Source organism: Elaeis guineensis, chromosome 6 (genome assembly GCF_000442705.2).
Source record: "Elaeis guineensis isolate ETL-2024a chromosome 6, EG11, whole genome shotgun sequence".
NCBI lineage: Eukaryota > Viridiplantae > Streptophyta > Magnoliopsida > Arecales > Arecaceae > Elaeis > Elaeis guineensis.
Genome location: NC_025998.2, coordinates 127,385,222 through 127,457,310, shown reverse-complemented (window position 1 = coordinate 127,457,310; position 72,089 = coordinate 127,385,222). Strand labels below are relative to the sequence as shown.

The window sequence follows — 72,089 nt, the reverse complement described above, 5'->3', positions numbered from 1 at the left end:
CTGTGCAACTGAGCCACTATAACCAGCCGAGAACAATCAATCCCGAGAAGGGCCGGCGCATCCACAATGGTGGAAAACCTTAGACTTAATATTTTTTTAGGAAGATTTAATTTAGATCTCATTAAACTTGACTTGACATAGTCACAACAATTATGACTAACCTAATGGCATAGGTTAGCTCGAATTGTTAGCTACCTCAAATCAGAACTGAGTCGACATATATGGCTAAGTAAGTGAGACCGGTGGGAGGGATATGCCATTAACTTGACAAGAACGCATTCGAGTCGAGTAGCTTCCAATTAAAAATCAATTGATCGCATCTGCCCAACTTACCTTAGACACCAAATTATCGAACCAGAACCAATTGGGTTAGCCTACAATCCAGGCTCTAACCACTAAGCCAAATTAGGTCTTAACTTGATCGAGTCACATCTAAATATAATTCGACCTTGATCTAGACTTAATCCTATTAGGCTGGTCAATTATTAGCTTTCATGATCCCACCTAACCAACTTTTGATTCGGTTTGATCAACCGCTAGACCTAATTGAGCTACCCAAGTCCGAACCCAATTTTATGAAAATGACTTAGATCTGAAATTCTCAATTTTAGACCTAATTTAATTTTATAAGCTTAATTCATTAATTAAGTCTTGGGTTCATAAATAAAATATGTAAAATAAATCTTAGGATTTCAGGATCTAGGATTTTGTAGAAAAGTAAGTTTGATTTCTGATTAAGGATGAATGCGCAGCACCCCTACACGCCATAAGAACATCCCATTGAATGAGAGGAGAGGGTCTTAAACCCTATTTTGTTCTTATGACTGGACGGCCATGAGGAACACCTTAATCAGAAATATTAATTTAACTACAAAACTAGTTAGATCTAAGTTACATATCACATATATAATTTCATATCTAACTTATACATGCTTTGCATAGATCTCATATATTAAAATCTGATCTAATTAGCATGCTTTCAGATCTAATACATCATATGTAACATCTGAAAAATAAGATTTAAATTAAACTATTCAATATAAAATCTATTCTAGACAGTTACGAGAATAATTCTACAATTAGTCTAGGCATGCAGCAGATCAATCTTATGAATTAATTAAATTTTATTTTTTATTTTTTGATCTGAATATAATATTTATAATATCAAAAAATTAAAGAATAAATTAGATCTAATTTATATTTTAATCACATTAAAATATAAAACTTCAAGACTATTCATAGTTCAAACTATTCCTAGTCTAGTCATGCATCTCATACATGTTAGATCTGCTTAGATTTAATTTTAAATTTTTTGATTTCAGATCCAATCATATCTGATGTGACATCTAAAATTTATTAATATCAAATAAATAAAAATAAAAATTAGATCTAAATTAGATCTGAAATAGAGCCATCAACCTGGCTCTGATACCAGTTGAAGAAAAAACTGCCTTTTTTCTTATAGGATCTTCCAGATCTAATGAGATCTGGGGTGGAATATTTAAAAAAAAAATATCTTACTTTATTTTAGATCTAAGATCTATTAGATTTGATTCTTATTATCTGATATTTAATCTAAAATTAAATCTAAAACTTGAGGATTAGAGAAATACCTCGAGGGTAACTAGATTACCCTGTAGATGATCGCAGCAATGCCCGAGGTTCAAAAATAGCCACATAGTCGTCTGGCCTCTACCGATATCCACTCGAGCAGGATCTGGATCATCTTCTCCTTGTGAATCTCTGCTTCAAAAATTAAATCTGGATCTGATCTGGAAGATCTTCAACAGATCTTCTTAAGTTGGAGCAGCAGCTTCTCGACAAATCCCTGCAGCCTTCTGATCAGGAAGCCACCATGCCTTGGACAAGCACCAGATGGATGCCCAACTCCTTGGATGTGAAGAGGGGAGGGAGAGGAACAGAGGAGATGTGGAGAAGTGGAGGAGAATCTCATTTTTGCTGGGTATTGAGCAGATTCACACAACTAGGCACAGACAGGGTTTAAATAGACCCTGCTGCGCCATGCAGTGCCACATCATTCGACCAATCAAAAAATTCTAATTAATTTTAAAAAACTTTTGATTGGTAGAGTGATGTCATCTGATCATATCAGATAAGAATCTCCTCAATTTCCACCACTGTTGGCACCAACACTAGAAAAGCACAGTGAGATTGGCGCCCCACAATCCAAGTCGATTAAGGGATCAGAGTCCTCATCTCATGGGACTCTATCCTTATCCACATGGGGCGCATGCCCAATCTGATCATGGTGCCCACTTTGAGGCCCAATTTAGTAGGTGGACACTCCACAAAAACTCTCTAATAACTTCTTGCCAAGTGGCCTTCAGTTTAAGATCCATAAGTCAATGTTTGATCGATGTCCTAAAATAGAAATGGCAGGTGACAGAAATTAGCAGGTATTGTCTTAAATTCTTCTCATGAATTAAGACAAGACTTTTTTGAGCTGGACTGGCTCCAGTCAAACTGAGAGAAACCTTCTTAAGGTTCTCTGGGTAAGCCAAATCACATTTGGCTCAGTCAAGATGAAAAAGATTGCACGAGGAGAAAATTAGGCTCAATCATGTGCTAGCATGATTTTCTTGAACCTAATTGGATCTAATCCAAATCAATCAAACTGGGCTAGCTCAATTGATGACATCCAGACTCTAACTCTTGTTTGTGTGACCCAGTTAGGTTTATTTTCGTATGGTAATGAGACATGTCGTGATCTCATCATCGACATTATCGAAACTCCTTTCGATGGATCAGAACTCTTCTGATTCAGACAATTAGAATGATCGATCATCAAGATCATTCTAATTGCTCTCAAAATCTACCAGTGATATCTAGCAGCATACGGTGGCAACTTATCAGAAATGAAGATGAACCTCTCGATGCAGCTACTTGTATGATTGAGTTCTTCTATCATGAGTCCCGATTGAATTAGGGTTAAGGTGAACTCGTCAAACCCAACATCAATCATATGAATCAATCGATCGATCCAAGTCTGATGTGAAATCTTAATGGAAAACTCTTTTCCATTATTTCACTCTGCCATGATCATGGACTTAAGAACTCGATCTTTCGATCATCATAGGACTACTCCTCTCATCTACCGAGGTTGATAGATCCCATCTTGGTGCGATCTGATTCCTACAATGAATATGCTATAGCCAACATACACCTCAGGATTCTGAATGGCTCTTAGATCGAGTTATGGTGTAGTCAAACTATAACACACTCAAGATGAACTATCGATATACTTCAAGTCAAAGAACTAGACACATAGCTGCAGCATCAAGCTAGTCATTGACGAGAAGATAGACTTCCTTATGACTGCTCGAGGTGGTCACGCTCAGTACTCTCGTTCTCAATGAATATCTGTACTCTCACTTCGGTGTCTCCACACCATAGACTCAAGACTCATCTATCTTAAGAAAGCGATCATACACTAACCTTCCGGATCGATCACCATCCTCGTGATGATCCTATGGTCAGGAGCTGTTTATGAGTTAGTTATGTAAATTCATGCCTTAAATTTTTAACTCTTGAAAATATGAATTAATATTCTTACTAACTCAAAAGATGTATCATAGATATAATATACATAATGTGATAGTAGAATAATCTTTTTATTCATTTATAGTCAAAATTATAAATTTGCTCTTACATTTGTACAGAAATGTGTCAGCCAATCTGGTATCTAGGACACACATCTAACATGAACTCGAGTCAACAAGTAACCTAATATGAAACTAAATCTCCCAATATGGCCAAGTAAGTTAAGATGCATGGAGATCCCCCCGTTACTTTTTTTAGACACCAATCAAAATTGATCAGGTCAGACAAGAAAACTAATTAAATAATCATCATTTAAATACTTACCATAGACATCAAATTGATCGATTAGAATTGATTAGATTAACCTATTGAAACAGGCCCGAGCCACTGAGCCAAATTTTGGTCTTGAGCCAATCAACTCACACCAAAATGTGAATCGATGCGACCAACTACAACTAAAGTCGATTTTGAACCCCTTTGATCTAATCTCAATCATCCATCGATTAGGTTCAATCAACTGCTTAAAATTGAAAAATAAGTTTTAGCCTGATCTAATCAACTAGATCCTAATTATAGTTTAATCACTTAGATCTAATTTGTTCAATCCATACCCACATGCAACAACTTAATTTTAGATCTAAAAATAATTTTAGATTATATTTCATTGCATGCTATTAATAGCTTATGATCTTGAAACTGTTTCAGATCTAAATTAAATATGCATTATAAATACATTAATTTCAGATCTAAAACTAAATTTACACATATCAAATATGTATAAAATTAGATCTAAAATAATGATTAAAATATTTTGAAAGTATCTTTTCAAAAATTGATTCACATCAAACTAGGACAATCTTTACAATATAGGGGATAAATTCTATATCCGGACAATCTTATACTAGTTTGATATAAACTTTTAATCATTCTAATTTTAGATCTAAATTAAAAATAAATATATCATATATATTAATTTTTAAAACTAAAAGATTTGATTTAATTATTTTAAAAATAAATTTTAAAATTAATCAATCTCGTGCTAGGATAATCTTTGCAATATAGAGGATAAACTCCATACCAGGATAACCTTATATCAGCACAAAATTAATTTTAAATTATTAAAACTTTCAGATCTAACTTAAAAACTAGATCATATGTGTTTTTAAAAAATCTGACTCTGATACCATTGATAGAAAGTAGGATAGACAGCATGTATAGATTTTAAAATTTTAAAAAATATACAGCAAAAAATAAATCAGGTTAAATCCTTTAACCTCATATGTAAGATACCAGATCTAAATCTACCTAAGCTCAGAAGAAAGTACATATAATTAATCTAAAATTTAAAAAAAATAAGAGATCATATCTCATTACCTTTGCGTGAGTAAAAATTCACCACTTCAGATGATCTCGGATTCGTAGAAGATGGAACCGCACACGTGTCTGGCCTCTACAGATATCCACCGGAATCAATCTCGAACTTTTCTTCTCGTAGAAGATTTTTTTTCTCAAGAAGAACCTTGGCCTTGAAGACTTTGATCAACTCTTTTGATCTTAACTGAGATATCAACTCTTTGATCTGCAGCCTTCTTCTTCTTCTCCTCGATTCTTGATCTCTAAGTCACCAGAACTCCTTCTAGGCATGTGGAAGAGAGAACACCCAACCTTTGGGCATGAAAAAAAAGAATATGAGAGAGAGGAGGTGTGAAAATGGAGAGAGAAAATATTTTTTTGATGAAAAATCAGTACAAAAAAATCCTAGAGATCTCCCTTTAAATAGACATAAGTCCTGACACATATTAGGAACTCTGTCAGCTTAAAATGGTAGATCCTTATCTCATAAGAATCCTCTACTTTTTAAATATAATTTATACCAAATAAAATTAGATATAAAAAATAATTAATCAGCTTTTTTAAGTATGTACAATAGCCATCCATGGAATAAATATCAGGTGGTTGGGATGCCAACTCTTGGTGCCCCACAAAGGGATCTCCAGCCATAAGAGATGGGGCATGGACCCCACCCTCTCTCCTTCACGCCATGACACATAAGAAGGGGTGGGCCCCTCTAGGATATGGCGCTCAATAATTTTTAAAAAAAATTACGCCACCCATTCTTCCATCTATTCCACATGCATACTTAGAGATAATTAGGATATATGGAAGAGATAATGTTAGGATAATTATGCCAACTAATTGACTTAATTAAATCCTCTTGGACTTATAATTAAGAGTCCAATTAAATCTAAATGAATTTAGGTTAGGTTCAAGGCTATGGACTTAATCAAATCAAAGTTTCAAGAAGAATTAGATTTGACCATGTGCTAGCATGATTCTTATAAACCTAATAGAGTTTCAAATAAACCTTAATCAATTGAAACTTCATAAGCCTAATTGGCAAATTCGAGATTAATTCTCTTACTGTGTGACCCCATAGGTTCTATTCTATCTGGTAGTGAGATATATTATGATCTCTATCACAATATCATCGAAACTCTTTTCGATGGATTGAAATATTTTCAGTTCTATCCTTCGAGGGCCATCGATCATCAAGATGACGCTCAATGAGTCTCACAATCCACCAGTGACATCTAACAGTATGTAGTGGTGACCTAGTAGAATAAAAATATAAATTCTTAGGTATAGTTATCGTATGATTTAATCCTTCTATTATGAGTCCTGACTTGACAGAGATCATGGAGAACTCGTCAAACCCCATCGTCGGTCTTATATAAGATTGGCTCGACTCGAGTTCATTTGTGAATCCCATAAAAAAAAAAATTTCAGTATTCATACTTACTTTGGTCAAAGACTTTCTGAACTCAATCTCGCAAATCACATAGGACTTCTCCTTTTCTATCAAGATCGATAAATTTCATCTAGGTACATCTTACTCCAAACAATGAATTTGAACTTACTGAAGCCAACATACACAGCAAGGATCCGAATGGCTAAGAATCAAGGGAATGTGCAGTCAAACTCTGTAGTCTCGCTGTGAATAGTCAATATCACTGCAGGTCAAAAAACCACTCATACCACTGCAGCATCGAGAAGATCACTGACGAGTGAGTAGACATCCATGTGGTTCTCGTGTTGGTCATGCTCAGTGCAAGTTATTCTCTAACAACCACCTGCACCTTCATCCCAGTGTCTCTATACTGCAGATCTAAGACTCATTTATCCACAAGAGAGATAAACCGTACACCGATCTCAAATGAATTGCTCACTGTCCTCCGTGATGATCTCTTGATCGGAAGCATTTAAAAATTAACCACTAATTAATGCATGTCTCAAATTTTTAACTCTTTAAGAATAAACAAAAATTATCTTTATTAATTTTTAGGATAAATCATAGACACATAAGCATGATTGGAAAGAAAAAGCTCTTTATTTATAATGAAAGTATTATAAGTACAAATTTAGGTCCTGAAAATACATAATGTGTCAACCAACAATTGACTTTTATGAATAGAGGACCAAGGGATCCTCCAGGTAAGTTATGACTTTTAAGTCTCAAGATAAAACTAAAATTCAAACTAGAGATAGACTCTGCTACTGAGACTCTAGGTCCTACAAAGTCACAAACTCTCTAGCTCCTCACCAATCCTCCTGCTCTCTATTCTTTCATTTTTTCACCTTCTGTTCTCGAGGCTCGAACTGACTTAAGCATCGAAGGATCAAAGATCGGAGAATCTCCACCGATGTTTGATTTATTTTGTAAGTTTCTTCTAAGGAGACTCAAATTGGATCACTACAGCCACTCCAGCATGGCTTCATCCAATCTTTCTGTCCGAGATTTTGAACCTCGCAGCAACAAATTGATGCTAAAAAGAGGACGTTTGCCTAAAAATTTTATAAAAAAATAATGAATCAGAGAGCACAAGATAATTTTATGCCTCCACCATCTTCTTCTGGAGACATGCCAGAAGTAGTTTTTGTCTCCTTTTCAATGGAGATTAGGGAGTGGATGAAAGCTCTTCCCCAAAAGGGCACTGCACTACAATAAGCTTTTTGTGACATTTTCTTTAATATCTCAATTCTTATTCACAGGAGATCAAGTTCTTCTGTGAAGTCTTATCAGGTCACATCACATTACTATACCACCCTTAGGGCCTCAAACTATCAACTCATGACATTAATGGAGATGGCCCCCATATATTGTGAAGTGGCAATACTCACCAGTTTAGAAAATCAAAAGGCCAAGCTCAATATTTGAGAACATAACAAGGGGCAAAAATATCATTTCTGGCCTCCACTTTTCCCAAGGCCCTTAGATAGAACACATGATCTGGTAATAAACTCTCAAACTTCATCTATTATTTTATTCTTTTCTTATAGATCAATAGATTTTTGAGTACGTGAGCTGAAGCAAAAATCAAACAAAAGATAAAAAAATCTGTCCAAGCAAGATACTTATTTAAGGAAACTCACGTTCTGAGAATCTGTGAGCAACCTTCCACGACTTGGCTCTCCCACACCTAATGGGTGCAATGATGCCCATCGCATCACCTTATAGGTAATATAATAAAAAAAATGGGAAAGAAAGGAGGATAAAGTCCTGACACATCTGGCCTCGAATATGGTCTGAGTTACCTTACAGTTACAGGCGACATAAAAAAAAAGAGAGAACAGAAAAGAAAAAAAATGAAAGGGAGAGTGGGGGAAAGAGGGAAGTTAGCTCCCCCTCTGCCTAAGGTCGCCCGAGGGCCATCTGCACTCCCCTAGAGCCATGAATCATTGGCACAGCCAGATCGGTGGCCTCCCATCATCGGCACACCATGATTAGTGCCCCGTAAACCTCCAAGGGTCGGATTCCAACAAATCAAAACCTTCCATCCACCAGCATGCACTCCCGATGCCAACCCCCCTCTGGCCGGTGTTCTCTCAGCATCAACCCACCAAACTGCTGGCCTTCCAACATCAATACAGCCAGAACAGCAGCCTCCCAACATCTCCCGACATCCGTGGTCCTCCCGGCATTAAGGCACCATCCATTCGGTGATCTTTCGGCATCCTTGGGCTTCCCAGCATCAAGGCACTCCCAAATCAGCAACTTTTTGGCACTTCGATTCTTCTCTCTAGCATCATAAACACCATCGGCTCCATTGGATTGAAGGTTTCTCTGAGCTCCTATGTACCTTACCTCCCAACATTGAGCACTGGCAGTCTGGTTCTCTCTCGGGCTATCGTGCCAAAGCTCCCAAGCTCGCAGTTTGATTCTCTCCCAGGCTGTCATGCCAAAGCTCCCAGTCTGATTCTCTCCTGGGCTATCGTGTCAAAGCTCCCAAGTCTCTGTGTGCCTTCTGACATCGAGCACCAATAGTTCGGTGCTCTCCTGAGCTGCCACACACCTCCGACATCAAATCATGCTAGATCGGTGATTTTTCAAACTCCTGTGCTTCTCCCCCTAGCAGATCGGTAATATTTCGAGCTCGCATGCCCTTCCACTATCGGAACGAAGTTCTCCCACGCCCCTGAGTGCCTCCCAACGTCAAACTTTGTCGAATCGAGACAGTGAGGAGACCTGTGGGTATCTTCAAAAGTGATGAAGGCCATCTTCAACAAACCTCCACCAAGCGTAGTCCCTCCTCCTAAGGCCAATGCATGAATCTAGCCACCTCGAATAAATCCAAGGTGACTTGCAGGATCATCCGTATGCACGCTCTACTATCTACATCATTAATTCGAGGTCATTGACTATTGACCCCATGCCACTTGCACGTTGAGGCCGCAACTTATCAAGGAAGATCCAAAAAAAATAAAAAAAGAAGAAGAAGAAGAAGAAAGATAAAAAAGAGGGGATAGAGCCTGATCTCCATCTAAAATTAAGATGATTTAAAGCATAGATCAAGCCCGAGCTGAACAACAAGGAGTCAAGTAGAGCTCGGGAGTTCTCAAACAAAAATTCATGGTAAAAAACTCTTAAGCTTCTGTATGCTATTCTCTCTCTTTTTTTTCTTACAGGATCAAAGGAGAAAAATTCCTAGACCAAGCCAAAATCAAAATCATGACTAAATCGAGTCAAAATCAGACCAACATAAAGTAAAAATAAGTCCTAACTGAGACAGAGAATGAAGAGTCAACAAAACCAAAAGACTCTCAAGCAGAATGCACAACCTCTATGATAATAGACTTTCAAGTCCCATCTATTATTCTATTCCCTTCTTACAGGATGACAGGTTCTTAAGCATATCAGTAGAAACAAAAGAGTGACAAGCCCAAAGATAAGGACAATATTAAATAAAAGCTCATCAGAAAGCCTAAAGCCAACCTCATTAAAAAGATAAAGGCTGAGCTCATGAAAATACCGACCTAAACAAAAAGGTCAACAGAGGCTCATCAGGAGGTCTAGTTCCAAAAGAAATTGACCTCAACAGAAAGCTGACCTCATCTGGAGGTTGAGCTCATCAAAAGATCAGAGAAGGACTGACTTCATTAGAAGATCGAGATCATCAAAAATCTAATCTTCATATTGATAAAGCTCCGAAGGGCCAAAATAGAGATAAGATCTTCTTAAATCCAATCTCCAAATTGGTAGAGCCTCGAGAGGCCCAAATAGAGATAAGATCTTCTCAAAATCTAATTTTTCAATTGTTAGAATCCCGAGAAGCACAATAGAGATAAGATCTCTCAAATATCAATCTCAGGGTCGAAGTTATCTTGATATTCCATCAAATACCAACCTCAGGGTCAGAGTTATCTTGTTATTCTATCAAATACCAACCTGAAGGTTGAAGTTATCTATCAAATACCAATCAGAAAGTCGAGATTATTATTCAGTTCTATCAAATATCGATCTGAAAGTCGAGGTTATCATTCAGTTCTATCAAGTATCAATCTGAAGGTCGAGATTATCTTTTAGTTCTATAAAGTAATAATTTGAAGGTCGAGGTTATCTTTTAGTTCTATCAAATACTGATCAAAAGATCGAAGTTATCATTTAGTTCTATCAAATATCAATTTGAAGATCGAGATTATTATTCAGTTCTATCAAATATCAATCTGAAGGTCGAGGTTATCTTTCAGTTCTAAAAAATATCAATCTGAAGGTTGAGGTTATCTTTTAGTTCTATAAAATACCGATATGAAGGTCAAGATTATCTTTTAATTTTATCAAATATCGATCTGAATATCATTCAGTTCTATCAAATATCGATCTGAAAATTGAGCTTATCTTTCAGTTCTATAAAAAATCGACCTCACGATTGAGGTTATCTTGAAAATATCAATCTACGGGTCGGGGTTATCTTGAATTTTTATCAGATACTGACCTCAAGATCGAGGTTATATTTTAGCTCATATAAATACCGACCTGTCAATCGTGGTTATCTTTTCAGCTCTATAAAATATCAACTTCAGGGTCGAGGTTATACCCCTCAAGATTGAGATTATCCTATAAAATACTGATCTCTCCATACTTGAAATTCTGAAAATCTTCAAAAGTATTATCAATAAAAAAATACTCGAATGAGTTTATTCTTACACATTATCTTTCAATCTATGAAAATTCAATCTCCGGATTGGTAGAGTCTCGAAGGGCACAAATGGAGATAAGATCTTTTCAAATCTAATATTCCAACTGGTGGAGCCCTAAGAGACACAAATGGAGACAAGATCTCCCAAATATCGATCTACAGATCGATATTATCTTACAGCTCATATAGATATCGACCTCAGGATCAAAGTTATTTAGATATTCTATCAAATACAGATCTTCAGATCAAAGTTATCTTAGAATTTTATTATTGATCTCTGAATCAAAATTATCTTAAAATTCTATTATTGATCTCCAAATCAAAGTTATCTTAAAATTCTATTATTGATCTCTGGATCGAAGTTATCTTAAAATTCTATTATCATTCTCTAGATCGAGGTTATTTTTAAGTTCTATTAAATACCAATCTCCGGATCAAGAATATCTCCTGATCTATTCAAGATTACGAGCAGTTCATCTGAAAAATCAAATGGATCCAATTCACCACCTCAAATAAGTTGAGAACTTATTTCTCGGGCTACTTCTTTTGTACAAAATAAATTTTTGGGATTTAAAAGTGGGGGGCAAGTGTTGTGGGGGTTATCCCATCTCAGCTCATAAAAAAATCGATCTGAATTGGAGGCTGAGTTCATATAAAGTCGACCTAAATTGAAGGCTGAGCTAATAAAGAAGCCGATCTGAATCAGAGGCTGAGTTCATAAGGAAGCCGACCTAAATTAGATGCTGAGTTCATATAAAACCAACCTAAATTGGAGGCTAAGCTTATAAGGATGCCAACCTGAGCCAGAGACTGAGTTCATATAAAGTTGATCTGAATTAGAGGCTGGGCTCATAAGGAAGTCGACCTAAATTGGAGGCTGAGCTCATAAGGAAGCCGACCTGAATTGGAAGCTGAATGTTGGTCTCTCATTTCAACTCATATAAACACCGACCTGAGCTACCTGAATTAACTTCTGATAATTATAATCAGGTCATATAAATACCAATCTGACTCATTTCAGCTCATATAAAATCGATCTAAAGTAGAATATTATATATATCTGAGACGTTCAAGATCTCATATGATATTTGATTTCATTCCGATATTTTATTGAGGTGAACTATTACATTAACGTCCATAGTCATCTTATTAAAGCCCACCATGATCTCTACAACTAAGCTATAACTGATCATGATCTCACATATAGTGGTGCTACAACTCATCCCCAACAGACATACACAGCTAAGTATGACCTCATTTCTAGCTAATACATATAGCTATGCTCTAGTTTACTTACAGTTGGTCTCCAATGATCTAACAAACTCTACAGCTGACCTCTAACGGTCTAACAAACTCTTTCAATGGTCTCATCAGCCCCTCTATAAATAGAGGGCCAAGGGATCCTCTAGATAGGTTCTGACTCCCAAGTCCCAAGATAAAATTAGAGCTCAAACTAAAAGGAGATTCTATCGCTGGGACTCTAACTTCCATAAAATCACAAACTCTCTAGCTCCTCACCAACCCTCCTGCTCTCTATTCTTCCATTCAAACTGACTTAAGCATCGGGGAGTCAAAGACCGAAGGATTTCTACCGATTTTTAACTTATTTTGTAGGTTCCTTCTAAGGAGACTCGGATTAGATCGCTATAGCCACTCCAGCATGGCTTCAACCAATCTTTCTATTTGAGATTTTGAGCCTCACAGCAATATGATCTCCTCTATTGTTCTCAATCTTCAACTAATTTAAGCATTAAAGAATCCCCTACTGGAACAGCCCAGCGAGTGTGAACTTTCTTTGTAAGTATCCTCCAATGTCTTGAATTTTGGATGGCGTCCAACTCTAGCCACATTTGCGTCTGATCGGAGTCTCACAGCAACATCCAGAAATAAAATTGATGTGCTAAAATAATTACCTGGATATCAGATTCAATGATTCCTAGTGTTTTTATCATACAAGAAATATGATATCATCAAGAGGATTTTTATACATTAATACTCCATTTGTGGTAGGGATAACAATTATAGTCGACTTATCAAATACTAGATCTTATCTGAAAGGGGCAAATTTTACCTAATCCAATTAAAACATGGAATGGTTCCGCATTCTAAATAAAATATCCGAAGCAGCTTCGGGTCAAATTCGTGTAATTATGATATACTCCCCTCCGAATCTGACCTAATATAAATTTAATCGAAATTCTTCTTTCAAAGTTATAATTATTTTAAAATATCTGCATGATGAGTTTCTTATTTGATCCAACCTAATCAGACCTAATCAGTCTTGTCTACCTAACTAAATCTGACCCTATCAGATCTAACCAGAGGCAGATATAGGCATGAAGTTTTTAACCACAAGATGAATACAAATATTGGCCGGCCTATTTCCAATCCATTGCCATCCCTGTTTTCTGAGGTGCCTTGGCCAGTTTATCCTCATACCCAGCAGAGAGCTGGAGCAGAGGAAACGGTATACAACCATTTGCAGCATGGGTTCTCCTCATGCCATCATCATACCTTATCCAGCGCAAGGCCATGTCATTCCCTTACTAGCTCTCTCCCACTCCTTGGTTGCCCATGGCTTCAAGATCACATTCATCAATTCCGAGTTCAACCATGACCGTGTTGTTGCTTCCTTGTCCAAAGGTGGTGACGGAGTGGAAGGGATCCACATGGTTTCCTTTCCGGATGGATTGGCACCTGGAGAAGACCGTAATGATCTCCGAAAGTTGACTGAAGGCTTCGTAAGGGTCATGCCTCGATGTTTGGAGGAGCTCATAGAACGGATGAACACATCAGGAGGTGACCGGGTTACATGCGTTATCGCCGATGGGAACATGGGATGGGCTCTCGAAGTGGCGCAAAAGATGGGCATCCGGTCGGCTGCCTTTTGGCCAGCGTCTACTGCAGTGCTTGCATTATTTCTGAACATTCCCAATTTGATCCAGGATGGTATCATTGATGCTAATGGTAAGACTTGGTTTTTGCTTATTTTACTCTGACCAGTAAAACGATTCAGAGCATGGTGATTCAACTTTTCAATCTTTTCAATATTCAAACCTTTTGGAAAGTGTAGGAGAAAATGATTAAAAGCCCAGAAAGTATGAATTTATTCCTGACCAATATTTTTTTTTTTTTTTTTTTTGACGAAAATTTTATAAATTGATATATCATCCTTGTGAAACATCAGCACATACCAATCATTCATAAACAGTGTTCTCATTGCAATAGTTTTGAAGATCAAATATGTTTTCTTTTTTTCTGTCTCTCTTTTTTGATTAGTTAAGTTTTCTTGAGGTAAACAGCTTTTTATTCAGGAAATTCATCAGCAATTCATGATCAAAACCAAATCATACAAAACCTTACGTGGATGATTTTGCCAATAAAAAGAAGAGAACAAGATTTACTAATATGGTTAACATGATATGCAGTTCTTACTTGGTGAACATCAGCAGGAATCAAATTGATGGATGGAAACAGTTGCGTTTTAGTGAAGATGAAAGAAAGAAAAAGAAAATGAGAAAAAAAAAATTGATCAAACTAGTGGTAGTAATTATTAGTAGTCACCATTGGTTTCCTTCAGTATTTTAGGTGTTATTTAGATGTATCTTCTACTTGGGTAACTGGTTTCCATTCACATAGCAAGCTTGTTTAAAGCTTAAAAAAAACAAACAAGTCTCAGTATGCGAGGACAAGCTCCAGGATAATAAAATAATCATCAACCATCTTTTCTATTTGCATTTCATGCAGGAATGCCGGAAAGGAGTGAGACATTCCAGCTGAGCCCTGGCATGCCACCTTGGAACACAAGCCAATTTTCATGGAAGTGTGCTCGTGATCTTGAAGGAGAAAGAATCATCTTCAAGTTCATAACCAGTAATAATCAAGCAATGGAGCTTGCTAAAACAATCATTTGCAACTCATTTTATGACCTTGAGTCACCATCATTCACCCTCTTTCCAAACTTACTGCCTGTTGGACCATTACTCACAAGCCAACAGATTGGAAAGGCAGTTGGGCATCTCTGGCAAGTGGATACAAACTGTATGAGTTGGCTCGATGAGCAACCTGCTAACTCTGTCATCTATGTGGCATTTGGGAGCTTAGCAGTCTTCAACCAGCACCAATTCCAGGAGCTTGCACTTGGGCTTGAACTATCTGGTCATCCATTCCTGTGGGTCGTGAGACGCAATCTCGCAGATGGGATAGATGATGCCTGGTTAGATGGGTTTCGAGATCGAGTTAAAGGCCAGGGAAAGTTGGTAGGATGGTCTCCTCAACAGCAGGTACTGGCTCACCCTTCCATTGCCTGCTTCTTGTCTCATTGTGGTTGGAATTCAACGTTGGAAGGGGTGAAGAATGGAGTCCCTTTCCTCTGCTGGCCTTACTTCGCCGATCAGTTCCTCAACCAGACCTATATTTGTGATGTTTGGAAGACTGGTTTGAGCATAGATCCTGATGACAGAGGATTTGTTCCAAGGGAGCAGATCAAAGAGAAGGTGGACCAAATATTTTTGAATGAGGAAATGAAGGCCAGGGCCCTAATGTGGAAGGACATTGCTAATAGGTGCATTAAGGAAGGAGGGTCTTCCCATAAGAATTTCAAGAGTTTTGTAGATTCCATGAAAGAATGACGAGCTCTTCTAATTTTCTCAATAACAAGGCACATGGATCTTTGGTGTTTGCTTCATCCAACTCAAAATTAAGGTCTGACGAATGTGCTTATGTAGCATTTGGAGACAGCCAGTGAAATGGCCAATGCATTTAGTGATATTTAAGTATCACCCTTCTTTTTTACTTGTCATAGATTCTTCTGGGATAGGGTCTTTGAGGGAAAACTCTGATCTGGTAAAATTGCTTTGTGGATTTGAGTTTGGTGTTCTTGAGAAATAATTAATGTAACTGACAGCTAGTTTATATTGTGGATTGTTCTCAAGGCCACACCTGCTTCTCTCTATTTCACCTCTTCAATGAAATGAGAGGTGTACAGAACCGACCATTTTGCCCAAAAAAGAAAATAAAAATATGATTGTTGCCCTCATAATGGCATCATGCGAATCTTAAATACCATATAATTTTCCAAACCAACTTATTTCTGTCCTTCATGATAAATGATATCTAACATCACATACTTCTTAGTCTAGGAGCTCTCAAAGCTTCATCCTTTAGGACCTTCAATAAAATTGGAAAAGTAAAAAGCATCCCATAACCCCACCCCCTTCCGAAGTACCAACTGTGCCATGTTGAAGTAATATGTTGAGCTCCTGCAAGTGTTTGTGGTTTTGGAAATCAGCAACATCAGTGATTAATGCCCTTCACTGGTCCTGTAAACAGGCATCCTACATCAAAAATTTAATTCTTCTTTCAACATGCCTTCTAGGTGACAAAAAGCTCAGCCTTGAGTTAACAAACTCATAATTTTCATTAGGGCCTCATCTTGATCTTCACCAATGTTTTCATCTATCTGTCTAGCTGAGCAGTGTTTTTAAGAAATCAACTGCCTTCTGCCAAGTATCATCTTAGCATTACTTAGGAAATTAGTTCTATGGTTGATTTCGTATAAATAATCATGGTACTGAATCAGTAGTGATGATAAAATATTTCATTGGTTGGTTACCCATCAATCAGTTATTCTAGCATTCAACAATCTTTTCTAATCTGCTTGTGCTCATTTTACAATCATGTGAAATGAAGTAATGCGAATTTTCCATCTTTTCAATTTTCAAATAATTCCTCTGTTAGAGACTAATGACTATCATTCTAAGTAACAGCCATACCATGATCTCTGCATCACAGAAGCTGAATTACTCCTCTATCACCTCTAATTTTACAATAATACTGATTCAGATTCAAGAAACCTAATCTTAAACAATGTTGCTTTGAGAACTGGTTTTAGGACACAATGTGAATAGGAGTCACAAGTGGTGTAAGAAAGGGCAAATAAACATGTAAACATACACAGTCAAAAGAAAATGGCCACGTTTTCACTCAAACATCTCCCTTCTCTCTCTCTCTCTCTCTCTCTCCCCCCCTCCCTCCCTTAAACAACTCACTTGGTGATAGGATTCCATGCAAAGGTGGATTGAGGTAACGAGATCCTCTCTCCTCTTTTTGGTGGTAGGCTGATACTCTGGAAAATCTCAACATGGCCATCAGGAATCTCTTTCAAGGTTCATTGGAAAGTGGTCTGTCTGGAAAAAGAGGGAGGAGGCCATGGCGTCAAAGACCTTTATCTCACGAATCAATCTCTTTTGGCCAAGTGGGGTTGGAGATACCTTAAAAATGACCCTGCTCCATGGATGAAGGAAGTGCACCAAATTTATCATGGAAGAGTTAATCTCCTCTCTGTGCTGGAAATGTAAAAGAAAAGTCTTTGGTAAAACATTTGCCATCATCACAAGCATCTCACAGCATTCAGCAAAGTTTGGGCCCAGAACAAGAAGATAACCAGAACCTTGATTGATGGTTAATTTCAAAATATTCAATCTCAATCACCGGCTCACGCCTTTCTAAGGCCGACTTATTACCTCGTCTGCCTTTCTTACTTACAAGCAGTTGTCTTACTCTGTTTGTTTTCAACATGGCAGGTGTCTGTATGTGAGCAGTTCTCGTGAAGAGTGTGACGACCTAGCACCACAGCAACAAAAAAAAAAAAAAAAAAAAACTAGCCGGTAGATATTATTTGGTTTCTTATCAAAAATCTATCCAATGCATAAACTTTATGAGACTAAATATATACATGCACCTTGCATACTCCTCATATTTAAATGGTTAAGTCCCGACATTCTCACCAAGCTAATAATCCAAATTCATTCAAATCTACTCATAAACACCACGATAGATCCATAGTCAGTCTTAATGAACCTGTATTACAATGTCTCTTACTCTACATAAGCGATGAGTTGAGTCTACTTTAATATTATTTGTAATAACCTAAGATTTCAACCTAAAAAGCTAGTCAAAAGATATTATTTGGATTCCTCGATCTTGCATAAGTACCTAAAATCTATCCAACGCATATACGCCCACACAAATCCTCACAAAGAGCTACTCACTTGTAGATTCCTTTTAGTTCCTACTTTAGTATCTATTTCTATTTACTTAGATTTTGGATAGTGCATCTTCCTCATCTAGTGCAAAATTTCGAGTAGAATAAATTCTTGCCCTTGTATGTATTAAGGTTGCAAATGGATTGGGTTAACCTGCGACCCAATCTAATCCGACTCACTTAGACCCGATCTGAACCTCTTTAAAAATCCATGGGGCTAGGGTAGGTTCTAAAGTTTGACCCATTCAATTTTCGGTTTGAGTCTACATTTACTGAATTTTAATCTGATCCGATCTATTTGATTTCTAGATCAATTTGAATCTTTTGATCTGGGACTAAGCCGACCTGACCCAATTTGGTATATTAGCCATCGACAAACTTAATTCTACACTTCAATTATCCAGCACGGTGAGAACAATGTTAGTTGTGACATGGGAGAACAAGATCATCATGAAGGAGAATATAAGACACGCGGGAAGTGGCGGCAAATGTTGGCCTTGTGATGCTACTAATCAGTATAACTATAACGAGGAAGTAAGCTGCATGCCTTGACAAGCAAAAAATCATGGTATTTATCTGTGGCTAGGAGACTACATGGGGAACAAATGCCTGCCAGACACCGATTGGACCTCCACCAACTAAATGTGAGGTCTCAATTCTTATCAAGTATGGCTTCAAAGAATGGGACTCATCAAAGTTTGTCTTATAGCTATAGAGAGTAGGATTCAAAACAATTTGTCTCGTAACTATCAGGAGGAAGAGGTAGCCTCCATCTAGAAATAATGCAAAAAATCCATATCTGCAATGTTGTTGGCTCAGGCAATACTTGTTTCATATCATAAATTCGTTGTACAAGTTAAGGCCTGACCGCCAAGTGTCTTGGATCTCTATCGGTCAGGAAATGTGAGACCACTCAAGTTCATAGTTCTTTTTTGGTTGGTTCATTACCATCAAGGAATGAGTAAGAATTGGAGCTTTTAAAAGCAAATGAGGTTAATGTTAGTCATCTCGTCCTCATCTAATTGGTATCTTCATTTATTAATTTATTCTGATGCACTTATTTGTTATCGTTGGTCCATCATTTAGTAGTTACTCTTTTGTTTGAACACATTACAATACAGGACCCGACCCGGATCCGATTCGGATCCAAATTGTTTGGGTTGGAGTTGGATTATATATGGATCCGATCTGACTTAAATGACCAAACAAGTCAAAAATTTTAATATGGATCTAATCCGACCCAATCCAATCTTCTATTAGATTCGGTTTGGATCCTATATTAAGACTTGATTAAAAAACCGGATTGGATTGGGGTCAGAGTCACTCATGAGTCGGTCTAACCTTACCCACGTACATCCGTATCTTATATAGAATCAAATTATGTTTCCATATAAAGATTTTCCAATTCATTGTGATTTGTGAGTTCATCTGTACCATAATTATGAGCTGAAATTTATATTTCTTTTAACTTTCCATATTTCTAGTTATATTATTATAATTAAATTTTCAAAATTGTCTATAGATCCTAACCAAAGTGACACCAAAATTAGAGCCAGTAGTTCTCTAGTAGACTGAAGTGGATAGTTTAGCATATATATGAATCTCAATCACCCTACATCATTCTGTTTGGCTGACAAAACCACACTGGAGTTGACCATATTATAAATTCTCTCTATCGCACCATCTAACTTTTCTAAATTATCCTTTCAAGTTGTGAGGATTGATGCGAATATATGTTTAGTTCCGCATTGACTATACACTGAATAAATCTTAAGTACATATAAAAGGTCAAGAAAATTAACATCTTCTGATTAGTCTTTTTAGATAATATTCTAAAATATTGCAATAATCTAGTTGACTAATTATATGATCTGTTAACCTCATCAACCAAGTATCAGCTCTAACTACATTTTGTAGCTGCTCTCAACCGCCGAAGATTCATCCAGATCGAGAAATGTAATTGATTTTTAAAGTTCATATTGATGCCAAGTTACTGGAATGTAAATATATCTTCTTTCAGCTGCGGTGCCATTTATGTAACCCATGAAGGTCAAACTGCTGTGACATTATCTGTTCATCTTCTCCATGGTTGCTGGTTTGATCTCCCCAAATTCTTACTCTTCAGAGACTGAGTAAACTTTTTTGCTCTTTGCTTTGTACTAGTCATGGTTGCACCATCTAAGTTGGTAAATTGTTTTCCACTTGTTGGGATATACCGACCGACGACCCCGACGGACGACCCCGACTCCGACTGGCCGACCGACTGGCCGACCGACTGGCCGACTGACCGACCGACCCCGACGGACGACCCCGACTCCGACTGGCCGACCGACTGGCCGACCGACTGGCCGGCCGACCGACTGGCCGACTGACCGACCGACTCCGACGGACGACTCCGACTGGCCGACCGACTGGCCGACTAACCGACCGACTCCGACGGACGACTCCGACTGGCCGACCGACTGGCCGGCCGACCGACTGGCCGACTGACCGACCGACTCCGACGGACGACTCCGACTGGCCGACCGACTGGCCGACTGACCGACCGACTCCGACGGACGACTCCGACTGGCCGACTGACCGACCGACCGACCGACTGGCCGACCGACCAGGAAGTCTGATGGCCGACTCACTCACCGACCAACGGAGGGCCCCGACGCCACTCAGCTGGCCACCGACCTAGGGTCGGTCGACTCCTCCGATCGCCGTACAGCCGCCAGAGCTTGTCAGTCCTGACAGTCGCATGCGGCACGGCCATCTAGGGACATTGTCCCGCCGAGGGCATTGTCAACCCTGGTGATTTGACAGCCGCACGGCGACGTGACATTTTCACGGCGACTCTGACAGTCCACAGTGAGTTGACAATTCCTCACTTATCTGCGTCATTAATGACGGCGCCATACCGTGCTCCACTATTTAAACCGGGGAAGGCAACAGTGCGAGGGATCGATCCGCTCCGTCTCTCCCGAAAATACAGGCTCGCTCCTCTCTCTCTCTCTCAGAGCTCTCTGTCTACATTTCACTGTTGCCCAGTCACCTCTCTGACTTGACCGTCGGAGGGTCCCCGCCGGAGCCGCCTCCGGTCAGTGCGGACTTCGTTTTGCAGGTGCACGCTTTCCGGCGATCGGACGACGAGGCGATTGGCCGCAACACCACTAAAGTTTTATCAATATCAATAAGGTGGCAAATGTTTCAAAATAAGCAGTACCAAGCAACCACCAACTCAGAGAAGTAGAATAGGTGAACAAGAAATTGCTGACATGTGCTTACAATCCGGTGCCCAACTTCTCAGGAATTTATTTGGAATCATTGGAACCCCAGCCCCAAAAGTTCGGCAGGCAAAATAAAATTAACAAACCCAAAACATTATGAAACAAAAAGGCATTATGATAACCAATTCAGACAGTGGAAGAGACCAAATTACATTCAAGTATAATAAACAACAAGTAGCCTGTTATTTTCACACAAGATCCAGTGGGACATGTGAGCCTTAGTTGATGTCTTTTGATCAAGTACTCCAATAAGAGAAGAATCAAGAAGAATAAACGGTATATCAAGACTAGATGGTGTTTATCACAGGCAACACCCACTTTAGACTTCTTCCTCGTGGAAAATGGCTGCACCGGCCAGCCCTATTCGGGTTACACCTTTCACGCGAAAGAATGATTTATCTTCTTTCACGACATCAACCATTAGATCGTGTAATAGCCAATTTGAGATCTAGTAGAGTGCTTCGAGATTTTTGCAAGGTGTGATCTAATGGTTAACACCCTGAAAAAAAAAAAATGCAACCTGAACCCTTGTTTTTAAATCCCAATTCGGGCCGGGCTGGCAAGCCCAATAAATATTTGAATGTCTCGCCCTAAATAAATTAATGTAATAGATCTATTGGTTGATCATCCATATAAAATTTGCTACGTCAGTTTCTCATCCTTAATTTGTATAATTATAAGTGTTAGAGTAAACCGACCGACCTTCATAAATCGATCGATCTTCGGCACATACCAATCGACGTCCGACTCTGACCCACCAAACAAACAGACAATCCTGAAAGTGATTACCGACTATATGTCGACTGAGCAAGCCGATGCTACTCTTGACCGACCAATCGAACATTCCTTACTGAATCAAGATCGATAGGTAGCCGATATTCGGACTCTACAAACAATAAACTACTTCGGCCGTCGGTATTTTAGAGTTACTAACTGACAACCAACTTTCGACGCACAGTTGGCTGACTCATTTAAATATATCATAACCGTCACGAATGGTTACTCCACTGATATCGCGACATAATTCATAGAGATTAATAACCCACTATGAGATTATCGCTCTGTAATTCTACGCCGCTAAATGCGGAACCATATCCGGCAGTTACGACGATCTATTCTATAAAAAGGAAGTAAGGTAACAAGTTTCGGTAAGCTAATTTTAATACGCTGAGCTCTGTCTCTGTTTTTATTCTACTGTGGCCCATTCTTCTTCTCTGATTTAAGCATCGGAGTTTCCGTCGAAGATAACTCCGGTTAGTGCATACTTTATTTTATAGATGCTCATTTCCGACGAATAAACGTTAAGGAGATTGACAGTAATAATAAAAATTATCTAATTAGTCATATAAAATATCAAATACTCTCAACTTTCTATGAAAATATTTTTTATCGACGCTCTATCTTGTCACTGTCTTAAATCCATCTCTATTATGGAAGCAGGCTAGATTCGCCTCCCGTGATATATATATATATATATATATATATATATATATATATATATATATATATATATATATAAAAGATTGGTTTTCCCTATGAAACAATTCATGTTGATGCAATTGTTCTTCCCACAACCTTCACAGGTGTTTAATCAAACCTCCAGCTCCATATCAACTAAAGAAGGTATAATCTAAGCCTGTAGGTTGTTATTACATCGAGTTTATATGCTTGCTTCAGTATCATGATATCCTTAACATCATATTGCAAGGATGATTCCATATAAATTTTATGGATTCATTTCTGCTTTGCGGTATAAATGATTTAATTTCCTATCATAACCATGATTTGATGCTCTCTGTCTGATCGTATTATGTTTTTGGTATGTTATTCACCATATGAAGCATCATATTTCCATTAAGTTCTAGTTGTACTTGTTTAGATTTTTTTTTTGATAAATTTGATGAATTAGATTGCTGTAAGAATAATCAAAAGCAATGGATGTATTAATTAAATTATTATTATTATTATTATTATTATTATTATTATTATTATTATTATTATTATTATTATTATTATTATTGTTATTGTTATTGTTATTGTTATACTTTATTTTCTTTCCATGGCATGCTAGAGGTACACTGCTAGTGGTTTTTGAGACACGTGCAGAAAGTTTTCTTCCGTTAATAGTTATTTTAATCATGGTGTGGAGGGTAGGTGCTCAAGATCTTCATTTATTCCTAGATTTATCACACACAACCTTGCCGTTTATGGACTCGTGTCAGGCCGGCAGGTCCAATGCATGTGTCGATAGGTTGTCATAAATGGACTAAATGTCATTGGCTCATGACGCAATATCTTGAATGACATAAATACAAAGTTGTACCAACATTTTTTTTGTCATCTTCCTTTGAAATAATTTGCTAGGAATAAATGGAAGGGTGAGTGAGTACCATAGGATTAGAACCCCAGCCCCTACATGGGCAAGAAATCATCATATCAAATTTGCGGTAACCGTCTCATTCCTGTTAATTTCTTACAAACGAAAAGATGTTTAAATTGGCAAGTAAGTGTCTCTTGAAATATTCAAATGAAATTCTATCGATCTCAATATTTTATTTAAAAATATTAATCAAAAAATATTATTTAAATTTTATGAACCTATACAAATACTCAAAAATTATTCAACTCATAGTTGATATAAAATTAAATGTATGTCTATGTAAATTTATCCAAATCTAGTTATAAATACTACAAATCTAATTAGAAATACCGTAATTAATTTATGGTCAACTCAAATAGGTCTATGATATAATATTCCATAGTCTACATAGACCATAAATCAGACACTCTCTGATACTATTTGTAATAATCAAAAATTTTATCTAATAAGCTATTTAGAAGGTATTATTTAGATTCATTGGCTTTATATAGATATCCCAAATCTTCCAATGCATAGCAAATATGGGACAAAACACACGGTCATATGGATCATCACAGATTTTCTTGTTACTTTTCTTTCATTATATTATGAATGAAGAACTTTTCTTCACAAACAAATTGCAATATATATATATATATATATATATATATATATATATATATATATATATATATATATATATATATATATATATATTATTTTTAACTTGGTATGCAAATCTTGTGAGCTTAATGACATACTTGATGGGCTAGACCAATCTTTTTTCTTAAAAAAAAATCTAGCAAAAGCCACAAACGAATGATAGATGATGGCCCCTCACAACCTTAGACTGTGATTTGCATGTTTGCCACTTCATTCATCAACTTAGGTGGCATACGTTGCATTATTGTATATTACAAGCCACTCTAAGCATAGTCTTCTTCTTATATATAGCCTTATTCCTACGTATAGAGAAGCTATTTCCATATTTCAAATCTATGACCTTTAAGTCATGATGGAGCAGCCTTACTGTTATAGTGCAGCTCACCCTATCTAAATGCAGCCACTAGATTGCATACATTGAATTGCATGTAGTGGTGCTGGATGCTTGAATAATTCAACTTTGGTAGAGCTTGCATCAAGATTTGCAAATGCAGTCTGGAATCTGGTATTTGCCCAAGAAATATTAGCCCCGGACTAAGGGGGCTTCATTAGTGGTATTTTTTTAACAGAAACAAAAATTGAGGGATATTATCTTTCAGAATCAAATCCTTGAACTCTCGCCAAATTGGCAACAGAATGCACCATCGAGCAATATACCCAAGTACTTCAACAGATGAAACTTACAGGCCATACCATATAAGATCATTTTTTTGATGTTTCATATTATAAAAGATTTTTGACTTGTTCTCAGTATCACTTCCATACTCTAGATTTTAATATGTTTGGATCTCCAAAAATGCCATGGAAACTCTGACTTATATAAAACCAGGACAGCTAAAACCTTCCCATAATCCATACTTCTTGTTATGAGGCTTTCACAATTGGCCAAAGTGACTGGTGAGTGGTGAGGCTGAGGATAGACTGGATTGCTACTCGGTTGTAGCAGGGACGCTTGGATGAAATTTTGTGTATATTATTTCATGAATGCATGCGTGCCTTAGCTCACAGAGTGCACAAAAGTCATTAATGGTGGATATATCTAAGATATGGACCCGTCCGGCTGCACAAAGATTGATATAAGAAAAATATTGAGGAATACAAGGAATGGTGTACAGATATACGACAAACATACGTGATTGGGCTGGTCATTGTCATGCTCATTCCCATAAGAGCAATAATTTTGCTGCTCAAAGAGAGGTATTAGCTATGGTTCACAAAGGGTAGATATCTATGCATGGTTTTTAATACAAAAGAGTGTGGCATATGCAGGGGAATGAGTGACCTGCTCCCCACCTTTAATAGCCAATAAAGGCCACCCTTTCTTTCTTCTTTTTTATTTTTTTCCCTTGTGAGTGTCACCAATAAAGACCACCCTCATCTCCCTCTTTTGTGATTTCAGTGGCAACGCCATTCAATGAACTTGCTGCAATGGTGATAAGGATGATAATTTACTCCATCTCCTCGAATATCCGATCCAATCTAATTCTAATGGGATGAATTTTATGTGGCCCACAACCGATTCGGAATGGATATAGATAATGGTAAAACCCATCTTGGAGCCAATCTGTATATATATAACTATTTACAAATAGCTTTTTTGAAGCAAAAAAAAAGATTTATATGAGAAAAAGATTTTATAGTTTTATCCAATCTAATCTAATCAACCTACTCTATCTAACTCTATTCATTCCGTTTCGCCCCAGAAATCTATCTGCTCTACTCTGGCTCAAGACAAGTATGAGATAGGTATGGATAATAACCTACTGACTTATATCTTATTCATTACCATCCCTAAGTGGAGACTAGCCAAGGACAAATTCTCCAAACCAAGGTTGTAAGAATAAATTAAATCTAGATGTCATTTAAATTCAAGAACTATAAATAGATAGAGTGGGGCGCTCTAGAGTAGGGTGGCAATGCTTAATCTGTTTAGTCCATTTAATTTCATTTAATGCATTGTAGATTTGGTTAGGTAACTTGTGTAATAAAACGATTATGTTTAGGTTTGACTGATTTGACCTGCCTAATAAAAATACCAGATTGGGTTAACAAATTTTTGATCTATTCTATCTCCAACCTAATCTATATCTGGTCGGACTCAATCTGATTGCCACCCCTACCATAGAGTTATCCAATCAATCAAAGCGGCCCCATGTTCCTATAGTCGTTGGAACTTCTAGCAACTAGGGTTGAAACAAGATTCATAACAAGCCCGTTGACTCACAACGACTTTGGAAAACAGTGGCATTGCGTACCTCTACTGTTGCAAGTTGACTGACCGTGCTATAATATAAATTGAAAGGTTCAGTGTCAGGACTCTGAGACTTCTTAACATTAACAGATTAACCCTTCTGTCTCACTCTGCATTCTATTAATTTGTATTAATCCTTTCCCTTCATATCATAACTCACGGAGAAATCCTATTGGATATTTGAGATGTTTAGAGTTAATGAGATCAGATTCTGCTCGTTAGTTTCTCTCTTCTTCTTGCTTTTAAATACGAGCTCACCAAGTTAGTTCCCACACAACTAGAAAGGACAGAAAGGGAGAGTTTAGAGACAGATGGCCATGGGTGCGGTTAGTGTTGCAAACTTAGCTATTTTGATACTTTTGGCCTCTGGGGTGATCGCCGGAGGAGGTTGGGACACCGGCTATGCTACTTTCTATGGAGACATGAGTGGCGGGGAGACGATGCGTGGGTATTCATATCTGTCTATATTTATACATGTTCCTCTTTGAGTCTTCATCTCTAGATTTTTTTTTTTGCGTGCTCCACGTTCACAAATGAGGGGTTGTAGCAAATTAGTACTAGAGATTAAGGATTCAAGTCCCGATGGAATATCCCGTAGGACATTGGGATAGAGCACTATCCCAATATATCAAGATAAGACCATCCCATCATTGTCCCAATATTTCAATTGATACATCTCAGGACATCTCCGATCTTAATATTAGGATAATTAAAATGGGATGGCAACACCTCCCGTTCCATAAAACAATCGGGACAGCCCCATCCACGGGATTTAAAACCTTACTAATAACAAAAGTGGCAAAATGGTGTTACTAAAAAGGTTGCTGCGTTAAGTTGGGTTGGCACAAGATCAAAAAGTCTAGTTGATTTGCTTGCTGATCTGTGACTGGGAGTTGCCAATTAGGACAGTTCCCTTTGGGAATCTTCCTAGGCTTTCAGGAGGTTCAATGTCTAAGAACTGTGTCTCAATGGGCATCTTTTTTTCTGTGTTCTTTGATCTCGGTATGCGGGAGATGCATAGAATCTGTAATCCGGTATTGTTCTTCTGCAGTACTTCAGCTTTTATGATCCTTTGTAATTTTCTGATCATCTGCATGTTGATTTGAATAAAAGCCGGGTGGTATTAACCTTCCTTTTCCTTCTAAAAAAAAAAAGGTTGCTGCGTTGCTGCACGTTCAATGCACCATTGAAGGATGAGAGAAGCATTAGGGGGAGGAACTGATAGGTTTAATGAGAGAGACCAATTGTTTCAATGTTTTTTTTTTTTTTATATATATATATAGCCTATTCTTATGGAGTAATAGCTTCATTTCTTTTCAAAAAAGAGTCCTAATGCTCATAAGAGTCCCAACATTTTCATGATCTTTTCTAATGCAGAAGGAGCTTGTGGATATGGTGATCTCTTCAAGCAAGGTTATGGCCTTGAGACAGCAGCTCTGAGTACGGTTCTCTTCAATAATGGTCTCACTTGTGGTGCATGCTATGAGCTCCGATGCTACCATGATCCCAACTGGTGTTTCCCAAGGACTATCACCATCACTGCCACCAACTTCTGCCCTCCCAACCCCACAAAACCCAACGACAATGGTGGCTGGTGCAACCCACCCCGCAAACACTTCGACCTCTCCATGCCCATGTTTGGAGACCTTGTGAAGGACTACCATGCAGGGATAATCCCCATTCAATTCCAAAGGGTCCCTTGCATCAAGAATGGTGGTGTGAGGTTTGAGATCAAGGGCAATCCTTACTGGATCCTTGTATTGGTATACAACGTAGCCGGCTCCGGAGACGTCCATGCTGTCTCGGTGAAGGGCTCAAAGACTGGGTGGATGAGCATGTCAAGGAGCTGGGGCCAGAACTGGCAAACTTGGGTGCAATTGTTGGGGCAGAGCCTGTCATTCCGAGTGATGACAAGTGATGAGAGGGTGCTGCAGTCTGATAATGTAGTTCCAGCAAATTGGCAGTTTGGTCAGAATTTTGAAGGGAAGCAATTCCAGGAATGAGTGTAATTGACAATAATGGCCATCAATGTAGTGATTTAGTTTCATCTTCTGATTGAATGAATGATGGTTCGAGCATCGTTTTCGGCCAAATAATAATCACAATAATGTAATTAAAGAACTAGCTCTGTTTTCTTTTTTCTTTTTTTCTTTTTTTGATTAAAGCTTGCTCTGTTTACAAGAGAATACATATAACATTTTAGCAGTGCATCATAGGATCAACAAATCTAAATATCATCTACGAAGTTAAATAAGAAATTTTGCAACAAAGAGAGGAGATTGAAGGATTTTTTTTAAAAAATGCCGGTATATTGTTACCCCATTTTACACAGATTGATCCAAGGTGGTGGTTGATTGTGTACAATTAAGTAAAACTGCTATATGAATTTGTGACATCACAATGATGGTTGTAACTAAATAAACCAAGAATATGAGGGGCTTCATTCATTATTCATTCCCTACAGGGGAAAACTCAGAATGAATAAACTGGCAGTTTCCATTTCTCCTCCTTATATCTAAGATTTGATATTTATCAATATCATCATGCTATTTTTTGGTTTGTATTTGATCCTTCCCAGAACATAGTAATTCTTCTGCGAGCAGTAAATTAAATGAAGTAAATACAATATATTATGCATTAATGGGATATGCAAGTGAGCAGTGGCTCGAAATCTGAAAAGTAGCAGAGACTATCACTTCACACAGGTATTCTAGCTCTGGTAGTACTAGGACTGGTGCTCGACGGAGGCCAGTTGAAGTACGTACATTCGTTAAAGGTTGGACATCATGCCCACTTAGGATATTCCAACTCTACACAAACATACCATCCCTTGTATTTAGTGTTGTACAGTGCTGCTGGAGGAGGATATTTTTGATCCTATATTGATTGTGAGTTAAAAAAAAATTAATTTATATAAAATAAATTATTTTTTATAAAATATTTTTTAAAAGATAAAATCATGATGCTCAAAATGATCAAAGGTTGAATAGTCCAAAATAATCTAAATCAAAACAGACAATATCTCACATATGCAAGAGTAGAAATAAAAACAATATGGATAAAAAACTCAAGATATTTTAGTTTCATGCCATTTATTACTATTCTTTCTTGACTTCTCACGATGTTGCCAATTTTGATCTTTTACATTATTTTTTTGAATTTTTTTAAAGTTTGTATAGTTTAATTGATATTCGTACCGATATCTCCGTTTGTCTTGCTAAATAGCTCCACCTCAGTCTTCACCGGTTATGCAAATCCCTTCATAAGTTACTCTGTATTTTCCAAAATTTATAAACTATGTATAACTGGGACCAACTATTGGAAGGAATGGCTCCAAGATGTTATTCTAGCAATGATAAATGGTTGGAGCTTATGGCAACATCACTCAAGTTGGGACTCTTTTACATCCATATAACTTGCAATTATCTGCTTGGTATGGCTCCAGGATGGTTGCACTAAGTATTTGGAGCTCTTTTGACATCATCACTCAACTAGGCTCTTTTAAATCTTATTTGATATTATTTTTTATTTCTTATTTTTTATTTTTAAAATAAAACAACAAAAAATATTTGATAGTATTATTATATTATTATTATTTATTTTAAAAATATTTTTATTATTTTTAAAAAATAAAAAAATTTGAAACTTATTTCTTTTACTACTACTATCATCATCGTCACAACTACCATTATGACCACCATCTCTACCACCATCATCACTGCCGCCGTCAGTACCATCATTTTCACTATGACCATTGCTACCGATGTAGCGTCTATCGTTACCACTATAGTGGTTGCTCAAGGCTCCTCAAACCCGAGAGTTTAATTTGAAGTTGCTACCTTATAAAAATGCTAGGAACCTAACTAATTGAATAAAACACATAGATAATGTTCTAGTTTAATGAAGGGCAAGGGTAATAGGAAAGAAAGGTTTCATACATGAATGGAGAAATAAAAGAAAATGAAAAAAAGGGAGGGGGGGAAGGGAGGAAGAGGATGTTAGAACATAATTTAAAAAATTCTTGATATGATTTAAAAAACTAACAAAACTAATAAAATTTTATTATAAAAAATTTATAAATAACTTGTAGAATAACAAGAAATAAAGATGATGAAATCTGAAAGCATGTTGGACACTATCCTAAGATATATTCCCATCTCTCGTGTAGAAAAATCTAGAAAAATCATCCCAAGATATGACTAGGTTCCTCCACCTATGAGTACAACCGTAGGAGAGGTTGATGGAGATCAATCCTTTCAATATCTAGAAAAATGATCATAAAAAAAATATTTGAAGAGAAGAAGTCAGAAAGAAGAGAGGAAGAAGATTAAATGGGATGTCTAAAATCAGATCTCAAGATAAACTTTTTATAACCATCTAGTATGACCATTTGTGATCGTTTAGATTTTTATTAACCCATTAAGACCTTTAATTAGAAGTCCAATGGCCAAAACTTTTAATAAGGAGCTCAATGGTCAGATAATAAAAATGAGATTAAATGCATATAACCGTTTGAGCTTTTACTGATCCATTAATGTCTGTAATTAGGAGTCCAATGGTTAGAAATTAAAATCATAGTAATAAAAAGATTCAAAATATTTAAATAGTAAAATTAAAAGATTGGATTAAAATCCTTGAAGGAGAATTTTAGAAAAAATTTTCTTTTTGGATTCCCTCTAGCAATCCCCTATAAAACTCAAATTTTTTCAAAAATTATAAATAAAAAAAATAAATTTCATTGTGCTTATGCTATGCAATGGATAAGGTTTTTGTATAAGACTTAATCTTACTTAGTGTGAATAGTTTCTGTCTAAAAAAATTGAAGTGAACCAGGTCTTAAACTGCATTCCTTAGATCCAGATTTCAACTAGAACACATATAGTACAGAATTCTCTATCGCTAGTTTGTGCATTAGTGGACCTGCATGTGTATCTTGATTTTTCATGAAGATTATTAGAGATAGTCCATATCTCACATCTACGGCCATATATAGATACTCTCGTATAGATGAGAAGAATACCTCTCAGATTTCATTCAGAGATAAAACTCTTCCTAACTACTACATAAAAATACTAATCACCATAAAGATGGAATGGAGTCTATGATTTCTATATCAAATAAACCATATATGATCCCTGACCAACCAATCAGCTTGTTTATGACTATATTGAACTTCTTTCAAGAAATCTCCTATCACAAAGGTTAGGTTTTCACTACTAAAAGATCTTTATAGGCTAAGCTCCGTCTCTCTCGATGACTTGATAATTTTAGTCCTATTTAAACCTTTTATAAAACAAACTGATGAGTATTTGTATTGTCTATAATTAATCTTAAGTGAGCAAGCAATATCTAGTTATCTATATTGGTAACATCAATAATGCACACACTTTCATAATACATGGATGTCCACATATCTAAACATGTAAAATTTGATTATTTTGCATTGTAATAAAGGTAACCATCAAAGTTGACATGTCATCATATGAGGTATGGTAAAGTTCAAATTGCACATCAAATTGAAGAGTCCTGCTAAGACATTAGACCAAGGCAAATCCTTGGTAACTTAAATAATCTAAGTCAAACACTATATTTGGAGAACAGGACAAGGAATTACAAGTCGCCGGCATGTCATCATATGAGGTATGGTAAAGTTCAAATTGCACATCAAATTGAAGAGTCCTGCTAAGACATTAGACTAAGGCAAATCCTAGGTAACTTAAATAATCTAAGTCAAACACTATATATGGAGAATAGGACAAGGAATTACAAGTCGCTTTTAAAGTCCACTATGAAAATAAATAAATTAGGTTGCATGAAATGACATATACATAGAACTTTCTGCTATTCTCAAAAAACCATAAAACTTCATGCACTGCAGCTACTAACAACAAATTGAATACAGGAAATTCTAATATAAAAAGCTTTGTAAACTACGCGAATACACGGATCTCTCTACCACAGGTTAAGGATATGCTGATATAGCAACAATATTATTTTCTGAAAATAATCTACTCATAATTGTATATACAGATGAATGTCACAATGAATCAACTTTTATACTCAGTGAACATTTTCACTAGATTCTTGGTTTTGTTTTTACCATTCATTTCTCCATATTTTGAAGACACTCTTGTTAGATTCTCAGTTTTGTTTTGATATAAAGGGGAAAAGTGACAGGTTACTGGCATATTTAGCTCAGATGGCCGTAATCTTCAGCTTGCTTTAACAAAATCAAACTAGTAAAACAAACCATATTCTTGTATGGGCTAATTACATCAGACTGTTTTTCATATCTCATGAGAACATTACATAATGCATTTGATAGCTAGTTGTAAGTTCTAAAATGTTAATCCACATAGCCAACCCCATACAGATCAGTCAGGGCTTTGCCTGTTCAAGTTAAGGAGTCAAAGCAGTACATTCAACAAATATAGGACTGACTTAGTAAGGAATCTTTTAGCAATAAAACACATGACCAAATGACAAAAAGGCACCATAGTGCCCATGTAGAATTTATCTTTAGTAGGTAAATTCTTTTCAATTTCTACTTGAGTTTGGATTTAAATCGGGGGGCAGCCAAAATCATGATTTTGCTTCATGTTTTTTTGGCAATTTTAATTAAAATATGTCATGATAGTTACAAGAAACCATGCAGTGGACTCCAAAAGTCTCTCACTATCACCTTATGTATGCCATGGATGTGGCACTTGTTTATTCTACAGGATTTCTGGGATTTGGCTTGAAAGTTGAAACCTATTTGACTTTAGCAAATATTTACAAATAGATGATGAAATCTTTGTGCAAATTAAAAGAATACATGTCCTAATAGACATAAAGGCTAAGTGAAAATAAAAAATAAAAAATGAAACTTGATAAAATTCTCAAAGAAATATTGAACATAGTTTCAACAGTAAATAGCAGATATAGCCTATATAATGGATTAGCATTATTTACCATTTAAAATTCAGTTACAATAAGCAAATGTAAAGCTGATGGCAAAAGGATCAGCAATCAATGTGGGTAGATGATGGATGATTATAAAACAAGGATTAAAGAATTGCATGTCATATATGTGATCGCATGCTGGCATAATATGCTCTAGTATAATAGCCCTGGATGGTATACAAGGATGTCCATACGCTATATCATGTGTACCAATCCACAAAAGCAGACTCATTCCTTTGGCTTTGAGCCCTAGCATGCTATCCGGCATGACAAAGATTGACAACAAAAATCAGGACTGGAAATAGATGGTTAGCATTGCTAATCTAAAGACATTATGTATAAGATTGTCTTTTTAATCACAATTTGAGGACTATGCCTTAGATTGGTAGAACAGAATTCAAAAAATTCTTGGTATGATTTAAAAAACTAACAAAACTTTATTACAAAAAAATTATAAATGACTTGTAAAATAATAAAAAATAAAAATAATCAAATCCGAAAGCGTGTTGTACACTATCTTAAGACGTATTCCATCGTCTCTTATGCAGAAAAATCCAAAAAAACTATCTCAAGATACGATCGGGATCCTCAACCTGCGAGCATAACCATAGAGGAGATTGATGCAGATTCTTTCAGCACCCAAAAAAAAAGACTTGAAGAGAAGAAGTCAAAAGGAAGAGGGAGAGAGGATTAGATGAGATATCTAAAATCAGATCTTAAGATGGCCCTTTTATAGTCATCTAATATAATTATTTATGATCATTTAGACTTTTATTGATCCATTAGGACCTTTAATAGAGAGCCCAATGATTAGAACTTTTAATAAGAAACCCAAGGATCAGAAAATAAAGACAAAACTAAATACACACGACTGTTTGAGTTTTTATTGACTCATTAAGGTCAGTAATTAGGAGCCCAACGACCAAAAATTAAAATCATGATAATAAAAAGATTTCAAATATTTAAACGGTAAATTAAAAGGTTGGGTTAAAATGCTTGAAAAGGAATTTTAGAAAAATTTTGAGTTTTTTTTTAAATTATCTCAATATAGGATAGAGGGATATAGATATGTCCTTTTTTTTATACTTTTTTTTTTCTTTTTTGATAGGAGGAAGCGGGCTAGGTTTTAGAGAGACTCAAGAAAGGTAGAGTTGTATAGCTTTTAGAAATTTTATCCAATTCTAAAAATGTATCTTCATTGGAATTTTATATATAATCACTCGCTTTATTTTTGAAGAAGAAGAGGAGGTACTTAAAGGAGACGTAGGGGATTCTATTGCTAAGATTAAATGAGGGAAGGGTTTGTCCTACATCCAAGGGTTAGGATAGGGAGTTTGTGTAGTTTTTCCTCAGTTGCTCTTGAATTGGAGGGAAGATTGTTAAGGCAGGAAAATGGAGAGTTGAGAAAATATGAGTGTATTGTCTTAAGTCGTATTCTCTGGAGAGCTAGGATTATGTAGAGAAGTGATAGATTGTGGATGGAAGGTTCCATAATGGTAAACCTAGATTAGCATAATAGAAAATCCAAATAAATATCAAGTATCGGAGGCTCCCAAAGGCTCGAAAAACTTCATCTAGGTTGAGGTAGAAGTACACCACAACAATCAATTTTAACATGCACTCATTAGCATCTTAGAAATTAAAACTATAAATTACAGTAAAAAGGTCGACTGCTACCTAATAGTAACCACCCCTGCATGATAAGATTTAAGTGTAGAGTAGGCAAGGCCTGTCATATGAATAAAAAGCTTTCTAGTTGATGAGAAATCATCAAGAGAAATTATCAATAGAATATTTTTCTTTCTTTATCTTCTTAGTGTTCCCCAATCTAATATATAAAGCACATGAAAGTTGGCATGCTGGCAAACACCATCTAACACAAAATTGACAAATTTATGACCAGAAAATTCAGTTAATGCCTACATTAATTTTTCAAGGTTTTGATACTCTAATATACTTTGCATGTAAGATATTTCTTTCAAAATCTAATGCACCAAAGGCCCTATTATCAACATTTGCATTTAAAAATAAAAAATAAAAAAACTAGAGCAACAAATCAGGCTAGAAAATGATTCAAAACTTAAAAAAGAGTCACAAACTACAAGCAAACATGCTGACATTATCAATAAATATTTACATGGAACACACAAAAGATTCTATACCACAATTATTCTTGCCTCACTCTTCTCAAAATAATTAATTCTCACACTATTTGGAAAATCTTTTTCTTGAAAATTTATCCAATTGTATTTCTCAAGAAAGAGATATTTTCACAAACTATTCCAAGCAATCCAAGCAAAGATATCAATATCAATCAAAAAATATTTAAAAAATAGTTGAAAAAAAAAATCATGATCATGACCACTAACCAATCTCCAAATTAATTACAAAGACACAAAAGATGCAACCTTTTCTTGATATTCTATTTAAAATAGAATTTAAGTAGTTAGAAGTTTAATGTGATAACAAATAAAAACCAACAAATTAATTAAAACAAGTAAAAGAAATCCAAACTTAAAAATGAGGAAAAGTTCCAAAACATCCTCAAAAGACCTAAAGAGATCGAGATATAATATGCGATTATAAAAAATTCCTTTAATGTAACCATTGCCTCTAATGGCCCTTTATACTTGTTCTTCACTATATCTCTCCCAATAACGTAATTTTAATCTTAATTCCATTGCCAAGAAGTTGTTGTTTTACTTATTCTTGCACCGAAACAATAAAATTGCATGACAACCAACTCCTTTTCCGTCGCCACCCCCTTCCTATGACCATCCGATGGCTTGTCAATTGAGAAGCATGAGATTTCACACCTAAATCCTAAGCCTCCAATCCCATTTCTCCACTTCAATGCAATCGAACATCCTCCAATCACTCTAGAAATCTAAAAAAGAACAAACTTGATTAAACTCGAAGGTCCATTGAATATATGAGTAGGATCCCATCGATCCATCGATCCTCCATCTAGGGATGCAACAGGCCATGCTGGCCCATATACATATCTGTCCTATAATTAAAACTCTATATCTATATCCTCCCCATATTTATCTTGGGTTAGATCGGATCAAGTCAAGTAGAGATGTGGGTCAGATTGAGTCGAATATACGTATATACTATAAAATAATTATAATTTTAAAAGAAAGATATATATTAAGATTATATCAGATCATATTCAGAATGGGACATATCATATCCATATCCGACTTGAACCTATTTCAGAGATTTTTTTTTTCTAAAATCTATATCTGCTTTAGATTCTAGTCGGGTTGGGTAAAACTCACCCTATTCGGATTGGATATCCAATGGATCAAGCTAAATTGCCATTCTTACCTCCAACTTCCAAACAAAATTTCCATCTGTGTAAAATAATTCAAACACTGTATTAAAAAATTAGCGGGAGAAACAAAAATAACTTGCAGGAGAGGAAAAGTGCTACATTTAATATGCAACAGTTAAAATTGGAGACAGGAGTGAAAGTGAGAAGAGGCTTGGTGGAATAGAGATGGATAGTTAATTGAGGATATTTATAATTATTTATATAAATATGATTAAAACCTGGATTATTGCTTTTTGGAGTACTTCAGATTTAATATGCTAGTTAGGAGAATGGTATGCATTGCCGAATACTAAGTGTAGGTATCTTTAAATCAATCGTTGGGCTTCTTACCAAAAATAAAAAATAAAAACAATCATGGGCAGAAAATTTATCCATTTCCTAGCCATCACTATGTGGGTCCCTTGGTCACCAAAACTATCGGTTTGCACGGAGGCCCACTGCCACGTGGCAACTGCCCAATGCCAAGAAGACACGCGCATGTAACCAACCCTGCAGCGTTGAAGGAAAGCTCAGGGTAAAAGGTCAAGGGCATAATAAAATCAAATTTACAAGATTTATCCCGCCCCTGGAGAACGATATTTTGGTAAACGTCCCTAGCCCATCATTGCCCCAAAGAGAGATGTTCCGCATCCCAAGTATGCCCCAAATTCTCTATTCCACCCGGTGCATTATTATTAGTTGAATACATGATAAACAACCAATTCTCTTTAGCCACGTGGACACACAGCTTTTTTTTTAGGTGTAATTGTTGGGCGAACAAAAATCATATGGGGTGGGCATTATAAAACATCACATGAGGCGGGCTTCGCAATATGCCACATGTCTTATAATGCTAATCTTAAAATATAAGCCTAAAAATCAAAAACTTTTTATAGTGACGGAGTTATTAGTTCCGTGATTAAAATATTTTTTTTCTTTATTTTCAGCACATAGCAATACATAATATATGATCATATGATAAATACTAAATATCATATCCAGTAACGATCAAATAAACATCTAAAGTTAAATTGATATATAGTTTACCAAGCTTAGTATTTACTAGTACATAATATATGACTAGTTGATATACATCTAATAAAATATTTATCTAACATCCCAATACACACTTCTAAATAGAGTGATATATTATTTTCAAAATCTAGCATTTATCAGTACACAGTATATGAGTAATATATACTAGATAATTTATTGATATATACTATAAATTTTTTTGATACACACCTAACAATGACCTAATACATACTTTGAGGCCCTTTCTCTTTTTTCAAATCTTTCTTCTTTTCTAAGATCTTTGTATCTAAAAATTTATGAAAAATGTATATCATTTCACCTAGAGATATGAATTGGAATATCGAATGAATATTTTGCTAAGTATATATCAACTGACCATATACTGTATATGTGATAACCCGGCCTGTTGGGCCTAAAGCCCACTATGCTCACTGAGAAAAAAAAAAGAAAAGAAAAAGAAAAGAAAAAGAAAAGAAAAAGAAAAAGAAAAGAAAAAGAAAAAAGAAAAGAAAAAGAAAAGAAAAGAAAAAGAAAAGAAAAAGAAAAAGAAAAGAAAAATAATAATAATAATAATAATAATAATACTGATGAGAAAAAGTTTCTCTCATCTCTCTCTCTTAAATCTAAACCATTTTCTCTCTCTAAAATTGGACTTTCTCTCTCTATTTTCTCTCTCTAAAAATTTTCTCTCTTTAAATTTTTTTCTCTCTAAGAAGCGCTATGGATCTCCTATTAGGCCATCTTCTTCACTCCTAGGGACCTATGATCTTAAATCGATTTAGAGCCGAAGGGAGGGATTTATTAGACTGATCATCAAGTCGGTCATTTTCTTATATTATATAATTTTATTAAATATATAAAATAAAATTTAATGATGATTTAATATTTTTAATAGGACTGTTTGATTCATTTAAGGAAGATTAAAAGGTCTAGGATGATCGAGGTATGTAGATCTTACGCTCCTTATTTATTTTTAAATCTCTATGATTTTTCATACATAAGATCTCTTATTGATGAAGTCATATTTTTTGTAAAATAAAGATCAGCATATGTGATATGAAAAAGCATGTTTTATTATGAGCATTGATTGCATGAATGTATTTTATAAAAAGTTGCATGATTATGAAGCATGAGATTTTATTGTTTTCCATCTATGTATATATATGTTTTAAGAAAAAGATACAAAGATTTCAAAGGCTCTCAGATAGCTATGAATGAATTCTTTCAGAAAGGTTGACATCCGGAACTAGCATCCTCACAAAATATGGTCCTGCCAGCGGGTATAAAGTTGGCACATGAATTAAAAACTCTGTCGATTAAGAAACACTATCACGGGTATAATAGTGACCTTAGCATGAACATCTGTGAGCAATTTTTTTTTTGAAACATGACACGAATACATAACAAAAATGATTTATGATTCATGATTATGAAATATACATGATTTATGCATGCATGATGAGCTTATAACTTGTTTTATTACATGCTCTATGAATTGTTTATCTTCACAATAATTGTTATTTGCGAAATGATGCATTATCATAAGAAATTTTATGCTTGATCCGGTAAGGAAGCGGAAGTCTACTTACTGAGCTAGTGAAGCTCATATTCTTTTTATTTTCTTTTTCATGTACAGAGAAATAAGGCTAAGACCGGTAAAAAGGGAATCCAGGCTTGGGGATCGGCAAAGCAAGCTTGGAAATTTTATACTAGGAATTCAGTTTATGTTTATGGATTGTAGCTATTATGAATTTTGAGGCTTGGATTATTTTTGGATTTAGATGCTCTGAACCAGTTTTGGTTTAATTAAATATTTGAATGAAATTTTATTTATGATGCACATGTTATTATATTTAAGAAGATGAATTTTGGCTTCGTGTTATCGCGGGTCCATCCCTCGGTAGCATGACCGTGTTATGTCCCAGATTTGGAGCGTGACATTTTATGGTATCAGAGCAATAGGTTTAATCATGAGTAGAACTTAAAACCTAATAGTGGATAGTTAGGTTACGTATAGTTAGACTCTGACTTAAATTATTAACTATACTACAGCTCTGTTAAAAAAATAGAATAATATTAGTATTGGACTAGAAAGCGATGAGCGACAGGGAGGGCGAGACCTTGACAAATATGGCTGCTAGGACAAGAGGAGCAAGAAGAGTAAGATTGACGTCACGGAGAGCTGCCAATCAACCAATTGAGCGGGCTCCTGACGCACCGGCCACTCAGACAGACATTGCTAGTGTATGTCAAGTGGTGGCTCAGCTTATCCAGCAGCAGGCACAAACTGCTCCTTGACCTACATTATCTATGGAGTCATACTACGAGAGATTCAGAAGGCTCAACCCACCTCTATTTGAGGGTGGATCTGATCCTATGGCTGCAGAGACATGGATTCGAGGGATGGAGAAGATATTTGATGCCCTGCAATATCTTGAGAATGTGAAGGTCAGATTAGCCGTTCCTATATTAAAAGGGAATGCTAAGTTTTGGTGGACTACAATAAAAGCTGCCTATGGGAATAATGATAATCAGCTCACTTGAAAAGAGTTCAAAGAGATATTTTATGATCAGTACTTCTCCAGGACAATGAGATTGGTAAAAGAAAATGAGTTTCTAGCCTTAAAGCAAAAGGATAATATAACAGTATTAGAATATGCTAACAAATTTAATGAGCTAGGCCGCTTCTGCCCCCAGCTTATGGAGTTCGAAAGGAGTAAAGCTAACAGATTCGAACAAGGTCTAAGATATTATCCGTTCCTATATTAAAAGGGAATGCTAAGTTTTGGTGGACTGTAATAAAAGCTGCCTATGGGAATAATGATAATCAGCTCACTTGGAAAGAGTTCAAAGAGATATTTTATGATCAGTACTTCTCCAGGACAATGAGATTGGTAAAAGAAAATGAGTTTCTAGCCTTAAAGCAAAAGGATAATATAACAGTATTAGAATATGCTAACAAATTTAATGAGCTAGGCCGCTTCTGTCCCCAGCTTATGGAGTTCGAAAGGAGTAAAGCTAACAGATTCGAACAAGGTCTAAGATATAGAATTCGATCCCGTCTGTCTTTTCATATTTTAAATAACTACAAAGACGTACTGGAGCGAGCTTTGAAAGTGAAGTCTGAATTGAAAAGAGCAGATCTACAAAGAGGAGATAGGAAGAGACCTAGATGAGCAGAAAATCTAAAGGATCAGCAGAAAAATTTTAAAAATAATAACTCTAATAAGAAGAAAGAATCTATATCCTGCTCCTATTGTGGAAAAAAATCATAATGGATCTTGTCTCAAGAGGATAGGAACATGCTTTTTATGTGGCGAGAAAGGACATATGGCTCGTGATTGTCCAAATAAGAAAAAAGATGACTCTAGACCTAACAAACCAGTCGATCAAAAATAGAAAGGGAATACACGAGTGTTTGCTTTAAACCAACAGGAGGCCAACGCAAGTGATCAAGTGGTGATGGTACTATCCCAGTCAGTTCTATTCATACTTGTGTGTTATTCGATTCCGGCTCTTCATACTCTTTTATATCTCTCAAGTTTGCTACTTCTTTGAATTGTGTGCTTGGAAAACTAAATGAACCATTATATGTTAGCACACCTTTTAAAAATATTGTTGTTGCTAACATTATTTTTAAAAATTGCATAATCCAAATAGAAGAAAAAGAATTAGCAGCAGATTTGATTCAGTTAAATATGCATGATTTTGACATTATTCTTGGGATGAACTGGTTATCTTCGTACCACGCTCATATTGATTGTTTTAGAAAAAGAGTGGTATTTCAAATTCCAGATGAACCATAATTCTTCTTTCAAGGCGAAGTTCATAATACGGAACCCAAACAATCTTTGAGTATTATCTCAATTATGAACGCAAGAAAAGCTTTGAGGAAAGGATGTAAAGTATTTTTGGTCCATGTAGTGGACGTCGAGAAGGAAAAGATAAAGTTGGACGATATCCCAATTGTCAAGGAATTTTTTGATATTTTCCCAGATGAACTACCCGAACTGCCTCCAGATCATGAGGTTGAATTTAAAATTGATATCACACCAGGGATCGGATCTATATCAAAACCTCCTTATCGGATGGCTCCCGTAGAATTACGAGAATTAAAGGATCAACTGCAAGAACTTTTGAATAAAAAGTTTGTCCGACCAAGTACATTACCCTGGAGAGCTCCTGTGTTATTTGTGAAAAAGAAAGATGGGAGCATGCATTTATGCATTGACTATCGGGAGTTGAACAAGGTAACCATAAAGAATAAATATCCTCTTCCTCGAATAGATGACTTATTTGATCAACTTCAGGGTGCACAAATTTTCTCCAAAATTGACTTACGATCAGGCTATTATCAACTAAGAATTAGAGATGAAGATGTACCTAAGACTGCATTTAGAACCAAGTATGGCCATTATGAATTTTTAGTAATGCCTTTTGGACTAACCAATGCACCAGCTGCTTTATGGATATGATGAACAGGATTTTCAAGCCGTATCTGGATCAATTCATTGTTATTTTTATTGATGATATCTTAGTTTATTCTAAAAATATAGAGGAACATGAGAGACATTTAAGGATTGTGTTTCAAATCTTGAGAGAAGAGAAGCTCTTCGCCAAGCTTAGCAAGTGTGAGTTCTGATTGGATAATGTTGTCTTCCTCGGCCATGTAATATCTAAGGAAGAAATCTCAATCGATCCAAAGAAGATAAAAGCCATGGTGAATTGGCCTCGTCCGACTAATGTGATGAAAGTTAAAAGCTTTTTAGGCTTGGCTGGTTATTATAGAAGATTCGTCAAGAGATTTTCTCAAATTACAATTTCTCTAACCCGCTTAACTCAGAAATGAATAAAATTTGAATGGAGCAGTGAATGTGAGTAGAGTTTTCAAGATCTGAAGCAACGATTGATATCTGCCCCAATTCTTACTTTACCATCTAGTAATGGAGGATTTGTCATTTATAGTGATGCTTCTAATAAGGGATTAGGTTGTGTATTGATACAGAATGATAAGATCATAGCTTATGCTTCTCGATAACTAAAAATCTATGAGCAGAATTATCCGACACATGATTTGGAGTTAGCAGCTATTATTTTTGCTTTAAAATTTGGCGACATTATTTATATGAAGAATCTTGTGAAATCTTTATTGATCATAAAAGCTTAAAATACTTATTTACTCAAAAAGAGCTGAATATGAGGCAAAGGAGGTGGCTTGAACTATTAAAAGATTATGATCTAAATATTAAATATCATCCTGAAAAAGCCAATGTGGTGGCAGATGCACTTAGTTGGAAGTCTTCAGCAAATATGATGACTTTGCTATCCTTTCAGTAACAAATTCTGAGAGATCTTGAAGATTTGCAAATTGAAATGACTTGTACCGATGTTAAGAATGTGTTAGCCAATTTAATGGTACAATCAGCATTGATCGAATAGATAAAAGCGGCCCAACAGAATGATATTCATTTGTGTCAGTTTAAGAAGGACATGGAGAAAGGGTTACGAGCTGAGCTTAGGCTATATGCAGATGAAACTCTTTATTTTGAAAACAGATTATGTATACCAGGAGATCTTGAACTAAAGAAGAAAATTTTGAAAGAAGCCCATAAATCTCGTTTCTCCTTTCATCCCGGTAATACAAAGATGTATAGAGATTTAAAATAATATTTTTGGTAGAATGGAATGAAGCAGGAGATAGCTCGATTTATATCTCAATGCTTGGTATGCCAGCAAGTGAAAGTCAAATATCAAAGATCTGCCGGTTTGCTAAAATCATTAGAGATACCAGAATGAAAATGAGAACATATCATGATGGATTTCGTTACAGGACTTCCAAGGATAGCAAGAAAAAATGATGCAATGTGGGTGATTGTTGATCAGCTTACTAAATCAGCTCACTTTCTATCTTTTCGAGTTGGTACTCCACTTGATAAGTTAGTCCGGATGTATATTAATGGAATTGTATACCTGTATGGTGTTCCAATAAGTATTGTATCTGATCGGGATCCATGATTAATATCTAGATTTTGAAAAAATTTTCAAGATGCTTTGGGGATAGAATTGAGGCTTAGTACTGCTTTCTATCCCCAGACCGATGGCTAATCTGAAAGGATAATTCAAACTCTTGAGGATATGTTAAGAGCTTGTGCTTTCGATTTCGAAGGATATTGGGATAATCATGTGACACTGATTGAATTTGCATATAACAACAGTTTTCATTCTAGTATCCTGATGGCATCCTATGAAGTCCTGTATGGAAGAAAGTGTAGATCTCCTCTGTATTGGGATGAAGTAGGTGAAAAGAAATTAATAGATCCAGAGTTAGTTCAAGATGCTAGAGACAAAATTTATCTGATCAAGAAAAGACTCAAGGCAGCACAGGATAGACAGAAGAGTTGGGCAGATAGAAAATAAAGAGAATTAGAATTTCAGGTTGGTGAGCATGTTTTTCTATAAGTATCACCTATTAAGGATGTCATAAGATTTGAGAGACATGATAAGCTGAGTCCGCGATATATTGAACTTTTTAAAATTTTAAATCGAGTAGGAGATGTTGCTTACAAACTAGCTTTACCACTAGATTTATCCAAAGTGCACAATGTCTTTCATGTTTCATTACTGAAAAAGTTTTTACCTGATCCAAATAATATGATAAAGTATAAGCCATTGCAAGTTCATGAAGACTTAACCTATGAAGAATTTTTTCTCCGAATTATTGATCGAAAAGAGCAAGTTCTAAGATGGTGCATCATTCCATATGTGAAGATTCATTGGAGTAATCATGAAGAGAGAGAGGCTACTTGGGAGCTTGAAGATGATATGAAGATAAGATATCCACACTTATTTGAAAATGAAGGTATGTTAAATTTTGAGGATGAAATTTTTTTTAAGGAGGATAGAATGTGATAACCCAGCCCATTGGGCCTAAAGCCCACTAAGCCCATCGAGAAAAAAAAAAAAGGGGGGAAGAAGACTCCTGATCGGAGTCTTCTCCTTCTCCGATTCTGATTGGAATCTAAGTCCTAGGGCCATTGAAGGACCCTAGGATAAACCCTATAAGAACCCCCCTCCTCTCCTCTAAGAGAAGACATAGCAATCACCGATGATTGCCGGTGTTCCTCTCTGATTTTTTCGATTGAAGCCGCGGCCCCTCGACTCATGCTCGCCGCGATTTCTCACCGGTGGGGGTCATCGGAGACTGAGGTAAGTCCTTCTTCCTCTTTCTCTCTTCTCTTCCTTCTTTTTCATGCCTGTAGGCACGACTGCTGGTGACAGGAGTCGTCAGATTTCATCGAAAAAGGAAGCTCTGTTCGATCTCTCCCTTTCTCCTGATTTTTGGCACCGACGGTCACCGCCGACCGCCGGCTTTGGCCTTTCCAAGCTCGAGAGGGTTGCCCCTTGCCACTGATCACCGTCGGATGAGGTACGGTCATGATCGATCGGTCAAAGGCAAGGGGACCTCTAGGTCCCCTGTTTCAGCCAAAGAAGGTCACGGGAAAAAAAAAAAGAAAAAGAAAAAAGAAAAGAAAAAGAAAAGAAAAAGAAAAGAAAAAGAAAAAAGAAAAAAAAAAGAAAAGAAAAGAAAAAGAAAAGAAAAAAAAGAAAATAATAATAATAATAATACTGATGGAAGAAAGTTTCTCTTATCTCTCTCTCTTAAATCTAAAATATTTTCTCTCTCTAGAATTGAACTTTCTCTCTCTAAAAATTTTCTTTCTCTAAAATTTTTCTTTCTCTAAGAAGCCCTATGGATCTCCTATTAGGCCATCTTCTCCACTCCTAGGGACCTATGATCTTAAATTGATTTAGAGCCGAAGGGGGAGATTTATTAGACTGATCATCAAGTCGGTCATCTTCTTATATTATGTAATTTTATTAAATATATGAAATAAAATTTAATGATGATTTAATATTTTTAATAGGACTGTCTGATTCATTTAAGAAAGATTAAAAGGCCTAGGACGATCAAGGTATGTAGATCTTACACTCCTTATTTATTTTTAAATCTCTATGATTTTTCATGCATAAGATCTCTTATTGATGAAGTCATATTTTTCGTAAAATAAGGATCAGCATATGTGATATGAAAAAGCATATTTTATTATGAGCATTGATTGCATGAATATATTTTATAAAAAGTTGCATGATTATGAAGCATGAGATTTTATTGTTTTCCATCTATGTATATATATGTTTTAAGAAAAAGATACAAAGATTTCAAAGGCTCTCAGATAGCTATGAATGAATTTCTTCGAGAAGGTCGACATCTGGAGCTAGCATCCTCACGAAATATGGCCCTGCCAGCCGATATAAAATTGGCACATGAATTAAAAACTCTGTCGATTAAGAAATATGGCCCTGTCATGGGTATAATAGTGACCTTAGCACGAACATGTAACGAAAATTTTGTGCAGGGGCAAAATGGTAATTTTAAAACTTTTCAAAATTACTATTTTACAGTGAAATTATTAATTAATCTCATTAATTAATACTAATTAACCCTACACTAGGATCTAAATATGATACAACAGCATGCGTTTAAATTTGAAATTCAAATTTGAATCAGTAAACCTTTTACAGTACTGTGTTCAGAACACATCACCTTTTGCGGATAGTCGATCACCACAATCTGATCACCGTCGGGGGGCTCTGATCATCACATCGCAGCCACACAAATGTCTGACCTCTGCGGATCATCCACACGAAGCTCCCATCTGATCAGCTCCTCACGAATGCTAGTTCGTGATTTCACCCTTTTGATGGTAGATTTTGATCGAACTCCTTCGATCGATGTGTGTCAACTTCTTGGATGCTCCAGATCGTCTACACAATTGCCTGAGAGGCTGATGGATCTTTTCCTGAAATTTGGTGGACTCACGACACTCGTGGCACACCAATCTCACTTCCCGAACCCTAGGTAGAAACCCTAGGGTACACACCAAAAATCCTGCGCCCAATTTTCTCTCTTTTCTTTCTTTTTCTCTCGAAAGATTTTGGACTTTCACCTCGCACACAAGCCTTTCTCATGCCCCACTTTCTTTCTCTTAATTTTTCTGTGCACGCCCCACCTTTCTGCCATTTTTAAAACAATGTTGAACGTGTCTTATCCGCGTGAGAGGATAAAGACAAGTGGTTACACATTTGAATTCAAATCAAATTTGAATTCAAACGAAAACCAACTTATCCCTATCCTTTTGGGCGTGAGAAGAGAAGGGGCGTGGCTCTTTGTGCATGGAAAATGTTTCATGAGAAACTTTTTCTCGTGTAAGTAATGTGGCGCACAAAATGGATAAGGATGAAGGGGCAAGTGATAAGTTATCTATTCAAATTCAAACATGCTTTGAATTTGAATGGCTAACTAATTATTTTATCCATCCATATGGTGCACAAATGAGGGCGTGGGGAAGGGTTTTGCATGAGAAAAATTTCACGAGAAGTTTCTTCTCGTGAATTCAAATGGGTGCAAGGAAGTTGGGTGTCGCAGGGAATTTAAAACAAGGTGGTTTGATTCAAATTGAGCCAACCTAGTTTAAAATAGGTTAAGCACAATTAGACCAGATTAAATCCAACATAATTAGGCTTAATTAGGCTCAATAAAATCCTAATTAAATCAAAAATTAACTAAGCCTAATCCCTGATCAAATCAGGGACTATTGATGTTCAAATCTTAAAATTTGTAAATAAAACCGCAAGCGCACGGTGTGCAGAGTAGCACGACCAGCGAGTACGGGTCGATCCCACAGAGACTTGGTTTTAAAAATGATTTTCAAATCTATGCTCAAGTGAGCTTTAACAAAAATCGAAAGTCGAAAGTTGTTTGCTAAAGACAATAAGACTAAGGATCTAGGATTTTTGAATCCACTAGATCTAGATCAGGGAATTCTACCTAAAATTTTTCTTATTGATCCTAACGACTACTCCTCTTGTCTTTTCCAAGCATAGATTATGAAGGGACTAAGGCCCAACGATAACCTATCAAGATTCTTTACAGGGGAGTAGTAACTAGGATCCCTTAGGGTTTTCTCCTCCTATGCACTGAATCAAGCATGAACTATGAAGGGACTCTGACCCAACTGTAGTTCATCAAAAATTCTTGGCAAAAGAGGAAGAAAAAGAAACCCTAAGAAAAAGAAAGAACCCTATGTAAAATCCCTACTCATGATCTAGCTTCATCGCAAACCCTAGAAGGGATGCTTAGCTAGACATGATCTAAATCTACTTACAAAATTTAAATACAGAAAAATAAACTATCCTAATTTCATAAATTAAACTATCCTAATTGCATAAATTTAAACTGCATAATTTAAACTAACCTAATTGCATAAAATTAAATTGCATAAATTAAACTATCCTAATTGCAAGAAAAATAAATTGCATAATGTAAAGAGATGAAATTGCATAAAAAGAAGATTTTATATATACAAAAAAATTTATTACAAAAACCTCAAAGCTCAAGGCTTGAAAAGAGAGCTAAAAACCCCACTATCTAGGGTTACAAGCTTGATCGGAAGGAAGAATACATAAAACAAGGGCCTTTGGGGGCTTTTTATAGGCATTTGGGGGTTATAAGGTTTTCAAAATTTTCGATGTGGGACTAAGAGGTTTTAGGGGGTTTATGGTGCGCTGATGGGTCCATGGTCCATGCGCCTGTTGCTGTGGACCAGGCGGCTAACCAGATCACCAAATCAGTTGATTTTTGACCAATTTTGATCTGATTTGACTCGGGTTTGACCCAATTGAGTCTTCTTTCTTCATTCTTCAATTCCTGGGTCAATTTAACTCCGTTTTGCATAAAATTTGCGCCGTTGGAATCCTCTTTCCTTGTTCTTTCTATTGATGATCTCTTCTTTTGCAAAATATAATAACAAGTATCAATTTCTTAATAAAGTTAGATAATTTAGATATTAATTGATACTTTTTATGTCAATTTGTGACATAAATCACACCCCCCAACTTAATCATTGCTAGTCCCTTAGCAATGTACCAAAATAAGATCATATTCCAAAAAGATCCTTCCTTTGCAAATTAATTTAAGATCGAAATTCAAGAAGTTTTCTAGTATTACTAAGTAATGAGCTTCGAATTAGAATCGGTAGTCAGTCTACTTAGAAGCTTTCTTAGAGTACACTTAAAGTTTTATAGCACTTGTGTGAGTGATAACTAACTTAGTATTTCAGTATTAACTTGTACAGGCCAATTGTATCATTTTTCATAACTTAGTTCGATTAATTTTCTATACACCCCAGATTAAACAAAGAACTAAGGTAGCTTTCACACTGTTTTTTTTTTTTTTTTTTTTTTTTTTTTTTTTTTTTTTGCTGAGCATCCTGGCCTTCCCACCACCGTTTGATGCGAATCTCAACACTTGACTTAGGTGAAGAGACCCGGTTACTAGGCTTAGGGCAATCCACATTTACTCTGTGTTTTGCATTTTATTTCAGGCAGGTAGCTCTTTCCTTAAATTCAAATTTCTTCAATTGGGGTGTAGAGAAAATTATCTAATTTAAATAATACTCAAATCCTTAATTGGCCTTACAATTAACACCTACTTTACCTTGTTAGTGTGCATGTGCAATTGGAAGTGCTAATAGTCTTTAAATGACCTAAGCCACCAAGAGTCTAACCAGCTAATCTTCTCCGTGACTCACTACATTAGCAAATACTTTCTAACTTACTCTTATTTCTTTTATAGATTAATTTATTTCATATATATATATATATATATATATTATTATTTTTATTTTTTTTTACATAATATATTAAATGCAAGAAATAACTCATAGTGGAAGGAAAAGGAAATGATAACACCTGATTTTGTTCAAGCTCTCCCCTCAACTTGACCGACATTGTTCCCAATGGAGTTTATCTAATTTATTTGTCCTAAGCAAACTGAAAACAAAGAAAGCATTAGAAATTAAATAAGCTGGGTTGCCTCCCAGAAGCGCTAAGTTTTATGTCTTCAGCCAGACCAAACCTCGAAGCAACTTAATCAGAATAAGTTGGTTCATAAAGAACCATGGCATCTTCAACAGTCTTGACAGGTAATTCCAAGAATGGTTTTAATCGTTGACCATTAACTTTAAAGATAACACCATTACTTGGATTTTCAATCTCAACAGCTCCGTGTGAAAAAACTTCCTTTACTAAAAATGGTCCTGTCCATCTAGACCTAAGCTTTCCTGGAAACAGATGTAATCTAGAGTTATATAAGAGCACCTTTTGTCCGATATTGAAAGTTTTTCTTATAATTGATTGATCATGAAATGCTTTGGTTCATTCCTTGTATATCCTTGCATTTTCATAGGCTTCATTTCTAAGTTCTTCTAATTCATTCAATTGAAGCTTCCTATGGTTTCCAGCATCGTTCAAATTTGTATTTAGTTGTTTGATGGCCCACATGGCTTTGTGTTCTATCTCAATAGGCAAGTGACATGGTTTACCAAACACAATCCTATAAGGAGACATTCCTAGATTGGTCTTGAAAGCGGTTCGGTATGCCCAAAGTGCATCAATTAATTTTAAAGACCAATCCTTTCTATTGGCATTAACAGTTTTTTCCAGGATCTGTTTGATTTGTCGGTTTGACACTTCAACTTGCCCACTAGTTTGAGGATGATATGGTGTGGCCAATTTGTGGGTGACATTATACTTTTTCATCAATGTTGCAAAAGGTCGGTTACAAAAATGGGTTCTCCGATCACTAATGATTGCCCTAGAAATACCGAAACGGGAGAGAATATTTTCTTTAAGAAACTTAATGACCATTTTGCTATCGGGTGTTCTACATGCAATTGCTTCTACCCATTTTGAAACATAATCAACTGCTACTAGAATATATTCATTTCCAAAGGAATTTGGAAATGGTCCCATGAAATCGATCCCCCAAACATCAAAAACTTCAACTACCAAGATTGGGTTGAGTGGCATCATGTGTCGCTTGGTGATTCGGCCCATTTTCTGACATTGAGCACAATTTTTACAATATTCGTGAGCATCCTTAAACAAATTGGGCCAATAAAAACCACATTGGAGAACCTTAGCAGCAGTTTTCTTAGACGCGAAGTGACCCCCACATGCTTGATCATGACAAAAAGATAAAATATTCATGACTTCGTTATCTGGGATACACCTTCTAATAATTTGATCAGGACATTGTTTAAAAAGATAAGGATCATCCCAAATGAAATACTTCACTTGGACAAAGAATTTATATTTATCCTGCTTAGTCCAATGAGAAGGTATCTTGCCTATGGCTAAATAATTTACAATATCAGCAAACCAAGGTTCAGTAGACAAAGACATGAGTTGCTCATCTGGGAAAGATTCATTGATGGGTGGTTCACTAGATGGTGCAACTGGAATTCGGGACAAATGATCTGCTACAACGTTCTCAGTGCCTTTCTTGTCCCTAATTTCTAGGTCAAATTCTTGAAGGAGCAAAATCCATCTGATTAAACGTGCCTTGGCATCCTTCTTTGCTAGGAGATGTCTAATGGCTGAGTGATAGGTGTAAACAATGGTGTGGGTTCCAACCAAATAAGATCTAAATTTCTCTAAAGCAAAGACAACGGCAAGGAACTCCTTCTCAGTTGTGGTGTAGTTAAGCTGCGCATCATTTAAGGTTTTACTTGCATAATATATCACTCTAGGCAGCTTATTTATTCGTTGACCTAAGATTGCGCCCACAACATGATCGGACGCATCACATATTAATTCAAATGGTTCAGACCAGACAGGAGGATGAATGATTGGAGCTGATACAAGTGCATTTTTTAGAAATTCAAAGGATTCCAAGCACTTATGAGTAAATTCAAATTTAGTATCCTTTGCCAAAAGATTAGTCAGTGGACGTGCTACTTTGCTAAAGTTGGCAATAAACCTTCTATAGAATCCAGCATGACCCAAAAATGAACGTATTTCTTTCACAGATTTAGGTGGTGGAAGACTTGCAATTAGATCTATTTTGGCCTTGTCCACTTCAATCCCCTTTTTAGAAATGACATGGCCAAGAACTATTCCCTGTTTGACCATAAACTGACATTTTTCCCAGTTGAGAACTAGGTGCTTCTCCTTACATCGTTCTAGAACTAATTGCAGATGATTCAGACACTCGGAGAAGGTTAGACCAAAAACAGAAAAGTCATCCATAAAAATTTCTAGAAATCGTTCTATCATATCTGAAAATATGCTGATCATGCATCTCTGAAAGGTTGCCGGTGCATTACATAGTCCAAAGGGCATTCGTCTATAGGCAAAAGTACCAAATGGACAGGTGAATGTAGTCTTTTCTTGATCTTCAGCGGCTATGGAGATCTGGTTGTAACCGGAGTATCCATCAAGAAAACAGTAAAACTCTTGTCCGGCTAGTCTTTCCAACATTTGATCAATAAATGGCAAAGGAAAATGATCTTTCCTTGTCGCAGCATTCAACTTTCTATAGTCTATACAGACCCTCCATCCCGTTTGGGTCCTAGTTGGGATAAGTTCGTTTGCATCATTTTGGACCACTGTTACCCCAGATTTCTTGGGTACTACTTGAACTGGGCTTACCCAAGAGCTATCAGAAATAGGATAAATTATTTCACTATCTAGGAGTTTCAGAATCTCCTTTTTAACTACATCCTTCATAACTGGATTAAGCCTTCTTTGGGCTTCTCTTGTTGGTTTAGCCTCTTCCTCTAAGTATATTCTATGTTGAACTATAGAAGGGCTTATTCCTTTGATATCTGCTATGGTCCAACCTATTGCCTCTTGATTTGCTTTTAGAACTGACAATAACTCCTCCTCTTGCTTGGGATCTAGGTCTGATGCAATAATTACAGGCAAAGTTTCTTTGGGTCCTAGATATGCATACTTGAGATGTTCTGGGAGGGGCTTCAGTTCTAAAATGGGTGCTTCCTCTATCGATGGTTTAGGTGATGGTTTCACCATCTCAATGATTGGTTCAGTAGGAAGTGTCGATTCTTGATTAATCTGATTTTCTTTAAGTATTTTATTGACATCCTCAGACTCATGGATTAACCAGGGGTTAGACTCTAGGTCGACTTCATCATCACTAATGTCAATGGATTCATAAATACCATCTTGGACTACATTGACATCAGCATGAGAAGAGGATTCCTGTTCTAAGTTAAAAACATTAAGCTCAATGGTCATATTCCCAAAGGATAACTTCATTAGACCATTTCGACAATTGATTTCAGCATTGGCCGTAGCTAAGAATGGTCTTCCTAAAATGACAGGTATATGTCCTTTAGGATTCGCAACTGGCTCAGTCTCTAAAACAATAAAATCTATAGGAAAAATGAAATTTTCAACCTTTATCAGAACATCCTCGACCATTCCCTTAGGGATCCTGAGAGATCTATCGGCTAACTGTAATGTGATCCCAGTAGGTTGAAGTTTTTCTAATCCTAGTTGTTCATACACCGAATATGGAAGGATATTCACACTAGCTCCTAGATCTAGCAAGGCCTTTTTTATATTGGTTTCTCCAATAACACAAGAAATTGTTGGAACTCCAGGGTCCTTATATTTAATTGGCACATGGCTAGATAGGTATGAACTGACACTTGCAGCCAAAAATGCTTTCTTTGGTACATTAGTGGTCCTTTTCCTAGTGCAGAGATCTTTTAAAAATTTGGCATAAGTTGGAACCTGATGGATTATATCTAAAAGAGGAATATTAACTTGGACTTGTTTAAATACCTCTAAAATTTTATCTAAATGTTCAGATTTATTGGATTTCAGTCTGTTTGGAAAAGGAGCTCTAGGACTTTTAAGTACTGGACTAGGTGAATTTTCAGTTTCTGGTGCTTGAGGTTGAAAGGTAGTAGTTTTAGAAGGTGACTCGGCAGATGAGTCATCTATATCATCAAGTGCAACTACCTTATTGTCTATTTGTTTTCCTGATCTTAAGGTATGAATGGCATTTACACCATTAACTTGGTTTCCTTGTTGGGGTCGTGGACCATTTTGGTTCCTAGGATTTGGCTCAGGTTGGCTAGGTAACCTACCATGTTCTCGTTCACTAATGGTCGAAGCCAGCTGACTTACTTGCATTTCCAGACGGGCTATAGCTTGGGTGTTATTATTTATGAGTTGACCCGTGGTTTGCATAAAGCTGGTATGTGTCTTCATCATGGCTTCTAGGCTTTTCTCTAAAGAGGTAATTTTCTTGTCATTATCATGGAAGCCTGGCGGGTTGTTCATCACTGGGTTGGACCTTAGATTTTGCTGATTGAAATTTGGATTGCCTACATTAGGATTCTGGGACCATGAGAAATTCGGGTGATTCCTCCAACTTGGGTTATATGTGGGTGCATAAGGATTGTTCAATGGTCCTTGATAGGTGGCATTCACCTGTGCACACTCATTCGAGTAGGAACATTCTTCTAAGACATGGTCTGGTGCATTGCACCCTTTACACATGGGTGCAGATATTTGATTTACATTGGCTGGTCTCTGTAATTCTAAGGCTTCCAATCTACGTGTTAAGGTTGCAATCTTGGCCTCTGATGCTAGGGTTGGTTGAATTTGATGCATTCCTCCTCTTGAAGGTGTAGCTTTATCAGGTTCCCTAGTTGTTTCCCACTGTAAATTTTTCTCGGCTAGATCTTCTAAGAATTGCCAAGCTTCAGTAGTTTCTTTGTCCATAAATTGGCCTTGGCACATGGACTCTAGCATGGTTCTTGAGTTTGAATCTAACCCCTCATAGATGATCTGGCATAGTCTCCAAGTTTCTATTCCATGGTGTGGGCATTGGGTCAAAAGATTCTTGAAACGATCAAAGTACTTCCAAAATGATTCACCAGCTAGTTGGTAAAATTGATTTATTTCATTCCTAATCCTAGCTGTTTTATGATGGGGGAAATATTTTTTTAAAAATGTTCTCACAAAGCCCTCCCAGGTAGTGACAGAATAGTTTGGCAGACTATAAAGCCACTTCTTAGCATTGTCCTTAAGGGCAAAGTTGATTAATCTAAGTTTGACCTCATCCTCTGTTAATTGCAGTTTCATGGTTGCACATACCTCCTCAAATTCTCTAATAAATATATAAGCATCCTCTAATCCTGTGAATTTTGGAAGCATATTTATGATTTGAGGTTTGATTTCAAAATTGTTAGCTGTGGGTTGTGGCAACCTGATACAAGATGGTTGGATGGAGCCAACTGGATAACACAAATCTTTAAGGGTCATGGGTTGGATTGGTTCAGCCATTGGAACAACAGGAATTGACTCAATTCTAACTAGACGACCTGACACTCTTCTCCACACACGAAGTGTACGGTTCTCGATGTTTATACAATTTTTTTTTTTTTTAATAAAATTTTTATGTATAAGGAAAAGAAAGAAAAGAGAAAAAGTTCTAAAGAGAAGATCCTAAGGAGTCCTAAATCTAAAGAAAAGTAACCAAATTAATTTAAATTTTAAATTTTTTTTTTTTTCAAACAAGTGAATCAATAAATTAAACTCAATCTATCCTAGGGTTAACCTAAATCTAGACAGCTCCTAACTGTTCCAAGATGACCCTTCAAACCTTCCAAGTGGAGATTGATCAACTAGTTAGCCAGGTAAGTATAAGAGGTGGGAGGTTCACTCATCGTTGCCTTTCTAGACACCAAACGAGTTGGCCAGGCCAGCAACTGAACCAATTTAACAAACCACCCTCAGGGACTTGCCTAGACACCAACTAATCAAACAACTCAAACTTGGTAGAACTCTTAGGGTTCCTTGTCCTATTGAGCTCGAATTCCTTAAGGTTGACGTCTAATTGATTTTAAGATTAAAAGTCTAGGTAATGCAATATGATGGAGATAGTTTTTGGGCTAAGGAAGGGTAATGAAATCCCTACCTTATCTTGTTAATGGGTTGATGCCCTTAGATTAATTATGAAAATGCAAATACAAATAAACAAGATGACCAAGAATGTAAAAATTTTAATTTAGAATTTTTTTTTTATTTTGATATTTTACTTCACGATTATGAAATGTCTTTTGTTTTGTTTTATATATTTTTTTTTTTGTGATTAAGTAAATTCAAATGATTAGGTCTAAAAGCAAAAGTAATTAACTAAAAATAATAAAAGAGAAATTAGAAGCGTACCTGAGTTTTCCAGCAATCACCAACTAAATATAGAAACCTAAAGAAAAAAAAAGAGAGTTATAACGCACGAAGAACAAATATTTGAAAATAATTTAAAACGCCAAATCCCCGGCAACAGCGCCAAAAACTTGATGTTCAAATCTTAAAATTTGTAAATAAAACCGCAAGCGCACGGTGTGCAGAGTAGCACGACCAGCGAGTACGGGTCGATCCCACAGAGACTTGGTTTTAAAAATGATTTTCAAATCTATGCTCAAGTGAGCTTTAACAAAAATCGAAAGTCGAAAGTTGTTTGCTAAAGACAATAAGACTAAGGATCTAGGGTTTTTGAATCCACTAGATCTAGATTAGGGAATTCTACCTAAAATTTTTCTTATTGATCCTAACGACTACTCTCTTGTCTTTTCCAAGCATAGATTATGAAGGGACTAAGGCCCAACGATAACCTATCAAGATTCTTTACAGGGGAGTAGTAACTAGGATCCCTTAGGGTTTTCTCCTCCTATGCACTGAATCAAGCATGAACTATGAAGGGACTCTGACCCAACTGTAGTTCATCAAAAATTCTTGGCAAAAGAGGAAGAAAAAGAAATCCTAAGAAAAAGAAAGAACCCTATGTAAAATCCCTACTCATGATCTAGCTTCATCGCAAACCCTAGAAGGGATGCTTAGCTAGACATGATCTAAATCTACTTACAAAATTTAAATACAGAAAAATAAACTACCCTAATTTCATAAATTAAACTATCCTAATTGCATAAATTTAAACTGCATAATTTAAACTAACCTAATTGCATAAAATTAAATTGCATAAATTAAACTATCCTAATTGCAAGAAAAATAAATTGCATAATGTAAAGAGATGAAATTGCATAAAAAGAAGATTTTATATATAAAAAAAAATTTATTACAAAAACTTCAAAGCTCAAGGCTTGAAAAGAGAGCTAAAAACCCCACTATCTAGGGTTACAAGCTTGATCGGAAGGAAGAATACATAAAACAAGGGCCTTTGGGGGCTTTTTATAGGCATTTGGGGGTTATAAGGTTTTCAAAATTTTGATGTGGGACTAAGAGGTTTTAGGGGGTTTATGGTGCGCTGATGGGTCCATGGTCCATGCGCCTGTTGCTGTGGACCAGGCGGCTAACCAGATCACCAAATCAGTTGATTTTTGACCAATTTTGATCTGATTTGACTCGGGTTTGACCCAATTGAGTCTTCTTTCTTCATTCTTCAATTCCTGGGTCAATTTAACTCCGTTTTGCATAAAATTTGCGCCGTTGGAATCCTCTTTCCTTGTTCTTTCTATTGATGATCTCTTCTTCTGCAAAATATAATAACAAGTATCAATTTCTTAATAAAGTTAGATAATTTAGATATTAATTGATACTTTTTATGTCAATTTGTGACATAAATCAAATAGGTTAAGCACAATTAGACCAGATTAAATCCAACATAATTAGGCTTAATTAGGCTCAATAAAATCCTAATTAAATCAAAAATTAACTAAGCCTAATCCCTGATCAAATCAGGGACTAAACCACCTTAGCGATTAGGTCAACATTTAACCTAATCGGGTCAATCCAAACTGAATCCAATTCAATTGGACTTGATCCAAAAATAATTACTCAATCAAATTGAGTTAATTAGCGATCAAATCACTAATTAAACCTCTCATAAATATTGAGTCCAAATCTGATGGGGGCATCAGAGACCATCGATATGAAACCCTGATCAAAGAATTCAAATTTCAAATTCAAAATTTTGACCCCGGTACCCAAAATATGTGAAACTCATGATCAGAGAATCCTAATTCTCAATCATAGAGTCCCAGACAGATAAGACTCATAATCAGCCATCAGATCAGAAAGGAACCTCTAATGTGTGTGACCCCGCAGGTTCGAACCTAAGCCGGTAGCACAGGAACCAATTTCTGTACTAATCGAAGTGACCATCTAGCAATGGTACCCGACGACCGGATAGGTCGAATAATCGCAATCGCAACATTCAGAACCTACGTGAATATGGTTACCGTATAATTCATCCCTTTTGACCCCTGTGTTTAGGACGACTCAAGGTTAAACTGTCAACCCTGATGATATCATCCGAATCGTGCTCAACTCAATTAGTCCTGTGACTCCTCACTAAGACTACCCTGGCCAAAGTTTTGCTAAATTGAAACACGACTGTACACAGCTCCTAAACTGGAGTGGTCAATCCCATCTTGACACACGCACCGATAAGTCAAGTACTTGACTACACCCAGCAGCCTTCCGTCACTGAATTAGAAATTCAGGTAGTCCAGTGCCTAAGTGCAGTGAGTTGCTTACAAGTCACCGTGGTGGTCTCAGGTCAGAGGGACATTTATACCCATATCCCATCGGAGCAAATCTTGACAGCAGAAATAGCTCTAGAGTTGGTCACGTTCAGTGCAGATATACCATTACATCTCACCTGTATGCCATAGGAGTGTCTCCACACTCTTTGGTTATGAGGACAACCAACCCATATGGCACACAACGACCTATGCTCGATAAACGTTGTCATCCTTGGTAACAACGTATCATTTGGTCGCGAACATGTTTAAGGACTAAGCGACAAATCCTCCTTTGTCGAGTCTAAATAGTCCTAAGGACTTCACCACAACACAGGAGTTCATTAGAAGATGAAACATTTGTGATGAAAAAATACCAAAATAATTTTTATTTATTTATAATTCATGTACTAATACAAAAGGAGCACAACCGTCAACAGGCTGACGATTGACTTTGGGACACTATTCCCAACAATCTCCCACTTGGCCTAAAACCTATCGGTGCAGTATCTAATACCCATCTTTGACTTGTAGTCGTTGAACTCCTTCACCGCAATGGCTTTAGTGAATGGGTCGGCCAGGTTCTCCTTCCCGTCGATCTTCTGAAGGTCGACGTCACCTCGATCTACGATCTCCCGGATGAGATGGTAGCGGCACAGAATATGCTTCGTCCGCTGGTGTGCCTTTGGTTCCTTCGCCTGAGCAATGGCTCCAGAGCTGTCGCAGTAGAGCAGAACTGGACCAACAAGGGAGGGTGTTATTCCGAGCTCGGTGATGAATTTTTTCAGCCACACCGCTTCTTTGGCAGCATCTGATGCAGCAATATACTCCGCCTCGCATACTGAATCAGCCACAGTGTGCTGCTTGGAACTCTTCCAGCAGACAGTCCCACCATTAAGGGTAAAAATAAATCCTGACACACTCTTGCTATCATCGTGATCAGACTGGAAACTAGAGTCTGTAAACCCTATAAGTCTCAAGTCCGATTCACCATATATAAGCCACTGGTCCTTAGTATTTCTTAAATACTTCAGGATGGTTTTAACAACCTTCCAATGATTCTTCCCTGGATCAGATTGGTATCTACTCACTACCCCTAGTGAGTATGCCACATCTGGTCGTGTACATGTCATGGCGTACATGATAGATCCCACTGCCGAAGCATATGGAATCCTACCCATACGCTCTCTCTCTTGAGGTGTTGTCGGACAATCCCTCTTCGAGAGAGAAATTCTATGGCCTATCGGTAGATAGCCTTTCTTGAAATTTTCATGCTGAACCTTTTCAGCATAGTATCAATGTACGTGGACTGGGATAAGCCAAGCAACTTTTTGGATCTATCCCTATAGATCCTCATCCCTAGGATGTAGGAAGCTTCTCCCAGATCCTTCATGGAGAACTGTGACGATAGCCAAATCTTTATTCCCTGTAATGCAGGGACATCATTCTCGATTAAGAGAATGTCATCCACATACAATACAAGAAATACTACTACTGGACCATTAGCCCACTTATAAATACAGGGCTCTTTTCCGTTCTTAACGAAGCCATACGTTTTGATCGTCCTATCAAAACGTATGTTCCAACTCCGAGATGCCTGCTTAAGTTCATAAATGGACCTCTGTAGCTTGCACACCTTAGACTCATCTGTGGATATGAACCATTCAGGTTGTATCATATACACCTCTTCGTCCAGCTCTCCATTTAGAAAAGCTGTCTTCACATCCATATGTCAGATTTCATAGTCCAGATGGATAGCTATCGCAAGCATAATCCGAATGGATTTGAGCATTGCCACAGGAGAAAACATCTCATCATAGTCTATACCATAACGTTGACGATATCTCTTGACAACCAGACGGGCTTTATAGGTCTCCACCTTTCCGTCTGCGTCCCTCTTCCTTTTGAAGACCCACTTACACCCTATGGGTTTTACTCCTTCGGGTGGGTCAACCAATGTCCACACATCGTTGACCTTCATGGACTCCATTTCGGATTTCATGGCCTCTAGCCATTTCTCAGAGTCAGGTCTCTGCATTGCATCCATGTAGGTGATCGGATCCTCATCGTTTTCATCAAGTTCGACAGGATCACCATCCCGGACTAAGAAACTATAGTATCTGTCCGGTTGATGTGGTACTCTACCAGACCGCCTTAAGGGTGCATAATCAATGGGTTCCAGATCTGATCTAATCAAATCCGGTTCAGGTTCAGTAACATGTGTCGGTTTTTCACCTGTCGAACTTTGTCAAGTTCGACCTTAGAGGCAACAGTTTTTTCACTAAGGAACTCCTTTTCTAAAAAAATTGCCTTAAGGCTGACAAACACCTTTTGCTCATCAGCAAGATAGAAATAATACCCTTTGGTCTCTTTTGGGTACCCTATAAAATTATACTTGTCAGACCTAGGTCCAAGCTTGTCTGTAATTAAACGTTTAACATAAGCCGGACACCCCCAAACCCTAAGGTGCGAGAGTACTAGCTTACGTCCTATCCATATCTCATATGGCGTTTTGGCTACAGATTTACTCGGAACTCTATTTAGAAGGTAACAAGCCGATTCGAGCGCATATCCCCAGAGGGAGATCGACAGACCAGCAAACCCCATCATGGATCGAACCATGTCTAACAGGGTCCGATTCCTCCTTTCAGACACACCATTATGCTGTGGTGTTCTAGGAGGAGTCCACTGAGAGAGAATCCCATTCTCCCCTAGATACGTCAGAAACTCATTGGAAAGGTATTCACCTCCTCGATCTGATCGAAGAGTTTTAATACACTTTCTAGTTTATTTTTCTACCTCATTTCGGAATAGTTTGAACATTTCAAATTATTCCGACTTATGCTTCATTAAATAGACATACCCATACCTAGATAGGTCGTCTGTGAAGGTTATGAAGTAGAAAAATCCACCTCTTGCACTTGAGCTCATGGGTCTACATACATCAGAATGTACCAGACCTAAGAGTTCACTGGCTCGCTCACCTTTTCCAGTAAAAGGTGACTTGGTCATCTTCCCAAGAAGACAGGACTCACAGGTTGGAAGTGATTCACAATCACTAACTTCAAGAATTCCTTCTTGAGCCAACCTGTTTATCCTGTTCTTATTGATATGACCTAGCCTACAGTACCAAAGGTAGACTTCTGATACATTATCTATTCTAGAGCATTTACCGAAGTTTTGAACCACATTAACAGGCTGTGATAGTAAGTAAATTTTATTATTTAATTGTCCAACAAATATTGTAACACCATTCAAAATGATATTACAAATATTTTTTTTTATTAAAAAATCATAACCGTACATGGCCAAAAGGTCTACAGAAATAATATTTAATAAAAAACTTGGACAATAGTGACATTCACTCAGAATTACATTACGAGAATTGATTACAAGACTCATGATTCCTAAAGCTAGAACTGGAACTTTACTTCCATCTCCAACGTTCAGGAACCTCTCGCCTTCATCAAATCTCCTACTGACCTGCAGACCCTGCATCGAATTACAAATATGATAAGAGCTTCCGGTATCCAATACCCAAGCAGTAGTATCACAAATCGAAAAGTTGCAAGGAGTTATCATATAATTACCTTGCTTCTTCTTTGGCCTGTTCGGGTCCAGGGAGGCAATGCATTGAGGACAGTTCCTCTTCCAATGCCCCTGCTTCTTGCAAAAGAAGCACTCCGCCTGGCTCTGATCATGCTTGCACTTCTTGGTCTGATCCTGTGCTACTGTCCCAGCATGAGATTGCACCTTCTTATTTTTCTTCTTCTTGTTTTTCTTCCCCTTCCCAAAGGGTTGACGACGAGAAGAAGACCTTCCCACTACATTCACCGACTCGTTATGGAGTTGGTGATCCTTCTCAAAGTTCTGCAGCAACCCAACAATCCGTGGTAGTTTACTGCAGGCTTTGTCATTCGAAAATGAGTAAGGAATGGGAGGAAGGATTTGGGCAAGGAATTAAGGATCGCATCCTTACCGAGCTGCTCGTGCAGAGGAAAGCCCAATTTGCTTAGGCGCTCAATCATCTCGATCATGTACAGTACATGATCAGTGACTGAGGCCCCATCCCTCATCCGAGCATTGAAAATGGCACAACTAGTTTTGTGCCTTTCAACATCGTCAGGCGTGCCAAAGGAGTCGTTCAACATTTGAAGCATCTCCTGTGGCTGGGCATTCTCAAACCTTCGGCTGAACTCGTCATTCATTACTGCCAGCATAATACATCGAATGGTGGTGCGGTCATTGAGCCACTTCAAGTAAGTATCTCGGATCGCCTTACTAATGTTCGGAGCTGGCTCCTCAGGTGCTGGATCCGTTACTACATAAAGGATCCGCTCATGCTCAAGGACGATTTTCAATTTTCGATACCAGCTATCGAAATTGGGTCCCATGAGCTTGTCATTATCTAATAATAACCGGAGCGACAGGGTAGTGGCCATAGCTGCATAAAGGAAAACGAGACCTCTATTAGTACATAAATTAATACTAAAGACTTGGACTTTAGTCTAAAGTTTTTTCCAATATTTTTTACGAACTGGTAGCCTCATCCTCCAATTTGAGGAATTACTTTAATTCCTTAATGGGTACTAGAATCCACACAGACTACACACGAGCCCAACTTTGGTTGGTCAACCCATGTGCATCTATGGGTAGGTTCTTAATCAGTTATTTCTCTAAACAACTTCTAGTAATTAATTTTGCCCCAGAACCTAATCAGTAGGCTTTAGCCTTCACTGAAAAGATCTGGTTAGGTCCAACCATTAACATGACTTAATTTAGTGAATCAGACCAATAAATGATCAGGTCCGACTTTGGCCGGCCAACCTAACCACCATCAGAAAGACTCAATCAAATTATCATATTATGAATAATAATTTCATTAGCCAATGAGCACCAGGCCTTTGGGCCTCCAATGATCATTGAACTAATGGACTCATTATCACTCACTTAATGGGAGGCTATGACTTAGTTATCATTATAACTTAATCATTTTAGAGACCTAATAATTTTGAGGATTTTATTAAAAATAATAGAGAAGAAATCATCCAACCAATTTCAATCCTCCCACTGACTTCACCAAGTCAGATTAAAAAAAGAATTTAATTAAAGCTGGCATTAGGAGCACCTAAATCAGTCACACTGATTTACCTAATGACATGGGTGAGCTCTAATCACCAAGTGATCTAATCAAAATCTAACTTACCAGATTGGCCAGGTAAGTGAGATCAGTGGTGGAGATTTGCCATTAACTCGTCAATGATCGAATCAATGCGAGTAGCTCCCGCTTAAGAACCACTGGTCAAAACTGTCGAACTTACCTTAGACACCAACTGGTTCATTAGTTTTAATTTTGATCAACTTAGTAAATAGGGCTCCACCGCATAGCCATAAATTAAGTCCATCTTGGTCTAGTTAAAGACATGGACCCATTCAACTACAACTATTGAAGTTGAGTCTAGAGTATCCTTGACCTAATCTAATTCAACTTTTGATTAGATTTGACCAATTACTCCATTTAGTCCATTTTTTAAGCTAACCTTAGGTCTAACCCAATTATGGACCTAATTCATCTAACCCATTGACCCACAAGTTTATGCAATTGTCTTAGGTCTTAATTCATAATTCTAGACCTACTAGACAATACTTAATTCTTTTAATTAAGTACTTGGACTGATGGGTTAGGGTTTGACATTTCGAAAATAATTTTCAAATTTTGAAAGATTTTATTTTCTGTTCACCAAATGTGTTGACTCATTTCACAAACGATCAGCACATTTCATAAACAGCAATCTCATTGCTCACTTCATAACAGAAAATAACTCAAAATAAATCATAAATTTTTTAATTAAGTTCTTTCGCTGCTTCATCGGCATGGGATATAATTGCATCGGCACCCCTACCGCCATAGGAGACCCCATCGAATGGGAAAAGAGGACCTTTAAACCCTACTTTTCTCCTATGACCGGACAGCCATGGCAACCAACCCAATTAGATTACTTGCTACTTGGATCAAGTATATCTAAATATACCAATTTCAAAATTTAAATTTTGAATTTCAAATTTTAAATTTCAAATTTGAGATTTCAACCAAATTTCAAATTTCGAATTTTCAATCTTTGAATTTTAAATTTTGAATTTTGAATTTCAAATTTCAAATTTTGAATTTCAAATTTTAAATTTTGAATTTCAAATTTCAAATTTTAAATTTGAGATTTCAACCAAATTTCAAATTTCAAATTTTGAATTTCAAATTTGAAACTTCTAACAAATTTTAAATTTTAAATTTTTTTGAATTTTAAATTTTGAATTTTGAATTTCAAATTTAAACTTATAGATTACACCTTAATCTACGCATGCATATGTATATCATATTCTAGAACCATGCTCTTATACCATTTGTAACGAAAATTTTGTACAGGGGCAAAATGATAATTTTAAAACTTTTTCAAAATTACTATTTTACAGTGAAATTATTAATTAATCTCATTAATTAATATTAATTAATCCTACACTAAGATCTAAATATGATACAACAGCATGCATTTAAATTTAAAATTCAAATTTGAATCAGTAAACCTTTTACAGTACTGTGTTCAGAACACATCACCTTTTGTGGATAGTCGATCACCACAATCTGATCACCGTCGGAGGACTCTGATCATCACATTGCAGCCACATAAATGTTTGACCTCTGCGGATCATCCACACGAAGCTCCCGTCTGATCAGCTCCTCACGAATGCTAGTTCGTGATTTCACCCTTTTGATGGCAGATGTTGATCGAACTCTTTCGATCGATGTGTGCCAACTTTTCGAACACTCTGGATCGTCTGCACAGTTGCTTGAGAGGCTGATGGATCTCTCCTTGAAATTTGGTGGACTCACGATACTCGTGGCACACCAATCTCACTTTCCGAACCCTAGGTAGAAACCCTAAGGTACACACCAAAAACCCTGCGCCCAATTTTCTCTCTTTTCTTTCTTTTTCTCTCGGAAGATTTTGGACCTTCACCTTGCACACAAGCCTTCCTCACGCCCCACTTTCTTTCTCTTAATTTTTCTGCGCACGCCCCACCTTTCTGTCATTTTTAAAACAACGTCGAACGTGTCTTATCCGCGTGAGAGGATAAAGACAAGTGGTTACACATTTGAATTCAAATCAAATTTGAATTCAAATGAAAACCAACTTATCCCTATCCTTTTGGGCGTGAGAAGAAAAGGGGCATGGCTCTTTGTGCGTGAAAAATGTTTCACGAGAAACCTTTTCTCGTGTAAGTAATGTGGCGCACAAAATGGATAAGGATGAAGGGGCAAGTGATAAGTTATCCATTCAAATTCAAACATGCTTTGAATTTGAATGGCTAACTAATTATTTTATCCATCCATATGGCACACAAATGAGGGCGTGGGGAAGGGTTTTGCGTGAGAAAAATTTCATGAGAAGTTTCTTCTCGTGAATTCAAATGGGTGCAAGGAAGTTGGGTGTCGCAGAGAATTTAAAACAAGGTAGTTTGATTCAAATTGAGCCAACCTAATTTAAAATAGGTTAAGCACAATTAGACCAGATTAAACCCAACATAATTAGGCTTAATTAGGCTCAATAAAATCTTAATTAAATCAGAAATTAACTAAGCCTAACCTCTGATCAAATCAGGGAGTAAACCACCTTAGCGATTAGGTCAACATTTAACCTAATCGAGTCAATCCAAACTGAATCCAATTCAATTGGACTTGATCCAAAAATAATTACTCAATCAAATTGAGTTAATTAGTGATCAAATCACTAATTAAATCTCTCATAAATATTGAGTCCAAATCCGATGGGCAATCAGGCATCAGAGACCATCGATATGAAACCCTGATCAAAGAATTCAAATTTCAAATTCAAAATTTGAAATTCAAAATTTTGACCCCGGTACCCAAAATATGTGGAACTCATGATCAGAGAATCTTAATTCTCAATCATAGAGTTTCAGACAGATAAGACTCATAATCAGCCATCAGATCAGAAAGGAACCTCTAATGTGTGTGACCTCGCAGGTTCGAACCTAAGCCGGTAGCACAGAAACCAATTCCTGTACTAATCGAAGTGACCATCTAGCAATGATACCCAACAATCAGATAGGTCGAATAATCGCAATCGCAACATTCAGAACCTACGTGAATATGGTTACCGTATAATTCATCCCTTTTGACCCCTGTGTTTAGGACGACTCAGGGTTAAACTGTCAATCCTGATGATATCATCCGAATCGTGCTCAACTCAATTAGTCCTGTGACTCCTCACTAGGACTATCCTGGCCAAGGTTTTGCTAAATTGAAACACGACTGTACACAGCTCCTAAACTGGAGTGGTCAATCCCATCTTGACACACGCACCGACAAGTCAAGTACTTGACTACACCCAGCAGCCTTCCGTCACTGAATTAAAAATTCAGGTGGTCCAGTGCCTAAGTGCAGTGAGTTACTTGCAAGTCACTGTGGCAGTCTCAGGTCAGAGGAATATTTATACCCATATCCCATCGGAGCAAATCTTGACAGCAAAAATAGCTCTGGAGTTGGTCACGTTCAGTGCAGATGTACTATTATATCTCACCTGTATGCCATAGGAGTGTCTCCACATTCTTTGGTTATGAGGACAATCAATCTATATGGCACACAACAACCTATGCTCGATAAACGTTGTCGTCCTTGATAACAACGTATCATTTGATCGCGAACATGTTTAAGGACTAAGCGACAAATCCTCTTTTGTCGAGTCTAAATAGTCCTAAGGACTTCACCACAACACAGGAGTTCATTAGAAGATGAAACATTTGTGATAAAAAAATATCAAAATAACTTTTATTTATTTATAATTCATGTACTAATACAAAAGGAGCACAACCGTCAACAGACTGATGATTGACTTTGGGACATTATTCCCAACAGAACATCTGTGAGCAATCTTTTTTTTTTGAAACATGATATGAATACATAACACAAATGATTTATGATTCATGATTGTGAAATATACATAATTTATGCATGCATGATGAGCTTATCACTTATTTTATTACATGCTCTATGAAATATTTATCTTCACAATAATTGTTATTTGCGAAATGATGCATTATCATAAGAAATTTTATGCTTGATCCCATAAGAAAGTGGAAGTCTACTTACTGAGCTAGTGAAGCTCATATTCTTTTTGTTTTCTTTTTCATGTACAGAGAAATAAGGCTAGGACTGGTAAAAAAAGAATCCAGGCTTGGGGATCAGCAAAGCAAGCTTGAAAATTTTGTACTAGAAATTCAGTTTATGTTTATGGATTGTAGCTATTATGAATTTTGAGGCTTAAATTATTTTTGAATTTAGATGCTCTGAACCAATTTTGGTTTAATTAAATATTTGAATTGAACTTTATTTATGATGCACCTGTTATTATATTTAAAAAGATAAATTTTGAATTCATGTTATCGCGGGCCCATCCCTCGATAGCATGGCCGTGTTATGTCTCGAATTTGAGGTGTGATAGTATATTAGTGAATACTAAATTCGATAAATTATATATCAATTTATCTGTAGGTGTGTATTAGATTGTTACTGGATGTATATCAAAAAACTTCCAGCATGTATCAATATGCTGTCTAGTGTATATCATTTGCGATGTGCTGTATATTGATGAATGTTATATTTTGAAAACTATGTATCGCTTTATCTAAAGGTATGTATTGAAATATTGGATAAATATTTTACTATGTATGTATCAATTAGTTGTATACTCTGTACTGGTGAAACTAAATTCATTAAACTATGTATCAATTTAGCTATACGTGTGTATTAGATCGTTACTAGATGTGTATCAAAAAAGCTTACAGTATGTATCATCTGGTTATATATTTAGTGCGTAACATACGGTCATATAGCATATATCACTATATGTTGAAAATGAAGAAAAAAGAGAATGCTTTAATCATGAGATTAATAACTCAGTTAGTAGAAAAGTCTATGGCTTTTAGACTCATATTTTAAGATTAAAATTAAGGAACACATGGCACATTGTGAAGCCCATCCCATGTGATCTTTCATAGTGCCCGCTCTATATGATTTTTGTTCATTGTTGGGCCTCCATGTTTTTTATTTGCCTAAGGGGGTGTTTCGTATGAGGTGATTGTTGCCCCTGGAAATGATTTTAATGACCATAAAATATGAGAGCATATTTTGATACTAATATTCTGTTAACTATAGTAAAGAATATTTTTGTAGGAGAAAAAAGGCTATTTGGAGACTCTAAATTTAATTGAAGATCATTTGAGTCAAGAAAAACTGAGTTTGACAAGCCTTGGCACAAGAAAAATTATTTTGAGGAAGTCAAGCCGACTCTGTCAGAAATCGAGCCAGCTTAGACACGGCACGTCTTCAAAGTTTTGGCTTGGCATGCAGTTGAGCCGACTCTCTCAAGGTGACAGAAAGGTCATTTTTTGATTCTACCAACCGAGCTAGCTCGAAACTGGAATGGAGCCAACTCTCTTAGATCAGCAAAAAGTTGATTTCTTAAAAATACAAGTTGAGCTAGCTCGAGGACAAATCCGAGCTGGCTCTCTTAGAAAAATAGAACGTCGATTTTTGGAGAAAGCTGTTGAACTAGCTCGAAGAGTGATCCGAACCAGCTCTCTCAATCGAACAGAATGTTGAAATCTTGAAAAGTACTGTTCGAGCCGACTCAAGATCAATCCGAACTGACTCGACAATATCTGATAGCCTCAATGGATAGTTTCTCATATGTGATTTTTTGATCAAAAATAACTTCCAACGGCTATTTTCTACCTCGAACGATCACAAACAGCTAGTTTCAAATCCAAATCTCTCAAAAGTTGAAAAAAATCATCAAGAGATAAAAGAAAAGTCAAGAAAAGAGAGAAAAAGAACTGTTAATTTGAAAAAGAAAGAAATCTGCATTCAAAACTAATCAAGAGTGTCCACCAACTTTCAACTATATTCTTTTTGATTTTTTAGAACATTAAGGAAGAGGGACAAAGAGCGTTGATTGCTAGCATTCAACTCTCCAATCATCGAGCTTCAACCACAACAATCCAACCTTCCTCAAGGGTTTTTTTTGTTGTTCTGTTTTCCATTTCTAATTTATTATAACAGTTTCAGCTGGGGCTGAAACTAAGGGATAGGTTGAATCCAGTCTTTGAATTGGATTGTGAGCTTTAGGTTAAGGCTTGTAAAGATTGTGGATGGTGCTCCTGATTTAAAATCATCTGGATTTATAGATAGTGAGTCTGGTAAAACTATCCAACTATAATTTTGAAAAGATTATAGTGAAATTTTCAAGAAGATAGCTTGAGAAGTGGACATAGGTGCTAGGAGAACACCAAACCACTATAGAATCTTTGTGGCTTTGTGTGTGTGGCTTCTCTCTTTTCTGTGCTTACTTATTTAGCTCATTGCATCACTTCACTAAGCTTTGAATTGATTAACTATGCATATATTTATTTTAAGTTTTAAAACTCTAATTCACCCCCATATTGGGTTGTTTGGTTAGGCAACAATTAGTATCAGAACCTTGATTCTCTGCTAATTATTGATCTCATGATCAAGAGAAAAAGATCATGATAACTCAAGTGGGAGGTTCACTTACCAAAGGGTAATCCACAAATAGGCCATCGCTCTTCAATATGTCTAATTACACCTATTGGAAGGCACGTTTGCGCATATTCATACAAGTCCTTGATTACGGTATATGGAGTGTCATAATCAATGGACCTTACACACCTACAATCATTATAGATGGCACTAAAAAGCCCAAACCCAAAAAAGATTAGGATGAGCAGGATAAGAAGCTTGCTCAATTAAATGTCAAGGCAATGAATATACTCTATTGTACCCTTGATGCAAATGAGTTCAACCAAATTTTTACATGCAATTCTGTAAAAAAAATTTGGGAGAGACTCAAAGTTACACATAAAGGGACAAATCAAGTAAAAGAATCAAAGATTAATATGCTTATGCATCAATATAAATTATTTAAAATGGATCCATCTGAATCTATCACTAGCATGTTTACTAGATTTACATATATTATTAATGGACTTAAAAGTTTTGGTAAAGTGTATTTTAACAGTGATTTAGTGAGAAAGATTTTCAGATCCTTACTTAGGTCTTAGAAAGCTAAAGTGACTGCAATTTAGGAGGCCAAAGACTTAAACAAATTATCTCTCGAGGAGCTGATTAGGTCATTGATGACACACGAGTTGATAATGGGATAGCATGTTGAAGAGGAGAATAGAAAGAAGAAGATAATTGTCTTAAAGTTTACAGCAATTGAGAAAGATGAAAGCCAGTCCACCAAAGATGATGATGATGAGAACATGGTTCTAGTAATCAAAAAGTTCAAGAAATTTATGGGAAGAAGAAGATATGGATTTAAGAAGAAAAACTTGACCAAAAGTGAGCTGAGCAAAGAGAAAGAGAAAGAAAAGAAACTACCCTTGTGCCACGAATGCAAGAAACTAGGACACTTCAAAGCTAACTGTCCTACCTTGAAGAAGTCATTTAAAAGAATCAAGAAGAAGGCCATGTTAGCAGCATGGAGCGATAGCGATGAGTTTAGCTCTGAAGAGGAGACTCAAAATAAAGTAAATTTCTATCTCATGACTTTGGATGACAAGGTAACATCTAAACCTTCTTTAGAATTTATATTTGAAGAACTGTAAGATACCTTTTATGACTTAATAAAAGAATTTAGAAAGACAAGCCTGAAAAATAAAAATCTGAAAGCTAAGAATGAGGCATTAATTAATGAAAAAGAAGAAATTATTCAAAATAACAAAAAATTAAAGGAAGAAAATGAAACCTTGAAGAAGGAAGTTGACGGATTAAAATCTTTAGTAGAAAAATTCACCTGTAGTTCAAAAAAATTACAAATAATATTAAACAGTCAAAAAGGAGTTTATGATAAGGCTAACTTAGGATATAAATCTAACAATAAGCAAAAATACCTTAAAAACTTCTTTTCAGCATCTTTATCTACTTATAGCATATCACATATAACCTGTTTCAGTTGTGGAAAAATAAGGCATAAAGCACTTGTATGCAATTCAATGGAAATCAATGGCAAAATAGTTAAAAAAATCTGAGTTCCAAAAGGAACCATAGTTACTAACCTTAAAAGATCCAAGAAAACTTGGATACCTAGGAAAGCTACTTGATTTTCATATAGGAATGCCTTGTAGCCAATAAATCAAAACAAAATTGATATTTGGATAGCAGCTATTCATGGCATATGACGGGTAACAAGGAGCAATTCTTTATCCTTGAGAAAAAGGAAAAAAGAGTAGTCATCTTTGGCGACAACGACAAAGAAAAGATCATTGGTATTGATAAAATTCAGATTACTCCAAACTTCATTGATAATATACAGTTAGTTGATAACTTAAAACATAATGTACTTAGTATTAGTCAATTGTATGACAAAGAATTTGAAATAGTATTTAAATTATCTTCTTGCATGGTCACTAGCCCCTTTGACAATAGTATCAAATTTATTGGATATAGGCGTGATAATATTTATTTAGTTGATCTCGATGAGATAGCCATGAAGAGTGACCAATGTCTTGTTGTTAAAAATGTTAAGATCAAAGAAATTAGTTGGCTATGGTATTGTAGATCAAGATATACTACCATGCATACTTTATCAAAATTGGCTGTTAAAGATTTAGTTAAATGTTTACCCAAATTGAATTTTGAATATGA

At 36.4% G+C, this 72,089-nt stretch overlaps 3 protein-coding genes and 1 non-coding gene across 4 annotated transcripts; 3 read left to right on the top strand and 1 right to left on the bottom strand.

The window, feature by feature from the left end:
* Positions 1 to 13,415: 13,415 nt before the first annotated feature.
* On the top strand, positions 13,416 to 15,950 carry LOC105046641 (UDP-glycosyltransferase 83A1). Its single transcript, XM_010925293.4, has 2 exons — positions 13,416 to 14,003; positions 14,784 to 15,950. Exons 1-2 carry the CDS (start codon positions 13,523 to 13,525, stop codon positions 15,665 to 15,667), a joined length of 1,365 nt encoding a protein of 454 aa, XP_010923595.1. The 5' UTR covers positions 13,416 to 13,522; the 3' UTR covers positions 15,668 to 15,950.
* A 10,987-nt stretch (positions 15,951 to 26,937) lies between these two features.
* On the top strand, positions 26,938 to 28,629 carry LOC105046689 (expansin-A8-like). The gene is made up of 2 exons (XM_010925347.1): positions 26,938 to 27,070; positions 28,004 to 28,629. Exons 1-2 carry the CDS (start codon positions 26,938 to 26,940, stop codon positions 28,627 to 28,629), a joined length of 759 nt encoding a protein of 252 aa, XP_010923649.1.
* A 437-nt stretch (positions 28,630 to 29,066) lies between these two features.
* LOC140858840 (uncharacterized) lies at positions 29,067 to 54,584 on the bottom strand. The gene is given in 5 exon segments (XM_073260123.1): positions 29,067 to 29,084; positions 49,944 to 50,536; positions 51,041 to 52,606; positions 53,501 to 53,601; positions 53,776 to 54,584. Coding segments are annotated over 5 exon segments (3,087 nt in total).
* An 88-nt stretch (positions 54,585 to 54,672) lies between these two features.
* On the top strand, positions 54,673 to 54,779 carry LOC140858941 (small nucleolar RNA R71). The gene has a single exon (XR_012142345.1). It is a non-coding gene; the product is annotated as a small nucleolar RNA R71 (small nucleolar RNA).
* Positions 54,780 to 72,089: the final 17,310 nt, after the last annotated feature.

Coding starts and splice junctions, on each gene's coding strand:
- LOC105046641 (XM_010925293.4), top strand. CDS start 13,523: ATGGGTTCTCCTCATGCCATCATCATACCTTATCCAGCGCAAGGCCAT. Junction 14,004..14,783: donor TGGTATCATTGATGCTAATG/GTAAGACTTGGT, acceptor CATTTCATGCAG/GAATGCCGGAAAGGAGTGAG.
- LOC105046689 (XM_010925347.1), top strand. CDS start 26,938: ATGGCCATGGGTGCGGTTAGTGTTGCAAACTTAGCTATTTTGATACTT. Junction 27,071..28,003: donor GAGTGGCGGGGAGACGATGC/GTGGGTATTCAT, acceptor TTTCTAATGCAG/AAGGAGCTTGTGGATATGGT.